This window comes from Scedosporium apiospermum (assembly GCF_000732125.1).
Source record: "Scedosporium apiospermum strain IHEM 14462 chromosome Unknown SEQ_SAPIO_0097, whole genome shotgun sequence".
In the NCBI taxonomy this organism is placed as follows: Eukaryota; Fungi; Ascomycota; class Sordariomycetes; order Microascales; family Microascaceae; genus Scedosporium; species Scedosporium apiospermum.
The window spans coordinates 1-54,676 of record NW_015971798.1 but is presented as its reverse complement, the minus strand read 5'-3'; the positions used below and the strand labels follow the sequence as shown (position 1 = coordinate 54,676).

General features: G+C 51.9%; 9 protein-coding genes across 9 annotated transcripts; 5 read left to right on the top strand and 4 right to left on the bottom strand.

The window, feature by feature from the left end:
• Positions 1-16,721: 16,721 nt before the first annotated feature.
• On the top strand, positions 16,722-18,325 carry SAPIO_CDS5089 (C6 transcription factor; the record flags this gene model as incomplete). The annotated part of the gene is made up of 2 exons (XM_016787485.1): positions 16,722-17,423; positions 17,510-18,325. The coding sequence occupies 2 exons, from the start codon at positions 16,722-16,724 to the stop codon at positions 18,323-18,325; spliced, it is 1,518 nt and encodes a 505-aa protein (XP_016642816.1).
• A 9,998-nt stretch (positions 18,326-28,323) lies between these two features.
• SAPIO_CDS5088 (uncharacterized protein) lies at positions 28,324-30,193 on the bottom strand (the record flags this gene model as incomplete). The annotated part of the gene is made up of 4 exons (XM_016787484.1): positions 28,324-29,244; positions 29,341-29,721; positions 29,942-30,012; positions 30,124-30,193. 4 exons carry the CDS (start codon positions 30,191-30,193, stop codon positions 28,324-28,326), a joined length of 1,443 nt encoding a protein of 480 aa, XP_016642815.1.
• Positions 30,194-32,844: 2,651 nt separating this feature from the next.
• Positions 32,845-33,303, top strand: SAPIO_CDS5087 (uncharacterized protein; the record flags this gene model as incomplete). Its single annotated transcript, XM_016787483.1, has 2 exons — positions 32,845-32,973; positions 33,106-33,303. The coding sequence occupies 2 exons, from the start codon at positions 32,845-32,847 to the stop codon at positions 33,301-33,303; spliced, it is 327 nt and encodes a 108-aa protein (XP_016642814.1).
• A 386-nt stretch (positions 33,304-33,689) lies between these two features.
• SAPIO_CDS5086 (Ubiquitin carboxyl-terminal hydrolase 6) lies at positions 33,690-35,437 on the bottom strand (the record flags this gene model as incomplete). Its single annotated transcript, XM_016787482.1, has 2 exons — positions 33,690-35,335; positions 35,422-35,437. 2 exons carry the CDS (start codon positions 35,435-35,437, stop codon positions 33,690-33,692), a joined length of 1,662 nt encoding a protein of 553 aa, XP_016642813.1.
• Positions 35,438-36,538: 1,101 nt separating this feature from the next.
• Positions 36,539-37,142, bottom strand: SAPIO_CDS5085 (uncharacterized protein; the record flags this gene model as incomplete). Its single annotated transcript, XM_016787481.1, has 3 exons — positions 36,539-36,703; positions 36,787-36,848; positions 36,938-37,142. The coding sequence occupies 3 exons, from the start codon at positions 37,140-37,142 to the stop codon at positions 36,539-36,541; spliced, it is 432 nt and encodes a 143-aa protein (XP_016642812.1).
• A 5,472-nt stretch (positions 37,143-42,614) lies between these two features.
• On the top strand, positions 42,615-45,373 carry SAPIO_CDS5084 (uncharacterized protein; the record flags this gene model as incomplete). The annotated part of the gene is made up of 3 exons (XM_016787480.1): positions 42,615-42,801; positions 43,488-43,607; positions 43,707-45,373. 3 exons carry the CDS (start codon positions 42,615-42,617, stop codon positions 45,371-45,373), a joined length of 1,974 nt encoding a protein of 657 aa, XP_016642811.1.
• Positions 45,374-46,445: 1,072 nt separating this feature from the next.
• Positions 46,446-47,747, top strand: SAPIO_CDS5083 (uncharacterized protein; the record flags this gene model as incomplete). Its single annotated transcript, XM_016787479.1, has 3 exons — positions 46,446-46,624; positions 46,710-47,457; positions 47,535-47,747. The coding sequence occupies 3 exons, from the start codon at positions 46,446-46,448 to the stop codon at positions 47,745-47,747; spliced, it is 1,140 nt and encodes a 379-aa protein (XP_016642810.1).
• Positions 47,748-48,749: 1,002 nt separating this feature from the next.
• Positions 48,750-52,005, bottom strand: SAPIO_CDS5082 (uncharacterized protein; the record flags this gene model as incomplete). Its single annotated transcript, XM_016787478.1, has 6 exons — positions 48,750-48,778; positions 48,849-49,469; positions 50,043-50,637; positions 50,707-50,810; positions 50,886-51,096; positions 51,190-52,005. 6 exons carry the CDS (start codon positions 52,003-52,005, stop codon positions 48,750-48,752), a joined length of 2,376 nt encoding a protein of 791 aa, XP_016642809.1.
• A 674-nt stretch (positions 52,006-52,679) lies between these two features.
• Positions 52,680-53,440, top strand: SAPIO_CDS5081 (uncharacterized protein; the record flags this gene model as incomplete). The annotated part of the gene is made up of 3 exons (XM_016787477.1): positions 52,680-52,955; positions 53,013-53,206; positions 53,302-53,440. 3 exons carry the CDS (start codon positions 52,680-52,682, stop codon positions 53,438-53,440), a joined length of 609 nt encoding a protein of 202 aa, XP_016642808.1.
• Between the last annotated feature and the right edge of the window lie 1,236 nt (positions 53,441-54,676).

The window sequence follows — 54,676 nt, the reverse complement described above, 5'->3', positions numbered from 1 at the left end:
GCTAAGGGATGGTCACAGCCACCACCGGGCATCTAGCAGCAGCCGATCCTGGAGAAAATCGAGTCGGCGAAATGGTAATGGGTACATATGACATTGCTTCCGAGACGTGGGAGGCTCGGCTTGATGGCGGGTGCCTAAACCTCCTCTTCAGTTGGGTATTCACACGCCATGCCGTCCTGTTCTATTGCCCAACGGGAGGCGGCAAACAGGGCTCATTTTCTTACGTTCTGATGGTATTAGTAGGAGCCGTCACCGCTGGTTCGCGAACTAACATCTAGGGACCGGCCGGACTCCGAGTCGTTCCATCTGGATGGTAGGCCCTAACGTCTTTTAGCCGTTAACTACGGCTGATCCTTCAATCCTTTCGGGCCTTGTGATACAACAGACGAAAAGAATGTTCGTCGAGACTTGGTACATGCTAGTAAACCCAACCTAAGATTGTAATAGGACAATAGAAAGATAGGCGGTTCAGTTGTAAGAAGGGGGGGGGGGGGGGTTCAATGAGAGGGTGTATTACATCCAAGGTTCGCGACCACCACGGACGGACTCATTCTAAGGGAGCCCCACGCCAAAGACTGCTGGTGGCCATACAATGCGGTAACATGAACTTCTACTTTCGCGTCTTCGTCTGCTCCGCCCCGATCATTGATGTGTTTCTAAACTCCAAGTCAAGTCAGCCAGTCAGTCCATCCGCTGGAAGCACACACCACTGGCCAATCCAATCCCTGCGCTTTGTTGCTGCGGTACTGGTGAAAGTGAAAATCGTCGAGTTCTGGTCAGAAGCAATGAAACCAGCAAAGTACTTCTTCGACATTAAACTAAACGATGGTGCACGTTTAGACTCTCTCCACTAACCTGGCCTGTACTGACGGCCCACGGGTAAAAACAAGCAGCCGAGGCGGACGGGTCGCGGCCTGCAGACTACATTGATATCTTGTTAGGCGAGTTAGCAGGCGTCCTAGCATGAAGGCACCGGCTAGCGAAACCGTTTGCAGATTCGCTGGCACGTCCTGGAGAAGAGCATTGATCTCAATCACGCAAAGCCGAGAGAGAATCTAGGACCAATTGACCTCGAGTGCAACTTCTCTTCACGCTGAGTTGGTAGGAGTGCATGGCACAGCTTGCAGCTCTAACTGTGGAACAATGTTCAAGCCCCCTCCACACACCATTTCCCGCCTGGCCGCATGTTGGCTAGGCCGATTCTGCGACCGCCTTCTGCGTACCCCGCGCCATCACCGCCTCATGACATTGTAATAAAAAAGAAAAAAAGTGAACGGCGCTTAGGAGAAGGGAGAGGGGGCGTCCCACAGGGAGAGGCAATCGAAGCATGCACGCCACAATTCTCAATCTTCCTTCCTCCATCCAACATTGCCTCCCACCTGCGCACCCTCTCGATAACATGACTTGCTTGATACGACGTGGCGGTTTGCAAATTACAAACTGCCCTGTTGAGCCACTCGATGAAAGGCCGCTTGAAAGCCGGCCCCCCCTTCTCCCGCGGAGTGTCGGGTGTGTTTCCTACTCCCTCACTCCGCACCTTTTTCAATGCTCCTCCCTCCGTATGCTCTGCAGGGCAGATGCGGAGCTGATGATGTGGACTACAGCTTGAGCATTGAGCATCGTGACATGGCCAAGGCTTTTCTACAACTCATTATTGGGCGGAAGCCGAATCGACTCCACCAAACATGCCCACGGCTTTAGCGCTAGGGATGGCAAGAAGGCAAATTATGGGGCACATATACGCATTCCCGCAGGATCAACCGCCCGATACTCTAATTCGAAGATGGTTCTTCCAGATGCGGAGTTGATTTCGCAACATAAGGCGTCCCATGCCAAGGAAGAAGGAATCCACTTTGAGTCCCCATCGGAGTCATCCCTATCCAGAGAGGCAATATGTAAAGAATAGGGACATGATATGGGATATGGACCTAACAGCTCATGTGTGCCCGATGCTGGCGCCGTCTGGCCAGGTTGGTCTTAGTCTTACTCCGTAGAAATGTGCAGACGGCAGACGGCAGGGCTGATTCGTCCGGGGGCCGGGGGCCAGCGGAGCCCGTCAAATGCAGTAGCAGAGTGGTTATCGCCAGGCCAGGTCACCCTTGCCCAGCTCGCCTTCCAAAAATTACAAGTACGCCCCAGCGAAATGTGCAAGTCTGCATGCCTGCGGCTGGATATATTCGGTGGTCACTTAGAGTTGGCGGTCAGGGACCCTGACAGGCATCGCAGCGAGATGCCCCGAGAAGCCCGAAGTACACTGTGGTGACAAAGCAGAACAATTTCCTGGGTTCGGGGGCGTTCTTTGTGATGTAGCAGGAACCAGGTTCACTGGTTGGTCAGAGAAACCCAGTCCATTTTCAGGTCGCTGTACAGCCCCGGCCACATGCACCAATCTCCATACAGTAAAGAGAAGCGTTGTCAAGATACTACTTCGCCCACCCCTTTGCCATATTAATCGTGTGGTCATTCGCATCACAAAATTGATTGAGGTTAAGAAAACAAGAATAACGATAATAGCTAAGAAGAAAATAAAAAGGAAATTAATAAGAAAGAAAAATAAAATAAAAATAAAATAAAAACAGAAAGCTTAAGAGTATGATGCTCCTCATGTCAAACAGCCTGTATAAACATAGGATATGGATTTTCATTTTCTATTATTCTTACTTCTATTTTGTTATTCTTTACCCATATTCTAATTTCGCGTTTCGGACAGTTCCTCGGTGGGGAATTGCCTACATATCCTGCCTCGCCCCGGCTCCCGCCCTTTTTCGCTCCATTTACGGAGAGTGAGATGCTTGCTTTTCTTCCCCTTCTGGCATCCTTTCCCCCCCCTTGCCTCGAATCCAGGCGGCAAGGACGGGAGCTGCCTTATCGGAAGGGCGGCACGTACTGTACTTCGGCTAGTAACCCTTGTCGGCGTGCATGGGATTCTTTATGGAGTACTTCACTTCAGTGCTTCACCCTCAGAGCCAGTGGGTGGCAAGTATTCGTACCCAAGCGCCCGTCCGACACCCCTTATAAATGTACTGTACCTTGCACACTCCTTGCGTTCTTTGGGTCTGGCCGCACTGAACGGGGCAGCCCCTCCGAAGGCGAAGATGAAGTTGCGTTCGCACCTTGTCAAGTGGAGCACTCAGAATTCGTAGGCCGTATCGTGTACGAGGTGGTGGAGGCCCGTCGATGTGGTAGTGCGGAGTATGGGAGGCGTACACGATTTGACTCAGCCAGACGTCAGAGCTTTGAGAGCTGCTCGAAGGAGGTGGATTGGGTACAAGGTTCGAAGGCTCCTTTTCCACTAAGAACTAGTCGGAATTAGGAGATCAAGATGAGGATAAACTGGGATGCTCGACGTGCTTGTGCCTGGTCTGTATTGATGTCCCAGAAAAGTGAACGGTGGGCGCGTGTGCCGTAATGTACGAAGTACTTGTGACTGTTGAGAACTCAGAACCTGGGTGTACCCTGTACCTTCTGTACATCTACCTCAGATTAACTACACCCCTACACTACAAGTACCTCGTACTAGTGGCTGCCCCCCTTCGTTCCGATCCTGGCAGATGGGGCCGATAAACTAGCATTGAGGGAGGGTCATATGACCGCCGACCACGCTTTTCCAAGCGTCCAATCGTCCAGGTTGTCAGGGTATGTGACGGTACGCGGCAGGATGGCAGGTGCGGGCGATTATCCCGCCCAGTAAAGGAGCACAGGTAATCCTGCACTAAAACTCACATCACACCTGGCAAGGAAAAATTTCGAGGGCAGCCAGGCCATCGCCCATTGGAAGGTATCCGTGAAAATACTACTTTGGAACCTGACATTCGAGGCGCAGCAGCTGCAACTCTCGGCGTGCCAGGTAAATCTTTCTGGACGCAAACGGTCTAAGGAATGAACAGGGCTCGATGTTCATGGGTCATCTTTGGTATTGGGTCGATGTTTCCCCCCCTTTTTCCTGCACGCAAATGCGCTGTCGGACCTCAATAAACAGGCCATGAATTCTTGACCTGTGAGAATTTATTGTTTCTGTTTTTTTTTTTTTCCCCGTTGATTATTGAATGAATCCAAGGCCACGTTGCGTTTTCATCGACGAACTGGCGGGCTTTAACCGCACTCCACTCGCCGGGAATTTCAATGACGGTCCGAACCTGACCTGCCTGTGGCATTCAGGCGGTGAGAAAAAAGCATAATGCGTGGTCAGTCACGAACCGGTGCGGTCTCACCTGCAGGTTAGGAAAAATCCTTGAAGAGAATAGCCATAACAGGCCATGACGATATTGCACTTCTGCCTCTTCCTGGCAGTTATTGCCAGGGGCGACTCTTTCCTTGCTTTCTTCCCCCCAACTACACAGGACGAGTCTCATTAATTTGACTCTTTTCCCCAGGCCAGCTACCGTCGGCCACCCCACACCCGCCTGTTTCTACGAAGTAGGTAATAAAACGGACAACGGATGGAATACTCCGCAACTGTGAATGAAATGTCGGAGTTAATATGTCTCGTTCTGCGTCTGAAATCCCGTTCTACCCCCTTCTCACGGAGTTTCTATCTACTTTGCAAGTTTCCTCCGACTTGACACCTCCCACTTCGCATGCATTTTAATCCCTTGAGATTTCCTTCCCCTTTTCATTTCCCCCCTTCTCTGCCGATTGCAGCCGTAGTGGCTGCAGCCGGGCGGGAAAATCGGGCTGCCTGACGCCGTGTTCCAACGTGAACTCTAGGCTTTGATTGAACGTTGGAAAAGCCAAAGTACCCGCCTGCAACCCAGCAAAACGCCTCGGCCACTATTTATCAGTGTCGCATGCCAGCGCTTCCCAGGAACGCCTCATTTTCAAAAGTCATCCGTTTCGAAAAGAAAAAGAAACGAAGAAGAAGAACTGAAAAAAAAAAAAAAATAATAATAATAATAAAATGAGACAATACGAAAGACAAGAGAGCATTGACAGGAAACAACGGATTTCTCCGCCCCCTGTGCAGGTCTCATGCATTTTGCGCCAGCGCCGGCCAGCCGTTGCAGGGGTACGCGTTGCAGCCACCCTTGCCTCCTCGGGTGTCATTGGTGATCCCAAACGGTGCGGGCCTGTCCGCCCGCTCCGCTGTGCGGATTCACTGGGACACTTGAACCCAGAACGGGGCGTTGCGCAAATCGTTTTCTTTCTTTTTTTTTTTTTTTTTTTCTGAGGGAAAAGAAAATAATTGGCCGTTCGTTTTTTTGACCCTATCTTTGGCTGAACTGAGACTCGGTGTTCATACTTGATAAATATGCTATTTTTACGTCGAAAGAGACACCGATGAATTACAATCTTGCCAGACTTGGAAACTCTTTCCTCCCCGGAGACGGACGGAGTAAGCAACGATCTTAGGACGACCCTTTGATGTTGACTTGACTCCTTGACTGCGAGGCGTGCAGGTTTGTTGAGGACATGTGTGACAGCCTATGCTTTCGACCACGATCATGCTTGAAACATCGTGGGACAAAGGTCGTAAGGCACCGTTGATTGGCTAGAACCCAAGTTGCAAGTGTCAAGATTTGGGTGCATCAACACCGAGGAAAACAAAATGAGGGAGGGTATTGGAACCAAGACAGAATATGCCGCGAGTTAACTGGCCAATCGCCCATCGCGTCCCTTCTCACAAAGTCCTCACCTGAATGGCATGAAGGGTTACAAGGCAGGTTGAAAAGGGATTGCATATATGCCTACTAGTAGATGTTATTATATGTGTGCGCATTACACAGCATGGTCGGGCGAGAGGGCGGCGTTAGAAGACGACAAACGACAATGACACGGGACCCCTGCGACATGCACATCTCTCGTGTCCATGACCAGCTTGCCAGTTGGCACCGAACCCCTGGCTATTTTCCTCTCTTGTTTCTCGTTTGAGCGATTCCCAAGAACAAGGATTCTTGGCACGGGATTTCGTTCTTCGGACAGGGAATACCCATGGCACCGCCCGCCACTCGCAATCGCCCTTGGGGAGGAACAACACCTCCTGCGCTGCTGGTTGACTGACGAAGCATGCGGGGGGGAAGGCACAACATTACCACTTTCTTACGCACCTCCTCGTTGAAGGATCATTTGATGTCACCACAACTCTTTTGTCGTTGGCAAGGTTGGTTGGTGCCCCGGTTATGACCGAAAGCTCGTTTATCCATCCCGCCCTTTTACCCCGAGATATATCGGTTCCTCTCTTCCCCCTTTTCTTTCTTTTTTTTCCGTCCATGTTAAGCAGAAGGAGATATGAAAAAATAAATAAATAAATAATAAGGCACGGCAAGTTCCCTTACGATAATATCCTAAAAAGGGGGGGGGGGGGGGGGCGTGGATTGAAGAAATCGAAACTATAAATTGATGAACCAACCGAGTCTCGTTCCCATCAGCGGCCCGAATGTTGCGAACCGCCCACCCACTTTAGGAAACATTGAAGGAGACAAAAAAGTAACGAGGGATTGTATGAAATGTGACGACGGGATGGGCCAAGATGATGCAGAGATGGGAAGGGGGAAGAGAGTTCCCGCGTTATAATTAATCTACGCCAGCAAAGGCTACTCCGCCCCCCCTGATGCATCCTTCTTTGCTTTTCTCCTTCTTTTCTTGCTTTTCCGTTCTTTTTCTTTTCCTCTTCTTTTTGAATGTCGCACAAAACAGATGACCAGTCATATCCGTGGTTCATGTCCAGGCCAACAGGTCACCAGCGGTCCGTCATGGCGTGGGAACTGGGGTATTTTTCGACCCGGGAAAGGTCGCCCTGAGGCCCTGTGGCAAAAGCGGTCGCAGTACTCCGTCGTCAAGGGCGGGAAGGGGGAAGAAAAGCGCATTTAAGCATCGGGTGGCGCTAACGTGTCGTGCGGGCCTGCACCCAGCCTAACCCCGAAGGAGAACGTAGGGTTTATTCGATGTCACTGCTTCTTCCCGAGGTAATGAGATTGCGTGCCACATTCTTGGAACGCAAAAACTTACGATGGAAGGAAAAGGAACCAACGGAAGAAGGAAAAAAAATTACAACACAAAAAGGCCAGAAAAATAATAACAAATTTCGTCATGAACCCGGGCGTGACACACGACACGTTGGAAAATTCTCAGCTGATGCCACGATGCTTCTTTGCCCAGACAGACTCAGACTCGAATGACGCCAAGCCGGCTGTAATTTTGCCCTTTTTTTTTCTTTTTTTCTTTTTTCCTCTTCATTTTCCTTTTTCGTATACCATCAATAACAATAAGACTTCGGGTAGATGAGGTGGATCCTCCCGCCCCGCCCCTTCCGCGACGGGTCCCGCCAGGCCTAAAGGGCGAATCGTGCATGAGCTGCTGCTTCAACTTCTGGTCGGCCCGTAACCGAGTTTGGGTTCGCCTGGACTGGCTGGACAGGACGGGTGAGACATATTTTCGCGGTCGCGGAGGGTTTTTGATTTGAATACGTGACGTGGATTCCGAGATCCCCCACCTGAGAAGAAGAAAAATGGATATATTGACTCTCCGTGTTGAGAGTATTTATCCTGGATGTATACAATGTAGCTCAATATTCGGTTTATGATGAATTTAATGTCGCACACACTCAAGAGAGGTGGTGGGTGGTCTTCGATGAAGAGAAAATAAATGCCTGCCTTGTTGAGCCATTTGCATTTTACTTTTTCTGGTTCAGAGATGAATTGAGGGTGTCCTGCTGTTAGCATGGCTGTGCATCCCTGTAAACCAAGCCAGGCATGTCTCCAACTGCTGGATGTCACGAAGATCCTCAACGAGAGGTACGAAGTAGTTTAGTTGGCGATCCTCGGTAAGAACATACGACGAGATGGTTCGTCCAGGCAAACCTCTTTGGAGTGGAGTGACCTGCAACTTGGTGATTGTCGTGTGAGTTGACGCAGTCATGTTTAAAATACGGACTTAGTTGCGGGACTGGCCACGATCTGGAGTCGGTACGTGGGCCCGAATGAGCGGCGGAAGTCGTCGTTTCTCCTTCTAGTTTACTTCTCCTGCCCCAAATGGCTTCTTCATTCGATGTTCTTTTTCCTTGCTTTTTGGGGCACTGTTGTCAGACAGCATGCATGGTAGCGTGGTAGTTTAAAACGTAGAAACGCCGTGGTCTTCTCTCAGCCCCACGAAATCTTTCCGGCAGCGAACCTCATTTTTCGGTAAGGAGTGTGTGGGAAGTGCGGATAAGCTTCAACCCTGGGTTTGCATCATCTCGCCCATGGTCCCTAAACGTAAGCCCACGAGGTTAAAAAACTATAAATCGAGGAGATTGAATTTGTCCTAAGGACGAGTTGAGGGCGAGGAGCGAGCAAATGGCAAACCTTCTCCCGTCTTCAAGCAGACACGGAAAATCATCTGTTGGTCGAGAGGTCGAAACCAAGGCGGGTCCAGAAGTTCGTTGGAGAAGAGGGGAAGAAGCGGGACGGGGGCCAAAAAGAAGGGAAAGGACAGGGTTGGTTGGTTCGGTAGTCGAAAAAGGTCCGGGGGGACTGGGAACGTGTCAAAGTGTCAATTGATGCTGGACAAAGTTACACAGATCAACACTGAGATCCAAAGCCAACCAGGCAGTAAACAACAAGACGAATGGGATTTGATACACTTCACTCATCAGCTTCCGACTTGATGCCTTCCGATTTTTGAGAAGAATTTAACCTTTTTTCGAGAATTGACAAGGTCTCGGACACTTTGACCTTTCAGTTTCCTTTCGTCACTTAATCCAAATGTGGGCTTTTTGCTAGCACACTTACAGTACGTGCTCAAGCGGCGTAAACTGTCAGAGATAGACGAGGGGTGGACTTCAATGTTGCCTGTTCCCCTGGCCACAATTCTCACGCCCATGGACCAAAATACGAAAGGGAGCGGGCGACGCGGGGGGTTAAAACTCCCACGTTTCGACTACTCTTCCCGGTCCGCGCTCGGGACACGGGGTGATATTAGGATTTTGTTTCGGTTCGGTCCTCCCCTTTCTTGTCATTTGGTCTTCCTGCCACTCTCATTACTACTTCCAAACGGCATGGGCACTACGAAGTACGTTGTCAAGGTTCGCCCAGTTCACGGGAGGAATTTAGCCTGAGGCTCCGTTGATGGAGTCGTAAATGAAGCGGACAAGACGAGGCGGGAAGTGCGACGGTCTTCCACAAACAGGGAGGGATGTGATGATGCCTGGCCAGCTGTGGATTATACAAGTTCACGGTCCAATTCTGGGCTCAGACCACTGGAGGGTTACGGGATTTGCACGACATGGAGAGATCTCCAGTTACCATCGTCTAGTCGAATATTTGGTATAGGATCATAAACTAGAGTCGAGGATCACCCCCCACGGGTCCAGGGGGACGCTCGGCCAAGTCTTATCTTCTTCTTCATATGCTTCGCCTTACCATGCACACCGTAGTCTCGGCCACGAGGAACGAAGAATGCGGGCACATGGGCATTGGGCTTAGCTCTTTCCCCGCAAGGTCCCGGACTTGAAGGACTAGATCGATTTGATCAAATTGGCCTCCTTTCATTGAAATACTTCTTTGTCGTCCGTACTTCAGAAGCTGGTCCATCCCGAGTAAATGGCAACATCCTCAGTCTCGAGTTTTGTCTATCTCACAGAAAGCAAGCTATTAAGAAAAGGAGCGGTCTAGAAGGGGGCACGAAAAGACCAGATGGAAAATCTACCGTCCGGCCCTTCTCCAGACTCATTTCAGGCACGCCATGTCAGATCTGCCGCCGCACCCTGAATCTCGTCGTATCCCCCTCGCTCCCGCCCCTCTTTCTCTTCTCCGTTCGGGTTCTCTCCATTTCTTGGGTCCAATTGATTTCATCCCCCACCGATCCAAAATAAAACGCACCCCCAAACTAACTGCAGATTCCCGAAGTTCCCGCCAAAAAAACTATCGGCCCTGTCAATCATCCCACCCCCAATCACGTTGGTCGATAAAGCAGGAAATGGGGGGAGGGGAGGCGCCGGGGTGATCACCATTTCTTTTCATGCAGTTTACCCGAGCCTTCTTTTTTTTTTTTTTTTTTTTTTTTTTTTCTCTTCCTCTTTTTTAATGAACAGAGAGTGACGAAACAGGTCACAAGGGAAGAAAATCGTTCCCAATGCTTTTTGCGTCAGGGTAGGAGCCGATCCCGCTCTCCTCCCGCCAAGCCGCCCGAGGTCATTGGCCTAGCCATCATGTTCAGGCACACGAGGATCCGGGCCTTCAGAATGACGATGAAGAATCTCGCCAAAAAGTGGTTCGTAGTTTAAATGGGAGAACATCAACTTCGCGCCATGTGATCGATTATCCCATCCTTTCCTGCCTTTCCTCTCGTGCGCGAATGAATCCAAAAATAAATAAACATAAATCGATGCGCCACACACAAGCATGCTCTTGCTTTGACACGGACGGCAACGTTCGCCTTCTTCCCCGATCGATCCCTACCGTTCCCCTTCCGTTGCTTTAACTTTATTTTCAAAAACCTCCTCTGCTCTTTTCCGTGTCGAACCGTGTAAAGGATGTTCGAGCCGAGGCCCGGAAAGTGGAACATCGAGATTGATCACACATCGCCCACATGCCCCATGGTCCCCATGCCGCTGAGCTTCAGGGCCGGGCCAGCCATTTGTTTCCGCATCCTCTTTGATATGCGTGTGATTTTCCGTCGTCGTATACCAGAGCAAGAATAGTAGTAATAATAATAAACTTGCTTCGGAAATACACGTTTCGAGAGAAATTACGAGGCCTCTTCTCCGGCGACAGGCCCAATCCAGTGGGTGACCTTCTCAGGTTACGTGCTTGCTAGCGTATGACCCGACAGGCCAAAACGATGGCGATTCTCTGTGCAGAATTCAGTTAGTGCTCTGGGACGTCCCGTCGCGTTTTGTGGGCCAGGCCAAGCTCTGGGGACTCGATACCCGTGACGATGTTGCTCATTTCATCCCCCACCTGCCTTTTCGCAAATGGACAATCAAACAGTCAATCGAGTTCCTGATGAGAGACGGGCTTAAAAAAAAAAAATACAGTTTCATTTGTGTCTGCAGTCCAGGCTTGACCAAGCATGATCATCGTGACTCCCTGATTTACTGGCTTCAATAATTAGGTGCACGATCGGCAGGTAACACTGCAGGTTTTACACTCAATTTCACGCCCTAACTTATTATTCATGATCCAAGGCCGCACTCGGCAGGGGGGAACAGGGCCTTTTTTGCCTTCTTTTCTTTAACGGACAGGCCCACGGACCACTGGTCAAACAGAGAGCTGATCGGAGACCCAGGAATGGGCCGAACTGCAGGAGGGATGATCCACACGCTAGGGTAGGGGATTGGGGCGATTACCGCCATCGTCGATGTGTCACGGGGCGGGATTTACTACCCCCTGCATTTTTGGATGGACATGCGGCATAGTGGAAGAAGCTGAGAAGGCTAACATTCTCTTTGTAATACGTGATGCTGAAGCTTTTGAATGTGCGTCATTACGGAGCAAGGAGTTAATGCCATGATGAGGCGAAATGGCGCATGAGCATCCAATCTTGAGTATGCCTCTCATTAAACAGACAGATGCCAACGACAAGAATCCATTGGTCACTGTTCAGTACTCCGAGTTGAGCATCAGCTCGCCTTACATTCACATATCTCCCGCCTCATCTCGGCATGCAAGAATCAGGCGTTATTTTTTTGGTATTTTGTTTTTATTTCAAGTCTTTCATCAGGTTTGCAAATGAACGCCACCAACCGGTTTCGTCCAGCCTCAAATTCGGCCTGCTGCCATGCCGGGCTTCATTACTTTTCCACAACGCATGGCTCTTCTCGTATGATGGGTATTTTCTTTGCTTTTTTTTCCCTTCCGTCTTCAAGTGACCCACCGGGTTCGTGTCTTGCTCTTCGGGGATCCCCTAATACCGAAGGCTTCCCGCTGGGCGCTCCACTCGTCGCTGGCTTGGGACGAGTGCGGAATTTATATGCATGGCCTTTGGTGATAGTTCGACAACTCTTAAGCTCTACAGGGTTTCGTTTCTATCCAACTATTGGATGCCCCCGCCGTCCCGCCGATATTGGTTAACGTCCAGCTTGCATGGGAGTCACTAGCTAAGCCTCAGGAAGCGTAGCCTTCTTTGCAGTAAGATGACATGGGTGGTCACCAAAGGCTTCCTCTGGAATATGGCGTGCATGTTTCTGTCAGTCTTTCATGTACCTCTTAGGCTTTGGCCTTGTCAACTGTAGAAAATGTGGTATTTCCTTGTCGACACCATCCTATACCATGTTAGAGGACAAATCCGACTTTTGTGTCGGTGAATACGGGCTACAAGAGCAGATTACGAACCATTCTCATCCCGTGTCTAACATAAGAGGATCACAAGAAAAAAGAAATGTGAAAAGAAAACATAGAACCAGGCGAGATTCAAACTTCCATCCCTGGTTGGTTGGCCAAAACCCTCCTCTGTCTTAGCTCGGCGACCGTTTTCCAAGACAGAAAAACACACAAATCACAGACTCACACACACACACACGAACTTTCCCACTTCATATGGGTGACAGTGACGAGTCCCCTTTTTCCCCAAATCCCCACATCAGTGCCCTCGGGACTTCGGTTGAGTCCAGCAAAGTCCTTTTTCCGCTCTCGAAAAAGGAACGGGCTCCTCAAATAGGCATTGGAAGAGCCAATGTCCAATCGCGATGGATTCCCAACCCGCCGGTACCGCCGCGCCAAACACGCCGCCTAACCAATCACGGGCATGGTCGGGCAACTCCCGTCACCCGGGGATCCATCAAAAATTCCCACTTGACCTTTTTGCTGGGACGAATTAGCCCAGCCAACCCTCTTGCGTTATTCAGTCCCTCCTTCGACAGTCTGACCGTCTTTTCGGACTTTTTAAACTAAGAGAAATCCTTTTAGGGTCATGCTGGAGGGAGGGGGCCCGTGAAACTTGCTCGTCACCCTGGCCCTTGCTGATGGGGGAGATCTAGCTTGGAACCGAGGAAGATAAAGTATGGAGAGGAGGGGTGGGCCTGCTGATCCTCCAGCTAATCACGAAGTGATCCAGGGCAGAATGCGGTCGGAAGACGAAAGCTTGGAGGAACATGGGCATGGGGGAGAGTGGTCTTTACCTTTTCTTTTTTGTCTATCCCTCAGTCTCACATTTGGGGTACAGAATTCCCCACTGAAACCTCAAGGCCCAAGAGATCAATCGATTTGAACCCATTGGGTACACTACCTATTGCTCATGCTTGCTACAAGGACAAACAGGGAACGTGGGATCATACGTCATCGTTTGCTCGCGGGTGGTCGTGTTATTGCGTGAGACAGCAAGATTCATCCCTCATGTTCTGGATAGGTGCCTTGCCATTCTCCCTACATATTCGTTGGTTTTCTGGGCGAAGTTTGCTTCAAAAACAAGAGAGACCGATATCTTGGCGCAGATCCTATCAACCAATGCGTATTTTTCGTCGCTCATGAGCGCCGTTGCGGCGCAAAGCAGTTTAATCTTTTTCGCTTCGCTTCGTCGCACAATATCATCCTTGCCCATCTTTTTTTTTCTTGCTCTATTTTCTAAAGTGTGTGTCATCCTCATCATATCAGGACGCCGTGTTGACTTTGAAGGCCTAAATGGGCTTGTTCCCAGTCCAAATCGACCCAAATCGCCAGCTTGCTCTTCTTCCTCGGATTCTGTATGTGACCCATCCTGTGACCAAAGCCAACTGTGCGACCCTGTCTAGGGGGGCGGGACTAGGCGCAGTCCCACTGCAACCCCGGTTGCACTGTTCCAAGTTCTCATCTGGGAACTCCACCCATCTTAACTTGTTGGTTGGCTAAATACTTGGAGTTCCAGGACGCTACTGTACAATAGACACTAAAAACTGCGCACTCCAGCCGGTCCAGCACTTCAAACGTCGCTGGGGCTCCAATCGGCAGCGTCATATCGCATGGAGCGAGTTATTCCCCGCTGGTCACAGGTTCATTGCTTCTTGGGCTTTTGCATGGAATCACCGATGATGTGACCGATGAATTGAGAAGAAGAGGAAGTAAATAATATTTTTGAGGCCTAAACAACGATAGTGAGGACGGTGTAAAATAAAAAGTAAAGCCTTAGATCAAGTTCCAAATCCCTGCCACTAATTGACCAGACCGACGGAGGAATACGCCAGTGTTCCAGGACGTTGACACAGACGGACGCCAACACGACGCCGCATGTCAAGTGTCTCACCCCCCATGTCCGCCATGTCTCTCTTTCCCCTCGTCTCACCTTCCCTGCCAGCATCCATCGTCGTTTCCGCTCTTGGTGCCCGATAATCATTCGAGGATGAGTGCACCTTGATCTTACTTGATAGCTCCTTCCTTCTTCTTCTTCCTCACCTTTTCCTACTCGTCCCCGCCTCGAATGCGAGGTTAACTTCTAAGCTCCGCTCACCGAGTCGATGGCTCTTGGGCTCCTTCCCTTCTGCGTCTGCGTCAGCAAACCAGAAGTTTGCTGCGGATTGCTGTGTGAGGCACTCGCCGTCGGTTGCACTTCCCTCCCTCGCGCAAGATTCCGTTGTTGGTTATTTGCTTCTTCCTATGACCGGAAAGTCGCGCGGGTAGTTCTTTTCTCTAAAATCATGCATCTTCGTGACTCCGCACCGACACTTTGTCTTGTTTCCCTTTCCCTTTGCCTTCCTTCCTTCCCTCCCTCCCTCTTCCTTGCGTGTCCTCCCTTCCGCGTCCAGCCGCAGGCGTGCGATTTCTCAACCGTCCCTTTCCGGCCCAGTAAATTAATGAAATTAGATCACGAACGGCTGGGATGCAATATGTAGTTCTTGGAACGAGGCCCAAAGAGGGACAGACAGGCCGACAATTACTGAAGCCATTCAAGCCGACATCTGATGAAGTTTTTTAACATTACTCTTCCACTTCTTTTTCTTTTTTATTTTGTTCTGTCTTTTTTTTTTTTTTTTTTTTTTTTTTTTTTTTCTTCTTTGATTACCGTATTCATTTTCCATTTTCTGTCATTGGTATTGATCTTTATCCTCCGTCTTTTTCAATCCCCGTGTCATGCGCGTACCAGAGGGGCAAAAATGCCATTGTTATTCTCACGAAAGCGGAGGAAACCCGAGCCTCGAGAGTGCCAAGGGGAGTCCATCAATCACTGGAGTGCGCCCAGGATACGAGCGGAGCATGTGCCAGTTCCGGTTCGAGTAGAGTTAATCGATGGAATGCCACTACATCGACGATGTCAGACTAGCCCCGTGGTCTGCGCTAGACCCCGATCACCGCATTCCAGCTTTCTGGGCCGCTCCCATCTGCCGTTCCTGCCCGGGTCAGGTCAGCGCGCACTATAACAGTCTGCAGCACGGGTGGATGGTTGGTCTGACGTATATGAGGGACATTGCATTCTGCACACTTGACTTCACAGGTAGTATGTAGCCTATGTAGGTAGTTCTACTTGACTTTTCCCATTCTCCCTTCCGCCCCCTTGCTATTTACCCCACTGCCCAGTGTCAGGCCAGTGCCAGCACGAGAAGCCCCGAAGTACGAAGCGAAGTAGCAGCGGTAATACGTGCAAGTATAGTAGCAGCCATGCATGCTTAACAGACAGCCTTTCCCAGACTGGTCCCGTCGTACTAGTGTACGAAGCAAGTAGTGTAGAGTACGCTACCAAGCACGAAGTAGTTTAGCAGGAGAGTTCGTTTCCTTCAAACCACTGGTCACTTTCCAGCGGTCAGCCCAAAGAGGGGTGTTCCCGCTGCAAAGTACCGCGTACCTTTACCCTAGTCGACATTTGATCGAAGCTCACCCCCCCCGGACCGACCCAATGTTACTCCGTACTAGTGACTAGTACGAAGTACACTACACCTCACCTTTCACCTTCGACCCTTCCCTTTTCCAGCGTCCCAGTCCTCTCCAAGTCTCCACCCTTCCACCATGCCCATGGGTGTCTCTGCACAATCCTGTATTGTACACCCCCTTCCCATCCTCCCGTACCCCTGTCGATACACACGAGACCTTGTCCACCCCCATCCCCCCCATCAAGCCGAAATACCACAGCCGTGGTATTATTTTCTCCGCCACCGCTTCTGGGGCCCAAACCTTCCCTCGTTCTTCCCCCATCCCACCCAAGGTCAAGGGGGTCCTTTTCGTCTTAATAAATAACCTTCCCACCCTCCCGCTGCCATTTCACCTAGTACTTCCTTTTATCCTTTTTTGGAGTCTTGTCAGTCTCGTCATCGAGTGGCCTGGTTGTCGGTTCTTCTTGCAAGTTAATCGTCGTCCTCTTATTTCCCTCCTTCTTGCAGCCGCATCCACCCTTCCCTTTTTTTAATTCCCTCCTTTACCTCGCCTTTCATGTTGCACTCATCCGATTGTCCATCATCGTCCTTGTCCTAGCTGTGAGTCTCCACATCTGGACCTCAACTCCTTCCACCTCTCTCCAGTGCACATTGCTTTGCGCCACACTCCCTCTTCAAAACTCCTTTTTTTTTTTTAATCTCCAGAGAGCAGCAGCACCTTGTACCGCATTGGTTCTTGAAATCTGGAGAAGGAAGAGAGAAAAAGAAGAAAAGAAAATCTTGACCACCATACCGCAATCTCGCCTAGACATTTGCGCGTCGTCTAACTAATAGCTGAGGCGGGATTCTCAGTCGACCAGATACCCTCAAATCCGGTGCCCAGGGAATACTGTCCTTAAAAGTCTCAGCCCACGGCCCGAGCCTGTACTGCCACAGTGTCGAGCGTTGGAGAACCTGCAAGCAGAGCCGACCTCAAATCCTCACCTAGGCCGGCTCCTCAGAAGAATCAATGCCACACTTTACCTCCGCAACCATGGCGCAGCGTGATCAAGGCAGGGAATCCCCGAGGAACCAGTACCCTCCCCATCATGGAATGGAAGGCGGCTCTCCCCGCAACCAGTACCCCCCGCCAGCTGGTGGTGATGACCGCTCGAGGCATCATCAGTCTTCCCAGCCGCCTGTGACGTTGCCTCCGATCCGAGACCCAGGAAGCGGGTACCCTTCGCATCAGAGCTACAATAGTCCTCTCCCAGCGCCAACCAACGGCTACAGCCAAGGTCCGCCGCCGCCTCCGCCTCAGGGCGCGAATGGCTATCCATCTCACCAGAGTGGTCCCCCCTCCTCACTACCGCCTCTCCAGCCTCCCCATCAAGATACTCGATCTCCGAGCTATCCTAGCCAAGGTGACCGCAGGGACGACTACTACCAGCAGCGACCGCCTTATGACCGCGATCCGTATTATTCCGGCTACCGCAGCCATCCTCCACCCGACTACTCGAGAGATTACGGACGAGGTCAGCCGCCTCCGCACGACGACTACCGCCGTGACCATGGGCCGCCAAGGCATGATCCCAACTATCCTCCTCGAGGTCCCTACGAGCCTGATTATGTCAACGGCAGAAACGGGTATCCTCCTTATCAGCAAGGTCCCCCGCCCCCGCAGGCCCCTCAAATGCAGCAAGCTGCTCCGAGGCAGCGAACCTCGATTGCGTGCCGGTACTGTCGAAAGCGAAAGGTGGGTTGTTGTCCTTGGTTTGCGCGGAAAAACAGGGGGCGTAAGTTGTTTTTGACTCGAATCGTATACTGATGCGTTTTGTTCAGATTCGATGCAGTGGTTACCAGAACGCCCCTGGCGGCCGATGCGTAAACTGCACGAGAATGAATCAGGAGTGTATCTTCCAGCCTGTTTCTTCCAGTAGCTCTGCCGCGTTTGTCCACGTTTCTGCTGTTCAAGGCGGTATCGCCCCAGGGACACCACTTTACGGTGCTTACGGCCAACCTTTGCCTCAAGGGCCTGGCGCGCATCCTCCTCCCACTGGTCAACAACCGCCGCCTCCCGGTCCTCCACCAGCTGGAGCGCCACAGGGAGCGCCCTATCCGCCTGCGCCGGCTGTGCAGAATCAGCCACCCTACTACCCACCACCAGTCCGTTCACCAACCGATATGCATTCTCCTTATGCCGAGTCGGATGCTACTTCTGCGAGTGGAAGGCGTCGAAGGCGAGAATCCGAAGAGGGCCATGAGCGGCGACTCCCGCCCCCTAACGGTCAAGAAGAGGAACCTTGGCGACGATCTCCTGTGTCTGGCAGCAACAGCCCCAGGAGTCAATACTACCCTTCGCAAGGTCCACTCCCTGCACCACCTGGTAGCTCGGCCGGCACGCATACTCCTCCCGTGTCCTCTACCGGACCGACACCACCTCAACGATCGCCCGCTACATCGCACACGAGTGCGCCGAACGGTCACAACGGTAACTCGACCAACGGCACCACACCGACACCGCAAGCGAAGGCGCTTTCGCCGCTTTCAGCCGGTGGACATTCTTCGGTCATGAGCGTGAGGAGTATCCTTGGAGACTCGCCGGGCCATGATATGGACCGGAACATGCTTGGTCGACTCGACCGGGGCGCGCGTTAAACCACACGAGAACCGACGACTTTCCTATTCTGAGACCGAATGCGAGAGAGAACGAGAGACAGAGAGGGATGTTAATCAAGGTGATTGCTATGTACGAGAGGAGCTGGTATAATGGAAAGATACCCCTGGTTGCTATTCTCTGCTGGACTGCATTTACTCATTAGCCGTCTTGCGTTGTTTCGAACTTGGGGCCCTTTTTCCTTTTCTTTTTTTTTTTTGTCTCCCGCTTTTCTTTTCTTTTACTTTGGTTCGAGCGAGATACCGGCGGAACAGTCCTTTCGTGCTTGAGGAACCTCACCCGTGACTCTTGCTTTTTCAGTGTATGGTTTCTGCTTTCGGAGTTGAAATGAGTTCCCCCCTCTTCTAGTCGGGGATAGAAGGACGCGAAGTTTGGCAACAAACGACGATGATGAGATGGAATATTCCAACCAAAAAAAAAAAATCCCCAGGAAAGCGCAGCTGCAGCAGGGGGGAATTTGGGTCGGGGAGGGATCGTGTTTATCCCTTCTCTCTATGACTTTGACGCACGGAGGCAAAGTGATTTCAGTTTCTTTGCTTTTATTTTATTGCCCTGGAGCTCTTTTTCCTTTCGCCGCACATCTTTATGTTTACGTATGTCGGGTCATATTTTCAGTCTGGTTTTATGTTTTTCCATTTCCTTTTTATTTTTCTTGTCCAGCTCTGATTATGATTCTCAAATTCACTCCAGTCTCTTATGTCAACCCAGGGCAACATTAAAACGGGAAGATTTGTCTGCCTCACGGCACCGAGTTTGTATGCGCGGTTGATTCTGCCTTTTCTTTTTTATTCTGTTATATCTACTTCTATCATCTTATTATTGGTACCCGAAATACTTCTGACATGAATGAATCTACTTGTTTTGATCATAAGTTAGCCGCTAAAGCTGGAGTTTTGTCTCTGTTGTCTCTGGGTCATTGGTCGAGGGTCTGATGCACTGTGCACCTTGGAGGAGTGGAGATGGCCAGGCAATGTTGATCGTTTTCTGCTGTCATTGTCCGTGGGCCCTTCAGGGGGATCGGTGAAAACGGGCGCCCTTGGGGCTAGCGAACCATGTGGTCGATATGGGCGGGGTGAACAGGGAAAGCCAGGTGAAGAAGTTTAAGCAAACAAGGCACAGCCAAGCAGTTCCAGGAAAGGACGGAACTTGGCCGCTTGCTGCGTTTCTTGCTGACGAGCCTCGAATCTCCCCTCTCCTCTATGTATGCCGGCATGCATGTATGTATGTATGTATGTATGTACATGCCTTGCCTTACCCTCCCACCCGCACCACACCTGGGCGACTCTTTTCACTTGTGCTCCAGAGAACTTTAGAAGGGCTTCCTGATGTTCATTTTCTCCAGACGCATTTTTGGCGATATACGCCGTCTGTTAAGGCCAATCTGTACTTGATTGTAATTTTATTGTGTGGTTGTTATCTAGTTTTACATCTTGATGTTGCTTGCAAAGATGGTCACTCTTCTGACAACATAGTTGCCGTGAAAACCCAGGACCACGTATTTGTTCCAGTTTTTTCTGCCCGAGTCAGCAGGACATACGGTACTGAACTGCAGCGTCTGGCGGGTTGTGTTGTATCCAGCAGCAATGGCCACGTCGACGATGGGGCGATTAACGACTCCGCCTGGCGTCTCGGTACTTCGTAGTTTACATCCGGATTACGTACGGGCCATGCACGACGACAAAACATTGCTTCTTTCCAAGATGGCTTTCGATAGTTTTTGGCCTTGTCATCCATCCACATTGCTTTCCTCTCCAGTTTCGGCCCCCAAAAATAGGAGGCTAAGGGAGTAATAATAGAAAGTAGATTGGCGGGTGATTCCTGTCCCGGCATTGGTTGGGCATTCACTTTAAACGCCTCTTTTTTCTCGGCGCTTCACTGTACGGTACCGATCAACAGGTTTGGGACAAGGCTCTAGTGTATTAAGGGGGCAAAAGGGCTCATCGGACCGCCTAACGTAGTGTAGCTTCCCATCCCTTTCCCCTGGGCCATGAAAACGATCTCCCTAGGCTGCGGGATCCCGACCTTTCCAGGCTAGTGTAAAGGATGCGTGCGCTACGGGGGGTTGCGCAACTTTACTACGAAGTACTAGCCGGATGTCGGACCATGTGGTTTTTTTGCTTCCCTATTGTTTCCAATACCCACTAGGGGAAGAAGCCCCTCTAGCCCCCCGCTTCCCGGTTTCTCTCTTTCTCATTGGAGATGGGTGAGGACGGTGCTTTGAGGGGGGAGAGAGAGAAAGGGAGGGAAGAAAACGGCCCGGGGGGGAAGGAGGCGGGAAAGTGTTACAGTGATGTCGTACTATACTTCGCTTCGTAATTTGGGGCGGGGGAGCAGTTACATTTTTGTCACGGACAGGACCGGTCCCAGGATTAAAGCCCAGCCAGTAAACGAAGTGGTGGGGGGTGAAGAAGGGTGAGGGCAACAAGCCCAGGGCTCTCTCTCGCCCCAATGACAGCGTTTGGCGCCCCGTCAGTTTGCCTGCCTCCTTGTTCGATATACCAAAATACATGCAGTGGCACGCATTAAGCTAGTAGCACGTGTCGAGGAACCACTCAGGTATTTTCCTATTCCAACACAAAGATTTTTTTCTTTTTCCTTGCGCCGGTACACTAAAGAGAGAGAACTAATATCGCGCTACCGCCGTTTTAGGGAAAGAAAAGCCGAAAGGTAATAAAAGAAAAAAAAATAGTTGACCAAAGGCGTGGGATTTTGTTTTATTTCCCTCCTTCCCAAGCAGGCAGGGTGCGGTCCGTTGTGGGCGGTGACGGTAGGCCGGGTCTAGTCCGTTACGAAGTATGATAAGTGGGAACTCTCTCTTTTTCTCCTCTTCTCCGTTTCTTCTTAGTGGTGTTAGTGTAGTGGACACTTGGGATAGGCGGTAGCATAGTTTCCTTTGAGGTTAGGACGGCATTTTAGGGGAAGGGAAGAGGGGGATTGGACCCAGCGGTATCGGGTACAAGAAACCCTCTGTTTTGATGAGGCCGTTCTTTTCTCGGGGATGCATTAAATGACAGTAGTGGGCTAGGCTAATGAAGAGCGGCTGGACCCTTGGGACTAGGGAGGGCGCTAGCGGAGGTTGTAGCTTTTCTTGGTTCTTTGGGGGTGGCACTGTTTACTTTCGGGGAACTATACTACATACATATTCCGAGGAAGGGTGGGAGAAAGAGAGGAACGGGGGAATGGGGGCGTTTATTTGTCCGTGATGTTTGGTGGTTGGCTTTGGGGGAGAAGGAAGTGTGATGGAGGGCTATGGTTACCCAGGATCTCTCTGGACTCTGGGGATCTGGGTGCCTTGGCCGATTCGGGGATGTGGGGACAGATCTTGGTGCGAGTCCGTGATGAGCAGGGCGGTCTTTGATGGCGGGCAGGTAGTGACTATGGACTGTCGAGAGATTAGAAAGGGAGAGAGAAAGGAAAAGGGAGGGGGGGTATTGAAACAAGTTCGGGGTTGGGGGGGGGGGGGGAACAGAGCCGAGAGTTCTGGCCCCAAGGGCCTCAAGGTGCCGTCGATGGGACTAGCGTCCTTCGTGGAGCGAGCCGGCACAAGTGAGATGATCCGAGTTAGGGGGGTGCCCCCGGGTCCTGTGTATTTGTTCATACTAGCGAAGGAAGGACACAAGTATGAAGTACGAAGGAGAACACATATTGAGGGGAGAAGGGGAGGGGGTGTGGTGATATTGTAGCGTCCAAGGGTGGAGAGAGACCATTGGGTCGAAAGTAGTTGACTTCGCTGTACCATTCGTGCGGAACACCACGGGCTCTACAACAAGGCAAGTTAGAACGGAAATGGGGGACCAAAGGGCAGCCTGCCACCTTGCGGTGAATTGTAAATTAGTCCGCCTTGTATGGGCGGACCTGGATACACCCGATACCCGTGTTTACGTTTTGCCCAAGGATCGCCGCCGAGGTTGCCAGCTCGTTGTGGGTTGGGTTGGCGTGCTAAGGGAGAGGGAATAGCTACTAAATATGATGGAGGTATATCTTGTGTTTGGGAGTCGCTGGAAGGGGGCTGTAAAGAATGAACGGCACGGGGGGCGTGTGTAAAACCTGTCTGTTCTAAGCCCGTAACTCGCTGAAGTTGGACCCGAGTTTGGTTATTTAATTGTACCTTGGGTCCGGACTAAGGCCTATTCTGACGCTCCCTTGCGATCTCAGAGTCGAAATCGAGGATCATGCCCTGGGCAAGTACCGGATAACGAAAGGGTGAAGATGAGTGAGTGATTTGCAAAAGACTTCTTGGCAGAAAAGGGAGGGGGGAGGGGGGCCTGTTTCCAGCAACACGGACAGGACACTGGGGGGTACCGCAGAACCCGGGAAGGATTGGACAGGGATTCGTAGAGTGTATCCGCCTTGTCTGCTACTTCGTACGTACGTATTTGAACCAAAAGCCACTCGCCGTTGCAAGTGAATGTATTGAGACTTCGACCTACAAGATGCCCTCGAGCTAGTGTTAGTGGACACTGAACTACTCTCCCCTACACTACCGCTCACAGGGATGGATCGGTTGAGTCTCTAGTGGTACAGGGTTGGCGCCCTGAAGAGAAAGGGGGAGGAGGGGCCGCTGTGGGTGTGAAATACGAAAAGCGGAGAGACAAAACGAAAAAAAAGAACAAGAACAACGAAAAAGAAAAAGAGCCCAACGAACACGAGGCAAGAACACAACTAAGGACGCCGGGTGTATCTAGTACCGAAGGAAACTAGCAAAGCTCGGAAGGGGGCGGTAAGGAAGAAGAAAGCCGCTCTTCGAGCCTGCTCGGCGTGTGATAGGCGAGGGGATCTGCAATAGAGTTCTCGGCGACTAGACCCGGCTGTCTCCCTACGATCTAGAGCGCCATTTAGATCTCTCGAGTGGAAAAAGGGAAGAAGATGAAGGAGGGGGCGTGAGGTAAGATGTGACTGGACTTGAGGATGGAATAGTGGCGGTGACAGTGAAGAGGAGGAGGGGCAAGAGGCGAGTTGCCGGAAAGGCAAGACATCTTCCGCGAAGAGGAATCTGCATCCGTCTAGCGCTTGCGTTCGGTCCAACTGACAAGATCAAATTTTGGATTGCTTCTTTTTCAGCTCTTAGCTTCGTTACATCTTATTCTGCAAGTGATGCAAGTGACGAGATTGGGGAAAGGAGGAAGCGGTGTGTGGATGGAGGTGGGAGGGATATCCATGCTATCCGTGACTAGGAGCATTTTCCTTGGTTTTGCCTTTGGCCGACCAAGACCGAGTTGTTTAAGCCGTCACACGTTTTATCCTCGACGGGACCTATCCTCTTCTCTCGGCGGTTTGAACGGGACGAGCACAAGTGACCGAGCCATTCGTAGAGATATTGAAGGGAGAGAGTCCGGTCATGCTTGGAAATGAGGCGGCGCTTGCGTTCCTGTCATGTGGGGGATATGGAACGAGAAGCGAGAAACCACATTGGTACAGCCAATGGTTTGATCCGAGTTTCCCACTCACCGACTCGCCTTTAAGGGAAGGGAAGAGCCAAGGTGATCCCCATTTCGACGCTAGACACGGCTCGGTGAACGGGCTTCATCTTCCGTCTCTTGCTCTGAGAGCCACTGTGGCCTGAGGGGGGGTGTGTCTCCGAGTTTGTCAAACTTCGTCTGCATTCATCGGTGACCTTCCTTGGCTTTGGTGGAGATGTTCTTCGACCGAAGACTGAGTTTCCCCACAACCATCCTCAACGGCGAAAACTCGCCCGCAGCTCTTGGGACACCGACTCTTCCTCCGTGGTTTCCCAATGTTCGACGAAATCTATATCCGGAACACTCGAGTTCTCCACTCTGGCGTTATCCTTTTTCACCCTTTTTCCTTTTGGTCTCTGAAAGTGTTATCCAAGTTGCTGGAAAACACGCGGACTTACTCTATTCTCTTCAGGGGGCGCCCTAATTTAGTGGGTATTCTCCTCGTTCTCCCTTTCTTTCGGGAGATGAGACGGAAGAGGAAGGGGGGGTATAGGGGGGGATCATTTACTTGGTGGTTCCCGGGCGCCCGGTGAAGTCCGGTGACGCTTTCGTGACTGTCTTAGTCGAACTCTGTTGCCTCCTTGGATGATTTGAGCACTTATCCGGCCAGAAGGGGATTAGAATCGTACTTTTCCGTCATGCGAGGCCAATAGCCCCCTATTTTTGCTCATTTTCTTTTCTCCTTCTCCTCGGTGCTCGTTGATCATCGAGGAAGAGCTCGTGGGTACGAAGATGAATGGGATTCCTTGCCGAGATTATGGCGCATTTTCGTGGTTGTGTCCGGCTCTGTCTAGATCCGTTTTGTTCCGCCTCCGTGATACTGGGCGGTCTCTTTTCTGTGTCTTAGACACTTTTTTCTTCGGCTCGGGCCTTGGGTTAATTGAAATCTTCACTGTTGACTCAAAGTTCAATGTTAGCACCGGACAAGATTTGGGGGAAGGAAGGTAATTTAGTGTCTTGGAGCTCGTTTCGGTGCTCTTGAGGGTTTTGCTCGTGTCTTGTCATTGCGCGAAAAGTTTGCCTTTGTGCTCTAAATTTCCCCTAATTCAAGCTCGGTTTCCTTTGCTGTTTTGTCGGTTTGTTTGTGTTCATCTTGATCCGCCTTTGAATGATGCTGTCCTGACGTCTCTTCCGATGTAGAGAGTCCATATCGAGATGGAATCCAAGTGTTTTCCATGTCCGCTGTTTCGAGAGAACGAGGCCCTCAGACGAAGCCTTTCGCAAATCCGACTTCGATTCCGTCCCCTCCTTCCATCATCAAGCGAGATCCCCTTCAACAAGCCCATCAGATAGGACCCAGGATGGAATTCCTAAAGCATGCTGATATCCAGTAGCCGGCCGATACTGACTTAAACCCTTCTAGTTCGATGCGACTAATGCTCCTCGGGCCTTAACGATGGTTACTAGGCCATGGAATCCCTTCGGCGTTGCAAGCGGTTCTCGACAAGACGTGCCCGTGCCTCGACGTTGCCAAAAAAAAAAAAAAAAAGAAGACGAGAACGAACGAAGCAAGCGCGGACTCGAACCATCGGGGGGAGGCACTCGCCCTTATTATACACGACAATTTCCTACAACGGTGCCATCGTGATGGAGGGTGGCCGCCTAATGGGCCGCATAGGCTAGTGAACGCTTGTGGATTCGAGGTATGAGCGTCGACGTCTACAGCCGAGGATCGACAAGGGGAATTGGCAAGAGTTCTTGCCATTTCGGTCTCTACACATGTGAGGTTGCTTCGAGTGGAGCGTTGTCTGTCTGGGATGTGTGAAGTGTTGTCGTCCCTAGGCCTAGGTGGCCCATCGTTGACCGTTTTCGTGGACACGATTCGATTTCGAAGCGCTCCCCCCCTCCTGAGGGTCCCTTGCCGTTTCTTCGGAGAGACAAGGGATGCTCTAGCCGACGTGGATATTATGCTTGCTACCCGATCGACTTTTCCTTCAGGGATGTGGATACTACATTGCCTTCGCCGCCCTGGCCGGAAGCACGTCTATCGTTGAATAGCAACAACCTGCCGTTTTGAGGAGATCATTAAAGTGTTGGTTGTCTATGTGGACACAGATCTATACCTTGGTGATGGGGCTACGATGTGGCGGGAGCTGGATTTGATCGCTTCTTCCTGTTTCCCAACGCAGACCAAAGGAATGGAGGCTGGGTTCTGAGAATACTAGTTGAAGGGGACTTGCTTCTAGTCGGGGTCTCCTCTTCGACCTCTATCCATGGGCTTGGAGAGTTCCGATGCATGGACCTCGAGTGTGGGAAGTATTTCTTCTATTGATTCCGTCCGGGGTCTTAGGATACCAGGTGTGCGGCAGCCAAGTGGTTCAACGCCCTCAGGGACACTAATCCAATGTATACCATCGAGAACGGCATTTGTATTTACTTGTCGATTCACGTTGGTCCCAAGTTCGTTTTCTGAAATGCCAGAATCAGAAGTCGTCGTTCAGGTCTGGTACAGGCGAGGTTAAGGCCCAGATATCTTGAACACGGCTGTCCGGCAGCGCCGAATAGATATATAGTTATACATCTATATATCGTGGTAGTGACAAGTCGGCGGCGGGCTGAGAGTCATGGGTTGCGAGCATGGATAGTGCCGGCCGTTCCATTCTTCATTCTTTGGCTAGGCCTGGGAATTGAGTATTCTTGTTGCGCAAGTATGGGGGATTCTAACACTATCTACGTTTGAATCCGTGCGTGGCAAATGTGAGCCGTCGTGTAGCTCCTCGCGGCCCGGGGCGGTGGTGTGCTCCTCCTGGATGGCCGAGTGGCTACGTTGCGCCAGAAGCCCGTTTTGACACTCTAGAGCCTTAGCTTGGTACATATTAGGGACGGAGTTTTGACGGTAAGATGTGTTGTTTGGACCGCATTATCTCTACATCGCGCTTCGGATCGGAGACGCCTTGCCCAGAGCCCGGGTATGAAGGCCTTCCCGAGCAAGAGAATCGTTTTTCTGATCCCAAGCCTACCAGCACCGGCCACTACTAACCTCGCAATATCTTCGAAGGTAGAGGAGAGGTTGGTAACCTCGGCTGGTTACACCAGCATTGAGTTGCCAAGCGATGAGCGAACCATATCCACTCTGGTCGACTCTAACCCTAACGATCTAACCTGATATAACAAGCCGAAACGCAGTATAAAGAGAGAGACTCTTTCCTCTACAGGTTTGAGAGAAGGAAACCAGAGCTCTCGCATCTTAGCGGCTGACTTTGGTCCCCAAACTCTCGACCATTGGGAAAGCCTGTGCGATATGGGTATATACAAAGCTAAGCGCACGTCGTTCTCTCGTTCTCACACAAAGGCTAGAAATAGTGAATCCCCTGCCTATCACGGCGTTGCATAAAAGTCACAGACAAGTCAAGTCCTCGCGCCAAGCAAACACATGTCCGCCATCAAATACATCATCCCTCGCAGATCCCTATATGCCCACCTAATAGCAGTATAGGTGCGTGCCGAGTTACCAGGAAAGAAAAAACCCGCCTATCTTAGCAACCCTTGGGCCTTTTATGTCTAGTTGACAGGTCACATTTTGCTTCTCTTCAGAAATCACACCCTGGCCCTCGTGATTGGATTCTATTAACAGAGCCCCACTGCCTCGGCCGAGTGTTCTGGTGCTCCAAGAGCAAGTTTCTCAGTTTTGGCTGTCATTTGTGCACCAGAGTTATTGAGACTGAGAATGAATATAGTTTCTTTCTCAAAAATGCTATAATAGTTGAGCCGAAGTTGGCAACGCTCCATGTACCGAGTTATTATATCCAAGCTTTTGGTAAACTAGTGGAGCCTAGCTTGACAAACCCTTGCAACTGGAACCTGGGAACCATCGTGACATTTGGGGGCCAAGGATTTCTGGTGGTGGGCTTTTTACTTTTGTGCAGTTGTGGGGGGTTGGATTTTGTGCAGAACGGGATTCGGTGCCGATCCTCCCGTTTTATGCAAGAGCGGCATTGTGGCTCAAGGGGAGAGAGATTCTGGCAGGGCTTGGCAGATGAGAGATGAGATTTGACATGGGTGGTCAAGAGAGTGAGCTGATCATGGTGTTTTTCTCTTCAGAAATGAAGCATCAATCTTGCTTCAATCTTATTGTTCTTTGGAGGAAGGCTTGGGATATAGCATGCTGAACTGATCATTTACTCCTATTTTCTTGGAGGATATGAAGGAGAAGTAGAAGTGAGCGGCTCCTCTCCTCCCTCGCTCTCAGCTGGGATCCTGATCTCGTCATCTCAGATCCATGGCGGCTTTCCAGTCGCGGGACAGGACATTGAACCGTCAAAACAAACATGAACAAAACAAACAAAGTAAAAAGACTCTGGCGAAGAAATGTGCTACTCGCTTCCATTATGAAGAACAAACTCTACAATCCCCAAAATCGAAGCCAAAAAACCTAAACGAAAAAAAAAAAAGAGAAAATAAATCCCACACTTAAATCTACCATATAGCAAGGAAAGAAGTCAACCAAACATGAGTTTCCTACCACGTATCACTCTGCTCACCCTCCTCCTCCGCACATCTCCGAGCTCCCCAGACTGCCCCTAAGGTCTGGAGCTGCTACCCCCCGCACTATGCTTTTGCCTCGGCGCCGAATCGTAAAGGTCATCGTCGTCCGTCGTCGTATCAACCGTCTCACGCTCCTTCCCCGCGCGATTGCTCGAGCCGGAACCGCCCGCAGATCCAGAGAGCGCGTACTTGTTAAAGTCCACCTCGAGGGAGCCGAGTCTTAAGAGGTCGTCGCCCGAGATGGAGGCTTTAGGCCTGGGGCCTACAGCGGGTTCGTCTTGAGGGTCCCTAAAGGGGTCTCGCGGGTCGTCGTTCGTCGAGGCAGCGTACGGTGTCACGGCACCCTTACCCTTGCCGGCGCCGTCTCGCGGCGGTGGGGGAGGTGGGACGCCCTCCGCGCGCGACGAGGATGCGTGCGCCCTGCTGCTGCCGGTGCCACCGCTTCCACTTCCACTACCGTTCGCCGTGCCGTTATTCGCGCCCGATACCAAGGGTAGGTCGGGACTAGGGGTCCCGGGATGGGAGGGAGAGTTATTCGACGAGATGCCGAGCTGCTTTCTTGCGCTCAGGACGGCGCGCTGGTGCGTGTTGAGGGCGGTCTGGAGCTGCTCGTTCGTGTCGAGGAGGTTTTCCATCGTGTCGTTGTCGGGTGCGGGGTTCTCGGCCGTCATGTAGCCCTGTATGGAGCGGGACGCGCGCTGGCAGCGACCCACGAACTCTTTGACAAGGTCGTTGTCGAGTATTTCTTGTGGCGGCGTGTTGGAGACAACTTGTGTGAGGAGCTTGGCCGAGGTTTGGGCCTCTTCGAGCCGTGCGGCGAGTTGAACGGCGTCGGGGAGGCGGGAGGAGCGTGGGGCGGAGGGCTGGGACGAGGCAAAGTATGTGTCGGACGGCGTGGGCTGGAAGGGAGGAGCGTTCAGAGTTCGGGCTGTAAGCTGTTGAGGGGGCATGGCATTCTAGGGCCTTCCCGTTAGCGGTAAATCCAAAAAAAGCTGGGAAAGCCCAACCCCGAAAGGCAAAAGGAAGAGTATGGATGGGGTGGTTCAACGCACGCCATAGTTCTTGTATACTCTGGGCTTTTCCTTCTTCCACATCTCAATAAGTAGCGCGAGCCCCTCGTCGTAGGACTTTGTGTACTCGAAGGAATCGAGGGTTTCCACTAGAATGGTGCGGACGCTCGGGTCCTTGGCGTACTTGAGTAGGTCTTTGGCGGTGTCGACGAACTTCTTGTCAAAGTTGCGCGTAAAGGTAGCTATGTTGGGGTTGTCGGTTAGGATGCGCAGCAGCATAATGGCGTTGTACTGCAGAGAAGGACGTGAGATGTTCTCGCGGGCGAGGAATTTGCGGATGAGCTTGGCGCACTCGGCGGAGGCGGCGGGAGAGGATTCGGCGGCATCGACGATGGTGGGGAGGTAGAGGACTTCGTCGCCCGCCTGCGGGTGGTTTCCGGCGGTTAGTCAACGGGGCTTGAGGGGAACTTGGGGAAGGGGAGTAGAAGGAAGGGTCGGCGTACTGCAACACCGGAGTCGCTGCCTGCGGAACAGAATTGTTTCTAGAGGTTGGTTGCACAGAGCAGAGAGTCAGTCGTGATGCGTTCGTTTTTCATGTCGTCGGGGGAAGAGGCTGAGAGCAGTGCTTGAGGATCGCGCGTACTACTGCCTGGAAGGCCATGGCCTCGGGGCTGTCTCCCTGAGGCCCTGAAACAGCTTCGGCGCCGCCGATACCTGCGATGGGAGACGGTTGAGCCTAAGTCAGCTACACTCTTGCAAACCGTTGAGTTTGATAACTAGGGTGCAGAAATGTCTAGATGTCTAGATTGACAGTGAAATACACACCCGCGGTGGCCCTGCGCTTGATCGTCCCTAGCATCTTGTTCATGCCCATGCTCTTCTTCATGGTCTTCATGTTGCGATGGCGAGAGCTGCCCTCGCCAATATATCGAGACGATGCCCGCGGTGCAGCGCTGTGCCGTATTGTCTTACAAGTACGATGGTGGTCGCGGAGGGGAGACTCGGGAGAGGAGAGGGGTCGCGCCACGAACGTGTTGGTATCTCAAGGCGTCGGACAGAGTTTGGCCACTTTGGTAGGGGTAGACAAGAGCGAGAAAGAGGAGAGAGAATAAAAAAAAAAAAAGAGGGAAGAAAAGAAGAAAGGTCAAAATTAGGCAAGGACGGGTGGTTGAGGCAAAGCACAGAGAGGATTGTGGGTATCGGCATTAAGGGGAGTATTGTAGTATTGTTGTTGGTGCTGTTGGATGGTCCAATGCTCAATGTATTCAAATGTATTGTTGTACTGGGTTCGAAGGATTGACAGGATTGACACACTTGGGGATGTTTGGTAACTTTTGGTTCCACACTCGCACCTGCCAACGGAAAACAACATTAAACATCAACAAGACGAGCAATCGGTGGAAGCGCACATGCGGTATGATGTAGCGGAATTTGCAAGCGCTTACAATTAAAATACTGGCTAATGGATCACTAAGTAGTGTTCCTGTACTTGTACAAAGCAAATTCGACAGTCTACGAAGCAGCGTCTGTCTGGTGGCGCCGAGATCGATCTGATCAAAATCAAACACTGGATCTCAGTTGAGGCTTATCGCTGTCGCCTGGGAAGAGGTAACATTAAATTAATAGAGGGGCGGCTCGCCTGGATGCTGCCTGGACTGCCTGCTTCGGTGTGCGTCTATCAGAGCTCGGTGAGGAAGATTGATAACAGCAGCAGACGTTAATGACAGAGAGTCGTCTGGGTCATCTCCTAGAATCTCACGCAGAGGAGCGAGCATATCGGGTCGATATCGCGGTTTTTTCTTCTCTTTTTTCTTTTTTGAAAAACACCCTTTACTTCCCACTTCCTTCCGCTTGCTTGTACATGAGGACGAGATACGACCTCGATTGGGACCAGAAACGAATCGGGAGGCTCCTCGATCCCATCTCCGTTCGCCTCCCATCGTCGCGGACCAACAGAATTCATCAGCAAAACGCACTAAAACTAGTCACACTGAACACCGAACGCATCGAGCCCCCATGAAGCCAAAATCTCTCGCGACCCGTGATGGCGGCGACGCGCGTCCCCACGATCGAATCTTGCGCCGATGCCAAGTTCTCCACGTAAGGCCCAGAGCAAAGAGTCCTGAATATTCTCACATAGATCCTAGGCCCGAATCACACATCTGCCCTCTCGGGTTCTACTCAAAGCCCTTGGAAAATCTAGGGTCAGGCGGCGTTAAGATCTGGAATCGTGTAAACTATGATCGCCGATTCGGGACGTATTGTACTACCTTCAGGCCGTCATCTATCTTCCTTGGCGCATCACACGGAAAAGACCTCGCCGAGACTCTCTGTTTGCGACAGCAGCGTGGCTCCTAAAACGAAACCCGGCAATTACGCAAACTTTGCCTTCCAAGTGAGGCGACCGACTGACAATCCTCCACCCGTTATCCCACTAGTGCGCGGATGGGATGGTGACGATACTGCAAGTCGAGTGAGCACGCGTGCCGCCTACCTTTATTCGCTCAGGCCGGCGACCTGCATTCATCTGCAGCCACTCCGCCAGTACGCAATATGACGAACCACCACGGCAGTCGGGAAACGCTTCCCCGGGTAAAATTGTGGGGAGCAGCGTTGTTCGTAGCTCTTCTTGCCAACTTATGGGCGGCTGACCTAGCAAGAGCTTTCGCGTAACCAAAAAAAAATAGGCGAATCCCTCCACCATTACACTACAGCCTGTGGCGGGCTTTTCAAAGCAATGTACGAAATACAGCGCAACAAGAAGCCGGACCGAAAAGGATACCCTTAGTTAAGCGGGACGGCACGTCATCGATAGCTCTCGCAAAGTGTGTTCTGTCCGTTCTTCACTCAAGGAGCGAAGCGTCAGCCACGATGCCAAGACGCGCTGACGTGGTCGCCATGAGAGGGTGGCGTGGCTGGCCTTCCTTGTTAGTCGACTCGCTGTCTCGTCGAAGACTGAGTTTTAAGATCAAATATTGCGCGTTTGGTCGGTCCCTTGAGGAGAAGATTACCGCTTCTACGAGCTAACACTTATGACTTGCCGGTCTCGACCAACTTGAGTGGTGGTTCGAGCAGACTCCACAGACACCAAATCGTTGTCACGGCTCGCTTGTTTGAGGAAACTCATGGCTTGAATACTCTCAGAGATGTAATCTGCCTTCTAAGAACTGGAGCTGAGCTCTCCACTTTGGGCCCTGCATTGTGGTGGTGGGCATGTCGTTGATGACTCAGCAGATGACTTCAATCTTGAACTCGATCGATCGAGATCAAGATTGAAGATTCCAATCTCCAAACAACGACACGCGATAAATCCACCTTCACCCACCCAAGGTCCTCAATTATTCCCAGTACAGTTCCTCCACGATATCTAGCATCCAATTCGACAAACAAGGACGGAATAGTCCCCGATCCAGCACCCATCCCGCGCAATTCCCTTGCCGCGACCTGCCTCGCCGACCCTTCGGTCCTAACTGTCCCATCCGGTGTCTGACACAGAATAAATATAAGAAAATTAAGAAATACCAAAACCTACAAGTCACAAGAGAAATGTCCAAACCAGTAGTCACCAGCGGCCACAAAATCCGCAGCGCAATCCGCGCAACTGGCGTCGCCATCATCGTCATCGCCGGAACATGGTGGGGCGCCGGCCTCCGTACGAACCAGGACTTTGAAAAGGTTTGGATTCACACCCTCCCCTCTCATCTCCCTTCTCCTTCATATCTCTAGGAACTCTCCGGGCCGGAAGGGGGAAAAACAAAAGGGGAAAGAAAGAGAGGGCTAACAGCGAATATGTGTCCAACAATACAGGAAAAGAACCGAATCCTCGAAGCCCCCGTCGAAGAGAAAATCGCCGTTCTCGAAGCCCAGAAACGCCACTTATACTCCCAACAGGAGTTGCTGCAAAGGAAACTGGATACTTTTCATGCGCGCGTTAAGGAGAGGGAAGCTGCTGCGGCGAGGAGGAAAGCGGCTGAGGAGGCGGACCAGTCGAAGAGGTGGCCTTGACCGAAGACAGAAATCACGGGGTGGTGTAGGTTAGAGGATTCGGTGTGCGGGCGGTATGCTGTGATTGATGTGTACGATTTTTCGGTGGGACTAATTTGCATTGTATACAAGGATAGACATATCATGGGACGGAGTTAGGCATCACGGTTTGAATAGAACATGTTTTTCTTCTTGAGGAACCTCTACCCCTATTCAGGCAAGCATAAATTCATTGAGTCGGAATACTCTATCACCAAGTCGCCGGATCCCCATGCCAGTGTGTGTATGAATAGCATAAGAAAACGCCGTCCGATTCTTTCGTTCTCGCATCATGTCGCGCAACTACCTTTTTGGAAACCACTCCACGTCCATCACAGCCATCCTCCACTATGCGCGCCAAAATCTCCTTACTCGACAACGCCGCTGGCGCTCGGCAGGGGAATCGCCTTGTATAGCAGGATGAGCGCCGAATGCGACTCACCGCCACCAGCAAGCGTCTCAATCTTGTCTCCCGCCACCTCGGAAATCTTGTCATCGTTGAACCACCACCAGTTTCCATCCTCCTCGCCCTTCTTTCCCGTCTTGGGATCAATCGGCGCCGTCTTCTTGACGTACGCCGTGTAGTGACCGCTATCAGCGCTCGAACCCTGATGGGTAATGACGGCGCGGAGATCGTAGATGCCCGACTGGTTCGCGCCGTCGTCCTCAAGGAGCTGGGGGCTGATGAGAGAATGAAGCTCCTTCTTGGCCTCGAGGAGCGCGGCATCGCGTTCTGCATCGACTTCGGCGTCCGTCTTGTACGTCTCCGTCATCTCGGTATCGCCGTCGGCCGACTTCTTCTCGGCTTCCTGCTTCTCCTTCTTCTCCTTTTCCTTACTCTTGGGAGCAGCCTCGCCGGACGCACCGGGAACGTCGGCACCCGCATCACGGATCTTGCGTCGCTTGCGAGCGCGCTCAATGTCCTCTTCGTCTTTGCGGATCTCCCTGACCTTGTCGCGGACGGGCACGAGGAGCTTCTTCAAGTCGTCGGTGCAGAACTCGACGAGGTCGAGCTCCTTGGGGAACGAAACCTTGCGCAAAATCTTGGCCTTCTTCTGGCTCTCGCGTTTCCAGAAGAACCGGACAAAGTGTACCGTCAAGTACTGAGGTAGCCTTGAGATCTTGGACGTCTTGGTGAACGTCGTTTCCTTGCCGAGGGCTTCCGAGTTCTTTTCAATCTTCTCCGTCAGGGCGTTGGCGATGCCGTCCCTGAGGTGGTTTGTGTTGGCGTTGATGTGGCAGTTGAGCTTGAGAAACTGGTCCGAGGACTCGACGGGCGCCTCGCCCCCTTCTTCGTCGCACTTGAGCTCGGAAACGAAATTGCCCGTCATATACCTGTCGACAAAGGACGCCGATGCCGATTGTCCTGGGATCTGGAGCTTCGATCGAATCTGCGCAAGGATCTGGGACCACGCTTCTTCGGCATCCTGCTGGGCATACACATTGCTGGACCTCGACCGCTCGGCAAATTGAGGGAAGACCTTGCGCAGCGTGTTCAGGAACGTAATGGGCTCCAAGCTATCCTGTGTCTCGCCCATTCGCCTGTACAAATCACGCAGGTCCGCCACGATGTCCACCGCCCCGAATCCACGACTGCTATCCGGCGCCTTGTACTTCACCAAAGCATCCTGAAGCTCGGGGATCGATCGAAGAGTCTGGAGAGTCGAGTTGAGGTAGCAAGTGTTTCCGAGGTTGACAAGACCGGCGGGCGTGGCTCCCTGCTGCTGCGCGGCCTCGGCTTCGGTCATGTCCTCGAGGAACTTGACGGGCTCCTTGGGGCGGACGAGGTCACCGCCCGAACCCGACGGGGTGCCGAGCATCATGATTGTCTGGCCGGCCTTGAGGCCGAGCTTGCTCATGTCGGTGTCATCTTTGAGTTGGCCGCCCTTGACGAGGATCTTTTGCCTCTCGGGTTCGACGCCGGTTAGGCTGAAGAGTTGGTATTTGAAGACTTCGCCGGGGTTCGAGGTGTCGACTTCGACGTCGTACTTCTTGCCTTGGTGCTTTACCACCACTGTATCACAGGAAGAAATTCCCCTTAGTTAGCTAGGAAATCTCTGGATTGTGTGGCTGGAGGGGGGGAGAGTCAGAGATACGAACCCGGAATGGTAGCCATGTTCGCAGTCAGGTCCAATGGTAGCTGTAATTAAGGAACTCGGTGGAAGCGTTGAGAGAAGGCGGGGTGAAGACAGGGAGAGAGGAGCCAGTTGCAGAAACCGGAGTAGAATTTGCGGATGGAGAAATAATTAAGGTGGAAAGCAGATGAAGCTGACAGAAGCCAAACGATGCAGGAGTCAAGCTTTGTGAGGCAAAAATACCAAGGCAACAACAGTCTACGCAAGACCCTGGTCGACGATGGGAGGCGAAAATGGTAATGAGCTCTTCGATGGTTCGTGATTTAGCCCAGAGCGTCGATTAGCAATGGTGGGGTTACTGGGGCACCCGGGCACTAACAATATTTGAACTGCATTGACAACGAACTACACTCGCCTCGTCAGGTGTAATCACGTGATATCACCTGAAGCCAACTGGCTCCTACCAGAAGATCTCTTGACCATTCATGGACATAAAGTGGTTTTGTTGAGGCAAGCAGGTCGATTTGCGATGTCCTACAAATACCGTCGCCCCAGTCACTCTCTGACAAACTGACCAACACAAACTTACTCAAGAGTCTACGAGGCGGCTCTGTATCGACCCCATGTGTGGCGGCGGCGTGCATTTGAGACAGTGTCACAGGATGACGAGATGCAGGGTTTCCGGGAACCTGCCCGAGTTGGCCAACCCAACGAAACCAGGCAGCTGCGTTGTGTTGGGGGCGATATTCGCTGTGAGGCCAGTAGGAGATTTCGTGTAACGCCATTCCGGCATTCGTGTCTGTATTTTTGAATTGATTGTTTTCTTTTGCTTCATGTCGAGCTCAAAGCTCATTTGTTCCGATCCATTCTATGGCACGGGAACCTATTCGACCACCACTCGTTCTTCTTGTTTTCTGGCCCTGCCTGCTCTTAACATGAAACGCGCAATGGTATCCGGCTTATCAGCAACACCAAGCCATAGTCCTGTCCTCACTGCCCCTACTTTAGAGATTAATTTCGAGTAGGAATGGCAGGGGCAACCTCTGTTAAGGTACGAATGCGCAGGCTACATTCGGCTAGGGTAAAGTATTCCAACCCACATCATAATAAGAGTAAAACCGAGTTTCGATGCCCCCACCCTCTTAGTCAGAGTCCTCATTAACGAAGGGGTTAGCGATGACCTCGCTACCATCCACTGGGCTGATGAGAACGAGGAGAGTCCCACGGGCAACAACCAGTCCGAGGGACCGCGTAGATTCATTCCCTTCTTCGTCTAGTGAGACGGTTAGTGTGTTTCCCTCATGGGGCTAGGAGAAAATGACAGTGGTGGGTTGGATAATGAGAGAATAGAGGGCCGAGAGAGCTGGACAGAGTACTTGCCTCGAACTACCTCTTCTACCTCATCCAGCACCAGGTTCATGAGCGCATCAAAGCCTTTGAGAGAGCCAGTGACTGTCCAATGCGTTAGTAGCAGTCCCAGAAACAGGAGAAATGAACCTTCACCGCAAAAGTTGGGTTGTCGGCTCCTAGGCTCAGCTTACCCTCGCGACCACCGTTAAATTTTACCGTTATCCGCTTGTCCATGTACTTGTTTAGGTCGAGGATGTTCTCCTTCTTCGGCTTCTCTCTGTCCTTGTGGTCCCCGCCAGCACCACCCGAATACGCCGCCCCGCCCCGACCTCCCCCACGGCCTCCACGATGCTGATAGCCGCCCCGTCCACCACGATGCGAGCCCCTGTCGGCCATTGTTCGCTGCGATTTTTTTTTAGGATTTCTTCCTTATTTTCCCTCTGATGTAGCTGTATCCCCTCGTCGTCGACTCGGAAATATCAAAGCCTTCGTTGCTGGCGAAAGCTCCCCCCTCCTCGCGCAAACAGAAGTATCCAAAGGTCGTTCGTTTGTTCGTCGGGTTGATTTTGTACCGTCTTTCGTCAATGAGGCGGGTAACGAAGGTCGACAAGTTATTATCCGCGCCTTTTTCTGTACAAAAGAGGCTACTCGCGTGGACCTCGTGCGCTGGGAAATAAGAAACGTGAGCCGCTGTGCTGTAACAATTGATGAGGTTGAAGTCGCAGGTTGCTCATGCTGTGTTGACGTGGGGCGGAGACTGGGTTTCGAGGGCGGTGAAGGAAATTCTGCCGCCTGGTCCAACCTATTTTGGTGGGGCTCGGGGAAGGTACAAAGGTACTTCGATCTCGACGGGAGCTTGGAGCTTTGAAGCTTCTCAGCATCCTTTTTTTTTGCCCTTCCTTTTCGGGACGTCACATCACTGGGTGACCTGTTCGTGGTGCGTAGCCAAGTTGCTCTGTACCTCTTCACGGCATATCACCCATCAGCTAAGAGTCTGTTTCACAGAGAATTTTTTTTTTTTTTTTTTTTTTTTTTTGGTCTCTTTATTTGTTTGGCTCTCTGAGCTTACGTCGTTCCGCAGATACTTGCAGAGCAACATCGCAATTGCCATCTCCACTCGTCCTTACCATCTGCCCACAGAGAAAATAAAGAATGTTCTTCGATTTAAGCCTCAAGAAACCGGCCAAAACAGGTGATTATTTTGTTATCATCCGGGTGGCTGCTGCCATGCCATGCGTCAGGGTTACGCTCGTGACATAACCCCTATCGGCAACTTGCTGATATTCCGTGCGTACACCAGAGACCAAAGGAAGGTGTGGGATGGTTATCGACAGCCGCCGCCGAAAGATGTAACGAGACCGGAGGAAGCTACGTTCTCTTTCCTCTATGTCCAAGGCATACCAGTGGCGAAGAGTTTTGGGAAACCAATGCATGGGCATGCGGACCGACTTTGTCTGGGTCTTGGAGCACTTGACACCTCACCGTACCTCCCTCCCCTCCCCCAACACTCGCATGCAGTGTGCCGTTGGAAAAAGTTCCGGATTCAGAAGGAGAGGAAATCGGCGGTGTCGGTGGGAGAGGCGTGAAAAGAAGAGTGGTTGGCTTTGCCGGATCACTTCTCCCTGAGTGGGGGTGTGGTGAGGATCCTGTATCCTGTGTGGGAGTACTGTGTGTGTGTGTTGTGTGCCAGCCAAGAGGCGTGGACGTTGAAGGAATAGGAGGGTGAGGGTGAAGGAGGTGGGTGGTGTCTGCGTAATGTGCGAGTTGGTGGATACCCTCAACTGACTCCGATGTCTAACCATTTGGCGAGCGGGATAACTAAGGGCGGGAAAGGCCCAAATTTCCATCCAGTCTACGCTAGCTCCAGAGGGGCGAGAGCCCGAGGTTACGAACGGGTGCCCGGGGATAGAGGGTGAAGGAGTCCTCCCTTGGCCCCCATTCCCACTGAGCGGTAACCTCCGTTCTCAGGGGAAGGGGACGGGACTCTCTCGAACATGCTAACGGCGTGAGGCAAGGTGAGTCTGAATCTACTCCTGGGCGAAGGCGGCACACTAGCGAATTCTCGTTTTGCCAGCCCCGGGACTCGCAACTCACAAGGTGGGTGTTGAGACACTTTCATCGCGCCAATGTATCAATATCATTCGAGGGTACGGGTGATATTCAACAGGAATTTTTGTGACCTGTTCCACGAGACAACACTGACTACGTCCAAATTTCGGTCAAATACCAGCGGTCAAGCTTAGGAACCTTAGTTTCTTTCACCCCCCTCTCTCAGAGACATACGTTTCTCGCAGGGGAGGAAAGTCAGGTGCACGGGGGTTTCCTCTCTGGAGATGACTTGGCAGGCCTCACCGGCACTGACACCGACACCGACACCGACACCGACATACGGAACCCCCCAAGAGACAAACCTCACGCGCCTTTGCTAGCACCGTACGGTAGGGAGCCAGGACACGCACTAGGGGCAGCGACGTGGCCAAGGCTCCAGTGCTCATGCTGCTCCTTTCTCCCAAAAAGGAGAGGTCAACGAGGCAATGCAGCGTTGGACAATTGTGGAGCTCTCTGAATTTGTTGTTGGCTACGAGCCTGTCTCTTCTGACGCAAGGGCCTCACGGAGATTTTCTTTTAAGTTTCATCGTGCGCACCGGCCGGCATTTACTTGCTCTGGGCATGTGCCTTCTGGCCGGCCAAGAAATGCAGGCTCCGTGGTTCGACTAGAGGACAATGGTGTGTCCGCTGTGCTGCCTGTCTCGTTGGAGAAGAAAAGAAAAGCTCTTGTCATACATGTCGGCGGTACTACTAGCCCCCGCCGCCAGGCAGCGGGTCTCCCTTTTGCTTGACTCATTGCACGACACTTGCAGACCTTTGCAAGTGTGGGTGGTCGCAGCCCTTTGGAGGGTGGGTGAATCAAATGTGTGGGTGAGGAGGATAGGGAGTTTCCTAGCGGAGGTTGCCATATTCTAGTCACACTACCCCGTTACGGAACACGATACCGAGAGTGTGAGTGTGAAACAGAGCGAGAGGCAAAAGATGGAAGGCAGTTAGAAAAGGAGAGGGTTCCAAGCTGGTGACTGTCGGACAGATGCGATTACCCGAAGGCGACCGCCGCCCAACTACGTAATGATGGAGGAACCTTCTTCTTCCAGTTTTTGCATTATGCAAGAAGTGAGAGGGAGAGGGAATGAGAGGACGACGGTAGACGAAAGAGATATAAGCTCGAAGGGTGGTTCTTAGACACTGAGGTAGTGTGGCGGCGGAAGAGCATCGAATAAGGCGAGAGGGAATATGACCATTGACCCAGGTGAGCTGGGTACCACAGCTGTGTTCTGGACCAGGCAAGCTCAGATATCGATCGAACTGGACTAGTGTCATCGGATTCTGTTTGCTCTAGTACACCATTTGTTTTCTCAGCCTGCACATTCTGCTGTTATGCGTACAACTTCATCACCGTGTACCTTTTTCTTTCCTTTTTCTTTCTTATTTCCCACACCAGCTGTTACCTGAGGCTTAGCTCTAGGCTTAGCTCAGGGCCTGGCCGCGGTCCATCCATCCTAATTGCTGACGAGGAAATCCCAGGGATTCAGATGGGTAGTTCCCAGTAGAAAGGATTGAGACAACATTACGCTACCCGCGTCCGATCGACCTCCAATACCGGCAGGTGCCCTAGTGCAAACAACAGAAAAAAAGTGAGACAAGCGAAAAGGGTCAAACACGCAGACACCAAAAAACCACTTATACCGGGATCTAGCCGAAAAAGAAACACACTAAGAACTTTGAGCGGAGGGAAATCGCGGGAAGCGAGAGACAGCGGCCAAAATGGCAGGAAATTATAAAATGGGGTTTTTACGAGAGAGTTAATAGTTCTGTAGGAGATTAATGGTGGTCAAGGTCCCACACCGATCTTACCTCCAAGACAAATAAGAAATAGGGCCTCCGGCGACAGGTGGTCAGTCCATCCGGAGGAGAATGGAGTGAACGCCCTCTCATTTGGATAGCTGGGCTGGTGCCTGCCAATTCTGGGGAAGGGAACGGCAGCGGCGGGAGATGTGCGGCGATGAGGCTTTATTGGGGGCTAAAAAAAGCACGTATCTATCCCATCTCTCTCTCCTCACACACACGCACACTCTCTCTCTTTCTTGTCTGCTATTCATCTAACCGCAGGCGGGCCAAGGGCGGCTTGCTCAGTACGGTGGACAAGACTTATAAGTGTGCGCTACGATAGGGCAAAGGAGACACCAAGTATTCCCGACCTCGGGGAAATTTACCTAGCCCTGGACGAGGACAAAAACTCTCGATCTCGCAGTGGACAGAACACCCAGCACCGATCGAGTTGAAGAACAGCATAGTGCGTAGAGTGAAAACCAAAAACCGGTAGTACGAGGGAGGGCAGGCAATGGCTTGCCGGGGGTCAAGAGAAGCTAGGACGCGTCAATGGATGTTTAGACGTCATACCCTCCGGCGCCGTCAGTCCTAAGTTCGCGACATTCATCTCTCTTTCTGGTCTTTCCTTTCCCCGGCGATGGTGGGGGCGTGTGTCCTTTGTTTCTTTCCTTTTTCTGATGTGGTTTTTGATTATTTTCCCGGGCGGTGATATTTTACATCTCATCTCTCATATTTCCTTTTTACTTTCTGTTTCCTTCGGCTTTTATCCAGCTGCCTTCACCCCTTTTCGTTGCTTTTTCCGCTCAACTGGCTTGCCTCTCCGTCTACCTACTCTGAACAATATCCCATCATAATATCCGGTCACGTTCCACAGTTGTCGGTGGCCAGTAGGCAAACTCGTGGGCTTGATTGCCCATGGGACGTTTGAGGCGCGGTGGACTTGGCCTGTTGTAGGAGAGCGGTAGGGAGTAGCAAGGTAGAGATGGAAAGATGGGCCAGAAGGAACACGACGAGGCAACCAGACGTCAAGTAGAGAGGCAGGCGGACTAGGCAAGCTCAACGGTGGCGCGGTCTTCTGGATCACTTCGTTCCAGGGAGGCCGGAAGAGATCTATGTGTTACTAGACCTCGACTTACAGTAGCCCTCCGCCGGCGCTGGATCGAATAGCTTCCACGCTCCTCTTCCACCGCAGCCCACCCTCTCACCCCCATACTTTTCTGTCCTTCCCACACTTCGAGCCATACTTCCCTCTTGCCCCCTATCCTCTATCTTTCGGAATCTCTGCTCCCTCTCCTTTTCCTTTTTCAATATCTTCTCGAACATTTGTTTCTCCGGAGTTTGGGCTCGTAAACGCACATCCGTAGCTTCCCTTCCGCGGCGCCTCCTCCCTCGCCATTGGGGGATACCTGTCTTCTTCTTAGGGCGTACAGCTTCGAAAAAACCACTCCCCTAGAGACTGTACGCGGTTGAAGTCCACCGCCGTTGAGGAGGAGGAAGCACTGTTCTTCTTTTCAGATTTCCTGGAGGAAAGCAAAAGAACACAAACCTTTTCTTCCACTACTCTCTCTTCATCAGCCCTCTAAAACGAAAGACGCAACGACAATCCTTTTATTCCCACCGTTCCGTTCCCTCGGTCCCCATCCGTTGTCTCTCTCTCTCTCTCTCTCTATCTCATTCCCGCGCTCTCGGTCTTTTCTAAAAACCCGTCAGGCTGTTCCCAGCCAGCCAGAAGAGTAACTTGACGAGTTTCTTTTTCTTTCTTCTCGCACATCCCCTCCATTGTTCCTCTCTCTTCGAGTCTCGTTCAACTTCGAGCCCCCCCATCCCCTTTTCTTTTCCTAATACACCCTCCCATTCCTATTTCCGAAGATCTTCGTACTCTCTCGGGTATCATTTCCCCTCCTTTCAGCTCCCTTCCCACAAATTTCGGATATCCTTTTTAACCCCCCTGCCCCTTTCGTCCCGCCTCGGGCAGAGTCCCATCCAATGGCACACATAACCACAGAGCAGGAGCCGCACAAGCGGAAGAAGATCGACACTGGGGATACTGGAGGAGGAAGCGGCGGCGGTAGTACTAGCGCCGGTGCCGGCGGCATTGGTGGTGTCTGTGGGGGAAAGCCGATCCGTCTCAACACTCTCCCGCAGATGGCGTCGTCACGTCCTCCACATCCAGGTATGCTGTGCTTTTCCTCCTTCTTTTTCTCTCCCTAACACTATTTACTCTTTCCTACCTTTGCGATACATCTCCTGCTTCTTTGGGTAGTGTTGGGCAGCTTGGCACCCTCCGTTTTGGAAAACAAAGAGCGAGCTCCAACACCGCTTTTTACCATGTCTCTTTCTTTTCTTCCTTACAGCCTGGGTTTCATTTACAAAGGCTTGTTTGTTTCTCTTTCCCCTTCTCCCTCGGCGACTCGGCCTTTTCATCCGTGACGTACCTTTTATCTTTCCCCCGCCTTGTTTCCTTGTTTCCTGAAGAAGTCCTCCTGACGGATCGTGTCTCTCTTTCATCGTGGAACCCGGACAGTCAACCCGTGTTCCGTGTCCTTGTCTTATCCCAGATGAGATTTGACAAGAAACCGGGAAGAAGAAAGTACTAGAGAAACAATACTCGTTCTTGTCTGAGCTGGAATGACAATGAGTAGCCCAGTCTCTGGTAAAATCATATCTCTTTCCTCCTTTATTTCACTCTCTGTCTCTCATTCCATTTTCCCTTTCTTTTCGTTTGCTTTTTTTTTTTGGGTTCGTTTGCCGGCCACAGTCCTCGGTTTTGACTCGTTGAGTCCTCCAACACAATCAACACCAACAGCTTCCTTTTGTATAATGATAGACGGTAGGCCGTCATTGTCTAACTATAAGTAGGCACGCCGGTATCCACGCCGATCAATTATTTCTCGCGGGCGAGCTACGAAAAGTTAAGGTTGGTGCAAGGCGAAGGGGACATATTCGGGCACCTGTTGAAGCTCTTATCAGACTATGAGGGTAAGTTCCGCTCCCCGGTCAGGAATGAAACTTGCTCGGCTCGTTCATCGACAAAACGAGTTTCACTAACAGGAGCTCCTCCTTTCCCCCCTCTTCTAGGAGTCCTAACCCGACAAGAAAGTCTCGCTTTCAACCTCGGAGCCAAACTCACCGGCCCCCGGCTCATGAAAGCCGTCGAAAGCGCCTTCGAAGGCCCCATTCTCACATCCCCTCCCCAAACACCACAAACACTCCACCCCGTCCGCTGGTCCGACATCATCCACTATGCGCGGTCCAACCCCGGTGGGTTCACGACGGCGATGCTACCCGGCGGCGGGCGCGTGTGCCAGTTCCACCTGAAAGGGATGCAGGTCGAGGTCATGGAGGACGACTGGCGGCTCATCGGCACGGGGGCCCTCGACGGCATGATACCCACGGCGCCTTTGGAGGAGGATGAAGCGGCGGAGTTGGCGACGGTGGATATTGTGGAGGCGAGGCTTGAGGCTCTCGTGCGGACGGCGGAGGAGGTGGCGAGGAGGGCGAAGCAGCTTGTTTATGCGCTTGGGGGGAGGAGGTCGGGTATACTGGCGCAGAGGGGACAGCAACAACAACAGCAGCAGGCGTCCGCGGTCGCGGCAGGTGGGTTTCAGGCGGTGAATAATCGGAAGCGGAAGAATAGCGTGCGTGGGTCCAGAGCTGGCATCGGTGGCGACGTGTGTGACCTCCACGCGGAGCTCATTCAGCAGTTCAACTCGCCCTCGCCTTCGCCCAACACGTTTGCGCGACCGATGTACGGGATCCAAACAGCGCCGGGGCCGAACCATATTGCCGTATCGGCGGTAGCGACAGGAGGAGCGCCCGGAAATCCGAACCCGGCGCCACCGATCGGACAGCCGTATCATCCTATGGCGATTAGTCCGACGGCGAGATTCGCGCCCATCGCTCCCAGCGGACGTCTTCCCGCGCAACAACAACCGCCGGCAACGCCACGGAGAGACTCAGCGGCCGAAGACGCCGAGGCTTTGCATCGGCCGCTGATTACGAGCATGATCGAGACGCTGGGGAAGGGAGACGAGATCACGCCGCCTTGCGATAGGTGCAGACGGCTTCGGGCGGAGTGCGTCAAGCATTTGACGGCTTGTCAAGGGTGTACTAAGAAACATGCTAAGTGTACATGGAAGACGGCGACGGAGGAGGAGATTTCTGAGTTGAAATTGAGGAGGGAGATGAGGAGGCGGGCGGCGAAGAAGGCTGCTGAGGGCTCGGGTCAAGGTGTTGGTGGGACGGCTACGAATGTTGGTCCTGGCACAGGAGGGGGAGGAGGTGCCGGTGTTAGTGCGATGATGAGGGGGAACGAGAGAAGTGAGAATAAGCTACCGAGTATTCAACAGCAACAACAACCGCAGCAGCAACCACCGCCTCCTCCTCCCGCAAGCCAACCCGTTTTACGCCAGGATCTGGTCAGTAGGCTTGTTGTTGACGAGCAGGCCCCTCCCCATAGAGCCCTGATCGAAAGCGAGGACGCCGGGACGGCCCATCACTCACCTCAGCACCACGGCCGAAAGACCTCGGGGTCCGGGAATAGGGAGGAGACCCCCTCGTCGCGGATGGATATCGATTCCATCACGACGCAGACGAGCCCTCCGCGGAAGATGCTTCCAACAGGATTACCACGGGATCCGAACTTTTTGAGTACGCCGGTCAAGGAGATGGAGATGAAGGAGGTGCAGGTTGGGGTGCTGCCGCTACCGAGCCCCGTGGCTGCTGCTCATGGAGTGCACCCATGACGGACGGTAGAGCATGGTCCATCTTAGGTTCTACTGGTGGGATTGAGGTGTGCTAAGAGTGTTTTGGTATTATGACGAGGGGTAGATATAGAGCACATTTACCGAGGTACTGCATTCTTGGGAGCGAGAGGGAAATAGGAGGATCAATTTGATAGCCAGAGCCGGGTGTTGCTTCGACCTGAACACTCAGGGTGGAGTTGGGAAGAGGGCACCTTTTATCCTCGTTTATTATGCAACAATTGTTTAGATAGATTCCCCGAGCGGCACATGGAAGAAGTAGAAAACAAGAATAGATTGGACACCAGGACTACAGGAGGTTTCTGTTAGTATAAAGTGAGAATAATCAAGGATAAGTGGAAGTAAGACAGAGCTGAGACGAGGCGTCTTCGTCCACCCCAGCCATGAGAGGAAGTCGAGATTCGTGCGGGTTACAGTGCATTCCAGTATTTGCACGTAGTACACGATAAGACCGCTGACACATCAGGAATGGTCTGTGCGGTCATCGTCGGTTGATCCCGCCCAACACGTCGGGACAAGTTGAGTGAAGATGCCCGTCTGGTGTGACGTGACTTTGTTAATTAGCAGGGATCAAGATTATTTTCTCCATTACTAACACGGTACAAGTCATTTGTACTGCGTACATCGTACTGAAAATTTCCCCAAATCCAACCAGAAACCGGAACTGGGAACTGCCCTTTTTGAACTTGGTCCATGATTCGATGTGACCAGAACTTTTCTTTTTCTCTTCGTCTAAGTTGATCTCCTTGGACCTTAGGGGAATTTTTCTACTATTGCAAACTTCATCTTAATTATTCATTCTTTTACTTCATCGGTTAATAATTGATTCCCTCTTCTCGTCCTGGATGTGCTACAACGGGATGATCTACTGCATGTGAGGCAATCGCAACCTGGGAGGCCTTCCAACAATTTTTTTTCCTGCTTTCTCTCACAAACCGTCGTTCGACAACCGCCGAGATCCTGAACAATCGCAACCAGCGCGGTCTGAACAACGCGCCTGGTCTTCCCCCATTTCCTTTCCCAACTCCACAAAGAATCGAATCGAAATACGACCATGGCGCATTCACATCCACCATCCGAAAAACTCTTCCGGGGCGCCGCGGGCCCCCATGATACTCGCATCGCTGAGCGAGCCGCCATGGTACAATCGCGTGAGACGGGCGATGTGCTACCGAATTCCATGCCCGAGGCGTCGCCTTTTGCCAAGTCCTGGGCTCACTTTGTCGCCGGAGGGTAAGGCTCATATCAAAATACCCCTTGGAGCTCTGGCTCGACCCCGTGACGGGCGAAAGGCTAACAAGATCTTTCACACAAAAAGTGTCGGCGGCATGACGGCAGCAGCCCTCACAGCCCCCCTCGACGTCCTCAAAACCCGCCTCCAATCCGACTTCTACCAATCCCAAATCCGCGCCTCCCGCGTCGCCCACACGCAAATCAGCTCCCTCAACTTCTTCCGCTCCGCATCCCTCCACCTCCGCGAAACGATCCAGATCCTCGCCTCGGTCTACCGCATCGAGGGCCCCCGCGCGCTCTTCAAAGGTCTCGGCCCTAACCTCGTCGGCGTCGTGCCAGCCCGCAGCATCAGCTTCTACACGTACGGCAACGGCAAGCGGTTAATAGCCCAATACGCCAACGGCGGCGAGGAGGCTGCGTGGGTGCACCTATCTGCGGGTGTTTTGGCGGGTATCGTTACATCTACGGCGACGAACCCCATCTGGATGATCAAGACGAGGTTGCAGCTTGATAAGAACGTGGCGGAGCAGAGCGGTGGTGTGACGAAGAGGCAGTATCGGAATAGCTGGGATTGTACGAGGCAGATTTTGAGGAATGAAGGGTTTAGGAGCATGTATAAGGGGATGAGTGCTAGTTATTTGGGCGTTGCGGAGTCGACTATGCAGTGGGTCATGTACGAGCAGATGAAGAGCTATCTGGCGAGGAGGAATGCCTTGATTGAGTTGAGCGGGAGGGAGAAGACGGCGTGGGATAAGGCGGTGGATTGGACTGGGAAGGTGTTTGCGGCTGGTGGGGCCAAGTTGATTGCTGCTGTTGCGGCGTATCCTCATGAGGTGAATTTTTGTTCGGCTCGTTTCTGGGCATGTTGCGGCATACTTGACGGATTGGCCTAACCTTTCTGCTTTTCTAGGTCGCCCGAACACGACTACGACAAGCCCCGATGGCCAACGGCCAACCGAAATACACAGGCCTGATCCAGTGCTTCCGCCGCGTCTGGATAGAAGAAGGCCTCGCCGGTCTCTACGGCGGAATGACTCCGCACTTGATGCGGACGGTGCCTAGCGCTGCTATCATGTTCGGCATGTATGAAGGCATCCTCCGCATCTGCGGCACTACAGCTTAAAAGGAAAAGAAGAAACGGAAAGTCCATCTCCACTACTTTACGGTAAGCTCCGATACGAAAAGAGGAGCTTTTGTACCAACATTGTTTTTGAAAGGCAATCAGGCTTTGTATCATCATGTTTTGGAGTTTTTTGTTTCTTGCAATCTCTCAACCCTATCTGTTTTCCATTTGCCAGTTTGGGAATAGAATGGGGGAGCTCGATTGGGTTTTTACTAAAAGATGACGGAGAGGGATAAAACGAAAGAAGAGAACCACATTCATTGGGTTGGGGTTTCGGAAGGCGTTGGGGCCTTGAGCAGCACCTGAGAGATCTTGTACATATGCACACTCTTCTCCCAAGAGAATCTGAGATGGGGGTAGAAAAAGGCGGATGGGGCAAGGCGGGAAAAGGAGAAGAGATCAAGTGTACGATACGTCTAATGTACGCTTTATGTGAAGGAAGGGCCTGTGATACCATCCTCTATAGACATAATCCTCCGTGTTGCTATACCTGGAGGCTCTCAATATAATGACGCATCATTTCCTACAACCTCTCTCTCTCCCTGTGTGTGTGTATAGTGCATTCTACTAGAGGGCTTGAGTTGGACAGATATGACTAGTGAAGAATGTAAACTGTTTTGATTTGTGTCCGGATCGCTAGTGCTACCATTTTTCAAACATGAACAATCTCGACTACCGCACAGCCTGCATACGTCCCCATATCAATCACACAAGGTACGTGAGTACACATGAAGAACTTCAACAGCAGAAACAAGGCGAGGGAGGTGAGAAAAAGAAAAGGATAACAAAAAGAAAAGTAAAACGAGAAGGGATAGAGGAGAAGAATAGAAACATTGAAAGTTGAAGACTCGTGCCCTGCTCCATCCACCAAGGTCCTGTTTTCTCCCAAAATTTGTAACGCCTGGAAATATCGCACAGCTTAATGGTAGGTAGATCATGATCTCGTCAGCGAGATGCGAGACCTACGTGATCTCTGTTCGCTTCTCTTAAGCCCGCGAGAGCTCACCAGGCATTCCTATCCCAGTTTGGATCTACATAGAACTTCATTAGCGCCAAGATGGGGAGGGAGAGTTCAAGGAGAAAAGAAAAAGAGGAACTCACCCTGCACAAAAGCAGCCAAAACCTTACTCCCCGTCTGCAAAAGCGGATGCCCAACCACAATCTTCAAAAACTTCTCCAACCCCGCCCTCCTGCCCTCAATAACATCATCGCTAAACCGATTCGTAAACACCTTCCCCGGCAACGGCGGAATGGTCACCCTCGCACTCTCCCTCTCGAGAATATCGCGAAAGTACTCAAAGTCGGAATAGCGCCTGCGCACGGTGGACTGGCGCAGCTTGAAGGCCGGGATATTGGTGCGGCAGACGATCTCGTAGTCGGTGTACATGTGGCGGCCGACGCCGTGGGTGCGGGGGTTGCGGACCTCGATCTCGAGGAAGTTTTCGGGGGGCCCGTAGATCTCGTCGAAGGATTGCTGGCGGGTGTCGGGCATGGATTGGAGGATGGGGCGGTGGAAGCGCGGGGAGGTGGGGGATGTGGTGGGTGCGGATGCCGGCCCTTCACCGGGGGCGGCGCCGGAGGAGTCGTGGGACGACGTGGTGGCGGCGGGAGGGGGGCACAACTGGGGCAGAGTCTGGTGGTTGTTGAGGGGGCGTGACCAAAGGGCCCTCCGAGTGGTTGTTTCCTCGATGTGTGCAGGCGGAGAAGGAGCTTGATTCGTTTCTGGAGCGGGTTGCGCAAGTGGTTTTGAGGTATTAGAGACGGCGACGGGTGGATTCGAGATGCGGGACGGTTTGGGTGAGGTCGTGACGATGTTCGTATTTAGTTGGAGGAGCCAGGAAGAATGCGGTTGGGGTTGTGGTTGTCGATGTCAAAGGTGGAGGTCAATCAAATGTGGTGGGGTGGATTCGAATGAATCAACACGAAAGGCACAGAAGGTGCTAAGGCGGGGTCTCCTTTGGTCAGTAGTGTCAAAGTTACTCCGACCTCTGCTTCTCTTTTTGTTAAGCTTACTGAGGCACAAGACAAACGATGCTATGATGTAAGCACCTTGACCCCGCCTTGAGACATCAATACGAAGCTCGACGAAGCTCTGATCTGGTCTATGTATTATCTCGTATTATGAAGTGGTTCTCAATATTAAAATAGAATACCCCTGATCTCAGATCTCAGATCTCAGCGTCTCGATCAAGAGGACACAGCGGCCAATGCCAATGTCTCAACTCCCGATATAACCCAGCAATTCATCCAGGACCCGAGCATCCCCTTCCTGCTTCTCCACCTGCACCTTCTTACCCTGCAGTATCTGCCCTAGCTGATCCCGCGTCAAAACCAACCTCAGGTCGAACCCGTCCCCTCCTCCAGCCTCGAGCAACCGTCGCGTCAGTACACCATTGCTCACTATAAGCCGCCACTTCTTCTTAACATCCGTAACATCAAAATCAATCGTAAACGATGCCTCGGCAGCCTTCTCGCTATTCAGCCGCACAGCAATGACGTCAAACCACTGCTCAACAGACAGATGCGTCCCGGGCGTACTCCAATCCGTATCCTGGCCGACTCGTCTACCGGTCCTCAGCTCCAGAGCCCCCGTCAGGTAAAAGTTGCGCCACGTTCCGTTTTCGGAGCCGTAGCCTAGGTTCTCGTACGCGGAGGCCAGGAGATCCCTCAGCCTGGAGCTTGCGTGATCAGGGTATCCCGCCACAGCGTGGGCGAGCAGCGTCGCTGCGAACCGGGCGTCGCCCTTGCTCAGGAATTGCTCGGCCTTGTCGCAGAGACTGTCAACGCCTCCCATGCACTCGACGTATCTTCTTCCTTCCTCCGCCGGGGGATATTGCCATATATGGGCTGGGTTGCCGTCGAACCAGGTCATGTATTTTTGATAGATGCCCTTTTTGACCAGCCCTTCGTCAGCTCTTTATCTTTCATCGAGCGAGAAAATGGGCACGGGTATACATACCTTGACGTTATGGCTTACCGAACCGTAGAAGCCTCGGCAATGCCATGCCCGCGAGAGTGCCGGCGGCAATTGTATCTTCTCGGCAATCTCCACCCCCGTCATCCCTACGAAGAAGGGGAGAAAGAGATTCAGCGTTGTGGCTTTCTAATATGCACGGGTGGGTTCTCCGTAAGACTTACCTAGATTCATCATGCGTACGGTCTGGTCGTGCAGATATCCGTACAGGTCTCGCTGCTCAGACAGCCTAGTGATGAGCTCTTTCCGGCCCCATGTAGGCCAATGATGGCTTCCAAAGACGACGTCTGACGTTTCTCCGAAGAGCACAATTGCTTCGTCGAGGTAGCTCGACCATGCCTTTGCATCTCGTATTTCGGCTCCTCGAAGGGTGGCCTAAAAGGATGGCGGGGTGGCACCGGAGTTAGTTTTAACATTCCAAGCGTCCTCCGCCACAAGGAACACGCTGCCTCTCTTCGGCTAACTCACGATATTATGCAGGCAGTTAGTAGCCGTCTCGGCGATTAAGAGAGCTCCGAAATCGGGAAACTGGAAATTCATCTCCGCCGGCGCTTCAGTCCCAGGCACCATCTGGAAGATGATGCGCACGCCGTCAACAACAAGCTCTTCCCCCGTCTTCTTTATCAGCACGTTCGGGGGAATGAGAGACGTCGACCCTGTACTAGTACCCAAGCCCAGTCCGACTCCAATCTGTCCCGTTGGAGACCGGGGGATGGCGGTGCCGTACATGAACACAGCGCGTTTCATCATAGACGGCCCACAGAGGATGTTCTCGCTTATAGCGGACTCCATGAAGCCCTCCGGTGCAATAATCGGGATACTACCATCGTTCTTCCAACCCTCGGGTAGGACTCCCGCGGCGCCCATGTAATGGTCCGCGTGAGAGTGAGAATAAATCAGCCCCGTCACGGGCCTGCCTTTACCCCGGTGAGTCTGGTAGAGCTGCAATGCCGCCGCGGCGCACTCGCACGAGATGAGCGGATCGATAACCACGATGCCTTTCTCGCCTTCGACGATGGTTATGTTGGAGAGGTCTAGGCCTCGCACTTGGTAGATGCCGGGCTTGATTTCGAACAAGCCCTGCTTGGCGATGAGTTGGGCTTGTCTCCAGAGGTGCTTGTGGGCCGTCGGGGGACAGTCCTTCTCGAGGAATGCATATTCATCGATGTTCCATACCACTTCCCCCTTGGCGTTCTTGATGATCCCGGGAGTTAAGGCGGCGATGAAGCCTCTTTGGGCATCGTCGTAGTCGCGCCTGTCATCGAGAGATGGTGAATGTGACATGTCCAGCTCTGTATACTTATTTACTCTTGCGCGCTTCTTCTGATTTGTGGTATTTGAATATTATGGCGCCAGAATTATATACATGAATGGAGAGTCGGAACGATTCGCCTGTCCGAGAGAATTCACGCCTCTTCGGCTCCGACAAGCATCATCGCATCATCGCTCCCTCCACGTGATCATCAGTCGGTGCTCTCAGCCACCCAAGTCCGATGTCGAAAAGGGAAACAATTTATTAAAAACGCTCTTTTTTTCAATGTAGGGATGTGGCATTGTAGGGAGAAACTCAAAATATGTTCTTCAGAATTGGACTCCCGGGACACCCGTCGGATGACGTTGGGATACCCTCATGTGGCGTTTTGGGAGTCGCCGAGGAGCTTAGCTCCAGCTGGACCACGCGAGAAGGTCAATGGGCGAGGAATGATCCTGATTTATGAATGAGGAAACATGAGAAGCGACTAGCGAACCTAGGTGTGTCGAGGTGCGTCCGGCTCACTTACACCTCTTGCTATCCTCGAGGATAAGAACCCCGACCCTTTCCAGCCCCCAAGAGCGAAAAGTTGGACTCTTCTTGACGAGAACAGAGTCAGAGAAACAAACACTGAAGCAAAAAGAGAACATACAAAACAAAAAAAAAAAATTCCAAAAGAAAGCAATCAACACAAAATACCGTCAAAATGGGTATGGCATCAAAAGTCATCTCCATCTTCCTCCGCGGCTGGGCCTTCATAAGTGCCGTCATCGTCACCGGCATCTCGGGCAGCTTCATCCATCACCTCCACACCCACGACCTAGGCAGTTTCGCAAGGATCAACTACACGATTTCGATTGCCGTCATCAGCATCGTGTTTTCCCTGGTACTGATGCCGCCGTTCCGGTATACGTTTTGGGCATTTCCGTTTGATGCAGCCATGTTTATCATGTGGATGGTTGCCTTTGGACTTCTTGCCGGCGTGAGTTCTTATATGGCCTCAATTTCTATGTTTTAGCTACTAACACGGCCTCACTAGTTGGCTTCCAGCTGCGGTGGCTTCTGGTTCAGATTCACTTGGAGGTTCTCCTGGAACGGTAACCGCTGTTCGATGTGGAGGGCTCTGCTTGCCTTTTCCTTCATTAGTAGCATGATGTGGCTCGGCAGTGCCCTCTTGGGTATCTACAAGACTGGCCCGTGGAATAAGGACCAAGAGGGATATGTTGGTTCTCGGTAAGTGACTTTCCCCCCCTCGGTTTGTTTTTATGAGGATATCAGGGAGATCAAGTTATTTTGGGCTAGATGCTGACGACACGATAAACTTGTAGCAGAGAAAAGCACAACCGTGGATCGGGAACTCAGCCTATGACCCAGCCTTCTGGACAAACTACTGGACAGACTACTGGCCAGGTTCCTGCTCAGCCCGCTACTGCGCAACCAGCTACCTACACTTCCAACAACGTCTAAGTGAAAACGGCAACCTCGAAGGGGGACTAACAAGCATTGCTGGGTGACGACACCAATACCCTTGGAGGTTGGACTATCGAATGGGAGAAGTATGATATCACCAGGTTTAGGGACCCGGGGATTTGCACCTTGCAAGATACTCAAGTCGCGTTGGCTACCCAAGGCTTCAAAAAAAGGTTAGCCAGTGGATATGGTGGAAGCTTAATTCGCCTTGGGAGTCAAAGACAGAGATGCTTTGGATTTGCCGTACATGTACTTGTCGTCTCACAAACACACTTTCTTTACACGTGTAATAGAGGAATAGGATCTTCAATCTATTGGAAACTTGACTGGATCAGGTATGGACGGAATCTAGAGGCCTCTTGGGATGACATCACTCGCATCTGAAACACCACTTGGTCCCCTACTCACTGTTCTCCAATGCTTGCGAAAGGTGACGATCATGCAACAAGCTTCCAAGTCGGCATCCTTTGCGAAGCTCATAGTTGCCACAGGCCATCCATGGAACTCGAAGATAAAAGCGGTCGACCAATCCCGGCATGCTGGTACTAGTTCCCCCTAGCCCCATCAAAAGCTTCTTAAATTATAAACATTGGACTAACCGAAGGTCCTTGGAGATAAAACCGAGACCCCAATTCGTTTTGAGACATTGAACGAATCTAAGGCCTAGACCGATTCAAGCTTCTTCCTCCCGACACCCCATATTACGGCCCCATACAATGCCGTCATTGATCCACCTCGAATGCTTCAGGATCCAAAATCACCTCATCACTGTATTCAATTTCTGATTCGTGACTGGATGATATTGCCCATTCAGATCCAGATATGATTCCTCAAGTCCATCATGCAGAACGCCTCGTTGAAGTTTACAATACTGTACGGGAGAAGAGCAGTCCCGTCGTCGCTTGGGCCAGGCATAGATCATACTCCTCGCGTCTGCTCGGAAACCCGAGATTAATGGCACGGCTCTAATTCCGTGCCATTGACGCCACAAATAGCCGACGTAGCCGGGTTGAATGATTCTCCAAGTCGTGATTTTGGTACCCTTTCCCCAAGCCGTTGATCGCTGGGTGGGAAGATGCGCAACGGAAACGGTGGACTTTAGATCAGAGACGAGCCTAGCTCTGCCGCGGAGCTGTAGGAGCATTATGTGCTTTTAGATTCTCGGCTAGACTCTCCATGAACCTCAGAAATGCCAGTGGCTTTTTTTTTTTTTTTTTTTTTTTTTTTTTTTTT